The 70,701-nt window shown below is 53.8% G+C and overlaps 1 long non-coding RNA gene across 1 annotated transcript; it reads left to right on the top strand.

Moving 5' to 3' along the window:
- Positions 1 to 44,484: 44,484 nt before the first annotated feature.
- Positions 44,485 to 46,524, top strand: LOC120230446. The gene is made up of 3 exons (XR_005528022.1): positions 44,485 to 44,546; positions 45,247 to 45,432; positions 45,697 to 46,524. It is a non-coding gene; the product is annotated as an uncharacterized LOC120230446 (long non-coding RNA).
- The last annotated feature ends 24,177 nt before the right edge of the window (positions 46,525 to 70,701 follow it).

The following is a 70,701-nucleotide window of genomic DNA, read 5'->3' as shown; positions in this document are numbered from 1 at the left end:
CGGTGGCCGGCCCAGGTCGGTAGCGATAGTCGCGTGACGGAGTGGTCGCTGTTTTCTCACACACGACCTGCTGCCCGGAGACAGTACGGGCCAAACCACGGAGATCACACACACACACACACACACACACACACTCGACATACACATAGGTGCTACACACAGACACGTGTATTCTACGTCTGCTCGGTTTTACGTGTACCCTGTCCACAGATGTCACACGTGCATTCTGCACATGTTCCACATCTACACGGCCCCTACATGTCTGTACTCTCCGTTCATGCAGATTCAGCGCTTGCGTTGTAAACCCAGTTGGCCTTGAGTTCTAAGACCCCGGGGAAGCGACCTCATGTCCTGGGAGGGGCACGGCTCTGGAGTTCGGGGCTGCGGCCTCTGTGTGACTCAGGCCCGGCTTCTCGGATCCTCATTCTCCTCATCTTTAAAATGGGGAGGACAGCGCCTGCCTTGAAGGGTGTCAGGAGGGCTGGATGAGATCACCGTGTATGCAAAGTAGCTGGCCTGGCGTGGGAGCCGGGACTATTTATTAATAGTCATCACGCTAATAATGAGGTCTGTTTTGGGGCCAAGCGAACCCCATGGAGCACCTTCCCGGAACAAGTGTGTGCATACACGCCCGCACACCCACTCCCCTGCTTGGGGCGCATGGGAACGGGGACAGACCTGTGGCCTCCATACGGGCAGGATGGACCAAGAACTACAGTGGAAACCTGTGAGTCAGCTACAGGCATAAAACAGTTAATGGGCGTGCTGCCTGGCTACAGTGATGATGGCGAGATAGAAGCGTAGATAATATCCGGAAGGCAGGTGGATTAGTCAGGGCTCTCTCGGTTCTAAGGGACAGACACCTAATTCAAAGTGGTTTAAGCAAAAGAGAATTTATTGGGTCATGTTAAAAAAAAAAAAAAATCCAGGGGTGGGCTTGCTTCAGGCATAGCTGGATCCAGGTGTTTGAATGATATCATCAGTTTTCTCTGGAAGATTGTGTTAATTAACATATGTGAAGTTCTAAGCAGCACCTAACACGCCTAACACACTATAATATTCGCTTTTGTTTTATTACTACTATTACTGTTACTGCTACTACTCAGAAGAAGTGAGTGCTCTTTCTCAATCGTTCCTACGGAAGCCCCAGGACTGGATCTCACTGGCTTCCTTTGGGTTGTGTGGCCATTGCTGAGTCAAACCCTGTGGCCCACGGCCAGGTTCTATGCCCATCAGGCTCTGTGACAAGGTTCACGTGACTATCCTTGAGGCCGGGGATGGGGTCGGCCCCACTCACCCCGTGCACTGAGAATGGGGGAGAGGGGCTCCTTCCAGGAAGTGGGGGCTGGCCGGGCTCAGCCATCCCCCGTGGAGAGCCCTAGACTCCAGCAACGGTTGGTCCTCCATCACCAGGGAGCCCTGAGCCTGTTCTGCCTGGTGTTACCTTCTTTTGGTTTCCCCACCTGTGAAATGGGATAATTATCACACCTCCTTAACTCAACAAATATTTTATGGGATCCTATATCTGACATTAATTGGATACCAGTGGCCTCAACTCTTTTTATGTATTAACTCGTTTGACCCTTGCAACAATAACCCTCAGTGTTAAGTATAACCATCCTGTTTTTACAGTAGAGAAAAACTGAGGCACAGAGAGGAAGAGTCACTAGTCTTCAGGTCACCCAGCCAGGGAGTGGCAGAGCTGAGTGAGATTTGATCCAGTCGGCCTGGCTTTAGAGCCTCAGAACGGTGGGTTAGGAGATAAGACTCAGTGGCTGTCATGTAGCAGCTTTCTATGTGGAGGCTGTCCCTGGCAAGCTGTGTCCCTTTTCACCTGCCTCAGTTTTTCTCATCTGTGAAATGGCCCCACAGTTGTGGAACAGAGAATGAGACAGAAGGGGACAGAGTGACACGGGGGCCTTTGTTTATTTAACAAATACTTAGGGAGCACCTATTTAGGCACTCAACTAGGTACTGGGGACACAGCAGTGAATGCAATATGCTCCCTGTCCTCTGGGAGCTGACGTTCCAGCCCTGGGACGGGCAACAGATGCGTCAACCCAGAGGCAAACAAGATGATCCCGGAGGGTGAGGGCTGTGGGGAGGGTAGATCAGGGGGACAGGACAGTAACAGGGCGGTCGAGAAGCCTCTGGAAAGAGAGGCTCCACCCTGCTTCCTGAAGGAGGAGAAGGGGTCTCTCTGGGAAGATCCAGGTGAGGGAAGCACTTTCTGAGCACGGAGAACGTCACGTGCAAAGGCCCTGAGGTGGGAACTAGCAAGACAGGATTAGAGCAAACCCAGTTCTTGCCTCTGGCTGGGAAACCAAGGCACAGAGAGAAGGGTCAGACCCAATGCCAGGCAGCTGGCAGAGGTGGGGATGGGGATGTGTGGGGAAGGCACAGGGGCTGCGGCCTCTGTACATGCACCCCAGCTGGAATCTTCCAGGCTGCTCGAGGGGCAGCCTCCCCTTCCTGAGCCATCCCAGCTGTTGCGGGGGCTCGTGATGCCCTGGCTCCCTTATTTAATGACAAGCAGCATTCTTCACCCTCATTTAATTATGAAACAGATGCCTATCCATCTGCCACCGTCTGACCCTTCCTGGGTGGGATGACAGGTCCCAGGGGCCGTCTTGGAGGGCTGAGAGAGGGGCACCTCCCCTGGGACGCTTGGTACGGCCTTGGTGCCAGGGCTGCGCCCGGCCAAGCCTCCACATCCTTGCCTGTGGTGAGAAGGACAGTTGAGGTCCAGCGTGAACATCCATGCGACAACGGAGGCGAGCACCTGGCACCGAGTAGCCCTCGGCCCTCAAAGGGGTCGGGATGCTGTCCCCGAGGGGTAGGGCTGTCACCTCCTGTGTCTGGAGAGCAGACCAGAGAGAGTGCGCTTCTCCCTCCCGGCGACCCCTGCAGGGGGTTAAAGAGTTCCCACTCTGTGGATGGGGAGACTGAGGCTCTGAGAAGCTCAGGAACTTGCCCAAGGCCTCACCGCATCTGAGCGAGGGAGGGGTTCGGTGCTGGGTTCCTGCAGCCCCAGAGCCTCCCTCTCTTCCACGCCAGCACCTTGTAAACCACAACTGTTTGCCAGCCGTCGATTGGGACAGTAACATCCCCATGGTTTGCCCTCCCGGGAGCTTTGCACGGGCTCCATTTGCTGGCCTGCGTCCCTTCTAATGTCTCGGGTGATTTGAAGCTGGGGAGGGGAGCTTTTAAAGTGAATTATTTTTTATGCCTAGAGAATATTGTGATAAGAGCACTCACTGACAATTATTGAACACGACAGCTATGTGCCAGGGACTTTCCACACATTATCTTACATTGGAATTCATACCAACCTCCTGGGGAAGGCTCTGCTGTGCCCTCTTGATGGACGAGGAGCCCAAGGCTCTGAGGCATGAAGGACCCACCCAAGGCCACGCAGCTGGCTGGTGGCAGAGGCAGGACTCGAACCCGGGTCTGTCAGACAGCAGAAACCCATGCTTCTGAGAGCTGGCTTTGGAGCGTGGGACCTTTCCTCTCCTGACTTCTATTTAAGAAGCCAGTGTGAGGGATTGGATCCCTCTTTCCGAGTCTGTGAATCCAAAGGATGGAGCACTGAGAAAAATCCCAACAGCAAGTGCCCAGGGCCAGCTTCTGGAAGGTGCTTGGGTTACGGACACCCGTGGAGAGGGTCCAGGAAGGGTGGGAGGTATACCCTCAGGGGCCATGGCACGGAAAGAAACACCATGGGACTTACATCCAGGCCCTTTACAAGCTAGAAGCTTCTGAGCGGCTCCCTGTTACTCTGCCTGTCATCCGCCATCAAACCTGATGCCACACCCCCTGAGTAACTTGTTCTGTGTCTCTGCTCCCATTGGGCACAGCTCCCATCACTGCTCGCCTGGACCATGGCGGTGGTCCCTCCCCCCTGCCCCCCATGGTCTCCCTGCTTCTGCCATCGCCCCTGCGATCTATTCTTCACACAGTCAGAGGGATCCTGCTAGAACCCAAGGCAGAATATGCCCCACCTCCGGTGAAAACCTCTCTAAACGTTCCCCTTTGCTCTCAGAATAGCCCCCAGTTCTTGTCGCAGCCTTCAAGGCCCCACAGAGCTTCTCCCCTTCATCTCCGCTTTAGCCACCTGGGCCTCCCCTCTGTTTCCAGAACTCACCCAGCCGGTCCCCACCTTAGGCCCTTCGCACGCATTATGCATGTTGCTTAGATTTCTCAGCCCCCAGACCTCACAACTCTTTCATTCTTGGCTCAAACGTCACCATCTCAGGGAGGCCCTCCCTGACTCCCCAGCTCCAAAGAAAGCTTGCCTTTCCCACATTCCACTTTGGCACCCCTAAAGTCCAGTCTATACTCTAGCCAGAGGGAGCTTTCTGAGCCCTGGATCTCAACAAGGTCCCCTCCCCCCCCACAACACCGAAATCCTCTCTGACTGGAACCCCACCCCACCCCCAAGTCTCCAGGACCCAAAAGCAAAGCCCTCAGCGGGGCCACTGCTGCCTGAACCTCCTTCCTCCCTCTTGCTGAGCTCTCCCTGCACCTTTGCTCCAGCCAGACATGGCTAGCTCCCCCCAGGGCAGCCTGTAGGCCTGGGTCGCTCAAACATGGGCAGGATTATTCTCTGTGGGGGAGTCTGCCCCGGGCACTGTCGGGTGCTGAGCAGAACCCCTGCCCTCTACCCACTCGACGCAGCAGCAGCCCCCTCCCCAGCCATGACAACCAAATCTGTCTCCAGACTTTGCCGAATTCCCCGGGGAGCAAAATCGCCCTGGTTGGGAACCACTGGGCTGGCCTTCTGTCCATGCTGTTCTCTCTTTCCAGAACATTCCCTACCAACCCTCCACCCTCATCCTGTTCAGGTCCCTTTAGATGCCACCCACGGGGGAGGCATCCCCGCCCCAGGCCGGTCGAGTCCCGTGGCCCTGATCTGCCATCAGAGAGACCCGGCGATGGCATCTTGAAGTTGTCCCGCCTCTGTCTGCCCAGAGTACATCACCTCCACGAGGACAGCAGTGTCCTCTCTATTTGCCACAGGGCCTGGCGCAGAGGCTCAGTCCACATTTCACACTCCCGCACCCCTTCTCTCCCTCTCTGTCCCCTTTCATCCTGGCAGCTGGTTACTTCAAGCCCACACAGCGTGCAGGTGCCAGAGACACGGGAGAAGCTCAGACACGGTCCCCGTGCCCAGCCAGCTCTCATCCTGGCGAGAGACACAGACACATCACGGCAAAGACGACCCTCCCGGGCTGACGCTGCAGTGGGGGAAACACAAGGGGGCACCTCGGCCAAAATATGTGAAGGTGGAGTCAGGGTGGGCTGCCTGGGGGAGGTGATGTCCGGAAGGTAGCATCTAGACAAGTAGAAAGATGGAATGTCCGAGTGATGGGTGCACAGTACTGTGAACGTACTGTCACCGGAACTTTAAAATGCTTAATTTCATGTTATGTGAAGTTCACTTCAGTTTTAAAAAATGAGAATAAAAATAGTGCAACCAGAGGGTTCCAGTTCGAGGGCACCATGTGCAGAGCCTGGAGGCTGGACAGAGCCCGGGGCGTCGGGAGCTGCCGGCTGCAGCCACAGGTCATGGGGCTGGTGCTGCTGGAGGGCAGCGGCTCTGAGACAGGGGCCTGTGGCCACCGTGAAGAGTGCGTATTTTCCCCTAAGTTGAGAGCCATGTAAGGTTGTAGGGGGAGGAAGGACAGGACATGACTTGGGTTCTGTCAGGATCCTTGTGGCTCCGTGAGGAGAAGGGAGCGTCGGCGGGTGAGGGCAGAGGTGGGAACAGCGTGGAGGAGGTGACGGCCACAGTCCGGGTGGGAGAGGATGGTGGCCTGGCCCTGCAGGGAGGTGGGGACTCGTGGTCCCGTCTGAGAGCTGTTCAGGGCAGGAAACGGACAGTGGTGACGGCCTGGGTCGGTGGCGAGAGGGCAAGCATCAGAGACGATAACCAAGCAGCCTGGTGCAGAAACCCAGCTGCCCCCCCCCCCCCCCCCCCCCCCCCCCCCCCCCGCCTCCTGGGACCCAGCTCTGCCCCCGCCCCCCGCCCGGGCCTCTGCTTCCCCTCCACGCTCCCGCAGGCATGGCCTTGGCTCTCCCACAGCACTCTGTATGCCCCTGGCCAGCTCCTGACCTCTCTGGGCCCATTTCTGGAGCCTCTGTGTGTCTCCGTCTCTGGGAAGAACACGAAGGCACGGGAAGCCACCAGCTCAGGCAGAGAACCTCAGAGAGCCTGTCCTGCTGGCCGCACCCACCCCTCCCAGGTGCTCGAGGGCAGAGGGGCACTTGGGGCAAGATCTGGGCAAGACGACCTGACCCAGCCCCTGCACGCCCTGCACTGACCACCAGTCCTCTGCCCGCTGGGGGCCCCCGTGGGGTCCAAACCTGCAGCCTCAGCCTCTGAGCCCCACACTCTGGCAGAGGCTGCCCAGGCCTTGGGGATGAACAGCCTCCTTTAACAGCACAGCTGGGCGGTCAAGGGCATGGGGGCCTGAGTGCCAATCCCTGCACTGCCCTTTCTGCTCTGCAGCCTGGGGCAAGTGACTCAGCCTCTCTGATGCCCAGAGAGAAAAGAGAGCTGGCCAAGAGGTCATGTTTCACACCAGTGGGGGTTTTTCCTCATGAGGTGGTGTGAGAAGCTTTAGAGCCTTTGTGGTTTTTTGCAAACTGAATGTAATTTCCATTTGGGGCCATCGTTCTGCCAGGCTGAGGACTGATTCGTCTGAGGATGGATTCTTTCCTCTTCCCCTTCCCTACTTCTGGGTTCCTGTCCTTCTGTGGGGTGGAGGTGTGAGGGACAGGAGTAGAGCAGGGACAGGGCCTGGGACAGGCTTGTCCCTTCCCCATAGCCTGTGTCCTGGGGTCCCGTGCCTACTTCCTGGCCACTCCTGGGGGCTGGCTGGAGGCTGCCTTTCCAGAACCACAGAGAAGCCATTGCTGCTGAGGTGCTTGCCTCTTTGAGCTCAGTCCTGGGCCTTGGCCACGCCTGCCACTCTCCCCTCTGCCCCTGGAATATGCCTCTGGTTCTGGACGGGGGAGCCCTGCTCTCTGCAAGATGCTTTTTTCACAGATAGGAATTTCTGCACTTCGCATCCCGCTCCTGCCCAGGAGGCACGGAGCCCAGGCTCTGCTGCCTTATGTAGGGGAGGGGCCGGGACCAGCGGTGCAGAGAAGCAGGGGACACATCAGCTGATGCCGCATTCCCTGACACTTTGGTCTCCAGATCCCTTTCTATTGTAAACAATTATTGAGGACTCCAGGTGCTTTTGTTTCACTGGGTTATATCCACCGCTATTTGTCTTAAAAACTAAATCCAGGACACGTTAATATAATTGACGTATTTTTATAATAAATATATATTTCTTTTTTTAAGGTTTATTTTTATTTCTTTCTGACAGGGAGAAAGAGAGAGAGTGAAAGCCAGGGAAGGGTGAGAGAGAGGGAGAGAGAATCCCAAGCAGGCTGTGAGAGATCAGTGCAGACCCCGAAGTGGGGCTTGATCTCACGGGCCATGAGAGTATGACCTGAGCTGAGATCAAGAGTCAGACACTTGGGGCGCCTGGGTGGCTCAGTTAGGCATCCAGCTTTGACTCAGGTCATGATCTTGCGGTTCGTGGGTTCGAGCCCCGAGTCGGGCTCTGTGCTGACAGCTCAGAGCCCGTAGCCTGCTTCAGATTCTGTGTCTCCCTCTCTCTCTGCCCCTCCCCTGCTCTCTCTCTCTCTCAAAAATAAATAATCATTTAAAAATAAAAAAATAAAAAAGAGTCAGACACTTAACTGACTGCGTTCTGCAACCCTCACCAATGGCTGGCCCAATAGGAGACATGACATCCAGATCCTCGTATCCGCTGCTACATTTGGCCGTTGCGACGTTTTGTTTTGTGTGAAGGATCGGAAGAACGCTTGGCTTCCGCAGGCCCCTTGCTGGAGAGAGGGAGGCTGTAACAGTGCGACGCTCTTCTTTGATGCTATGCCCAGCTCACCACCGGCAGGTACTTAAAGTTCAGTTCAATATGGAATCCAAATACCTAGCGAACGTTTCAAACTCTTTACCCTCATGTGAGAAGAGACTGAAAGCAGCAATTTGTCTTGTGAGCCCGGAAAGGGTCCTGGGAACCCGCAGGGATCTCTGACCGTACTTTGAACACTGCTGAATTTCCAAAGGGGAAAAATATCCCATCGGACAGAAAGCCGCTGGCTGACTCCCACAGGAGGCATCCCAGGATACGGTCAAGAATCTGTGTTCAATTCCCATTTCCACTGTTTCCGGGCTGTGTGTCCTCGGGGAGGTCACTGCGTTTCTCCACACCTGTTTCCTCGTCTGTAAATGGCGACAACGAGGCCTACTGGATGGCATGTAACAGTACACACTTGCTGTCAGGACCTGTGAAAAGCATAGGATAAATGCAAAGGACTTCTTCGAATAGGTCTTTCAACCTCACCTACTCCTTCGTGCCACAGGGCCTTTGCACTAGCTTCTCCTTCTGCCTAAAACCCCTCCCTCCCTCGCTTTGCCAAGAGAACGCCTTCTCATCCTTCAGCTCTCAACTCAAATACTACTTCTTCCAGAAAGCCCTCCCTGGCCTTCCTGGAATGTCAAACGCCTCTATCAGGGACCCCACAGCATGGCTGAAGTTTACATTTTTTAGAGTCATTAGGTGATTATCTGTCTCCTACGAGGCCGTGAGCCCAGGCTCATATTTGCCTTCCACCTTGATTGTGCTTGTGCGGACTGAGAGCTATTGAAAGAATATTAGGCACAAAGTGCCATCTTTACTGATTCCCTGGTCTTTCTATCCTTGGAGTACGGAGAAGCTGGGCTTTGAGAAGCGCTGCCTCCCCAAGCCCCCACCTTCTGCACTAACAGCTGGTTTGCACCAGGGATTGGGGAGGCAAGGGCCATGCCCTCTTGTGCCAGGTCCCCCACAGTCCTCTGGGGTCACGTCACCTCCCCCAGCAGCTCTTTTCTTCCTTCAGGTGGGTCTCTCTCTGAGCCCACAACAGTCTCTCAAATGCCCAGGCCGGCAAACCCACTGCTCCCTCTGTCCAAACATCCTGCTCCCTGTCCCCACTGTCCCGGTAAGGCTGGCTCAGCCAGGTTTCCTCTCCTACCCCAGGCCTGGACTGTGTCCCTGCGTCCCTGTCCTCACAGCACAGGCTGCATTGCCTATTCATTGTCTTGTCTCCATCCCCGGCCCCCCCCGCCCCGTCTCCATCCCCGGCCCCCCCCACCCTGTCTCCATCCCCGGCCCCCCCCACCCTGTCTCCATCCCCCCCCCCCCCAGCCAGGCAGCATGTTTGTTAGGGAAAGAACGGTGTTGTCTTGGCTCCGCCAGAATCAGGCGTTGGGCCTGGCATCCTGGAAGGATCCAAAACATTTGCTGCAATGATGTGAAAGCAGAAGTGTGGGGGCCGTGAAAGCGGGTTGTAACAGATTGTACGGGGCTCCAAGTACTAGAAACTCAGCTCAGACCAACTTAACTGTGAAGATTTATTGGCTCTCATAAGCAAAAGCCTAGAGAAATATGAGCTTCAGGCTTGGTTCGATCAGGGCTCTAGCTCTTTGCCTCTGTGTTTCACTCAGCTCTGTGATTCTGTGTGTTGATTTTTTTCCTCTGTCTGGTTTTCTTCCCGGTGTTAAAATGGGTACAGCAATTCCAGGCCTCATTCTGTTCAGATGAAGAAGGTCTGTTTGAGTGGCTTCTAAGAGTACTTGGAATGCATCTTTCCCAGAAGCCCACAACATTGAGTGCCCTCTAGACTCAACGGACCAAACTGGTTATGTATCCATCCCGAGCCAGTAGCCACAGCTGGAGAGTGAGATTTAGATCTTTTTTTTAAATGTTTATTTGAGAGAGAGAGAGGGAGTGGGGAGGGGCAAAGAGAGAGGGAGACACAGAATCCGAAGCAGGCTCCAGGCTCTGAGCTGTCAGCACAGAGCCCGACATGGACTCTCACGGACCGTGAGATCATGACCTGAGCTGAATTGGATGCTTAACCTACTGAGCCACCCAGGGGCCCTGCAGGGTGAGATTAAAAAATTAGCTTAGGTTTGGAGCCAGGAAGAGTCAGCTCCCCTCAAAAGCAGGGCTGCATGAGAGGTGTGGACACTGTCCCAAATCAGAGGAGCCACCAAGGGAAGAGACAGGGGGCAAGACGGCCAAAACCATCCACTCCAGAAGTTTAATTCTATTAAAATCTGAAGAATTTGTTCCTTGAGCAAAGACGAATCCAGGGAAAACTTTGCCAAATGTCCAGATATTTCACCAGAACCCCGTATCAAAGGCAAGAAGATAACAGATTTTTCTGCTCTCTGATTGAATTCCATTGCCTAAGCCCACGGCCAATTCACAAAGCCACAAATGACTTTACTGAATATTTTTTTAAGTATGTTTGTTTTTCTGATTATGATAACAATACGTGCTTGTTGTTAAAATATTTAAATAATGTAGAAAAGTATTTAAAACAGTGGTTTTCAGCTGAGAGTGGTTTTGCCCCTCAGGAGACATGTGGCAACGTCTGAAAGCATTTTTGGTTGTTATGATTGGGGGGCGGGGTCCGACTGGCATCTGGTGGGTAGGGGCCAGAGATACTGCTACACATCCTCCAATGCCTAGGATAGTCCCTTGGAACAAAATATTATCTGGCTCCAAATGTCAATAGTGCCAAAGCTGAGATTTAACGGAAAGTAAAAATTACTGAAAATCCTACCACCCAGAAATAAACACTGCCTACATTTCAGTAAACATCCTTTAGACAATTCTTTAATCTATGTGCATGAGCACACACAACTTAGTACAAATGAGAACACGCATGCGAAAATTTTTTCTCTACAATATGTTGTCTCATCTTTCGAGATTGCCATTTTTGGGGTGCCCGGGTGGCTCAGTCGGTTGGGCGTCCAACGTCAGCTCAGGTCATGATCTCACAACTCATGGGTTCAAGCCCCGTGTCGGGCTCTGTGCTGGCAGCTCAGAGCTTGGAGTCTGTTTCCGATTCTGTGTCTCCCTCTCTCTCTGCCCCTCCCCTGCTCATGCGGTCTCTCTCTGTCTCTCAGAAATAAATAAAAAACATTAAAAAAATTTTTAAAAAAGAGATTGCCATTTTTATTAGTACTTTAAGACAATTTAATATAATAATTTGTATATTTGTTTAATGCAATTTAGTTTTTAATATAGCACTTAATTAAGTTCACCATTGTCTTCTTAGTGAATCCTCCATAATTTAGCATTTTGGGTTTCTTCCCCCCAATTTTCCACTATTGCTACAAGGAACACCGTAGAGAATGCTTGGCCTAGGATAAATACCCCGAAGTTAAATTTCTGGGTTGCTTTAAATTTTCTGCCCATCGAATGTCATGGTACACATTGCCATTCTATGCCAATTTGATAGATGGAAAATGACATACCATTATAGCTTTTATTTCCATTTCCTTGATTACTGACAGAGTAGATCTTTTCTTCCTAGCATCACCTGACTTTTGTGTTTATGTGTGAATAATCCGTTTTATAATAAGGTGCTTATCTTTTCTTAGTGTTTTGCAACAACTCTTTGTATATTAAAGATAAAGATATTAACCCTTCTTAAGAGTTCCATAATTGTTGACAGTAGAAGCCTTCTTCTTCTTTTTCTTTTTCTTTTTTTTTTTCTTTCTTTTTTCTTTTTTTTTTTGGTTCCCTTGTGCTTTCGAAGGATGTGCCGAACATTCTGGCAAGCATTTCATGAATTACATTAGGAAATAACTTTTGTAACAAACCCATTTAACAACCATTCTTTGTTCCCGCCTCCTGATAATGCTCAGAGCTACAGCGGCAGCCTTTGCCCAACTCCGTGTCATTAACCCTTGATCTCTTCCTGCTGAATAGCAGATTGCTTTCCGGAGCTGGGAACACAGTTTCATTTTCACCTTCCCGCCGACGGAGCTGCCCCTGACTCCGTGCCAGACGGCTGTTTACATAAGAAATGATTTGATTATATTGTACAACCAATGGCAGAGCCTTTCTCAGAATGAAGAAGCCAGAAACATATAATCAAAGCCATTAACTATGTACAAAGAAATGCAGCCCACTCTAAATTTCCCACCAACCATAATAACAGTTTTCCAGTGAAAAATAAGGACAGGACGGTGGTTTTCTACTAAAATGTGTTGGGGGAAAGACTTTGAAAAGGAGATTTGTAGCATTCGCCCAGCTGCACCCTCCCATCAGACCCACCTGGACTCAAATCCCAGCTGTGTAACTTGTGATCTTGGGAGCGTCACTTCCCTGCCCCGAGCCTCGGGTTACAGCCATAATAAAGTATCAATCCCAGAGGGGTACCGAGGATTACCTGAGATCATGCATAATGAAGCACCTTATCAGTCAGACTGTGTTCAGCCACAAGGAATAGAACACTTGGCTAAAGGGTGGCAAAAGAGGAAACATGAAGAGAAAACTTATTTCTAAGATGCTAAACAAACCTTTGGAGGTCTATTAGCAGCACGACTAATTTCAGCCACTGCTGCCAGTCACCTTCAGACAAGTTAAAAGAAAAAGAAAGGGAAGGGAGATTCATAATTGCATCTAATAAGGTTGTTTAATTCAAAGGTGCAAAGGAAAACTCACATTCTCTCCATTGTCCCGCTTAGCAGTTTATGGCTGCGTCTCCTCACAATTTCAAGGTGGCTGCTGCCGCCCCAGGCATCACACACACCTGTGACAACAGCAAGTTAAGAGAAGAGGAGGGGTATCTCCCCCTCCTCCCATGAGTCTCCTTTCGGGAGGGAGAACCTTATTCCCAGAAGCCCCCTTGCAGAGTTCTCATTGGCCAAGACTGCAGCACGTGCCCAGTTCCAGAACAATCACTGACGAGGGAAGTGAGAGTTCCCACGAGTGGCTTAGACCCGTTACCATTCGCTCGGAGGCTGCGGCGGGCCGGGCCCGTGACGCCCGGACGGACGCACTGCGAGCGGCCTGGACCCGGCGCGCGGAGAGGACGCAGTGGGCAATCGCTGCGTCTCCCAGGAGCACAGCGCCCGGCGCGCGGCAGGTGCCCCCAAGGCCGGCATTTAGCGAGCCCCTCTGCGCCCCAGACCCCTGCGTCCGGCCTCTCGCTCCGCATCTCCACTGGACTGGCTCCGCGTCCTACACACCGTATTTGAACCCAGCGTCCTCGCTCCAAACTAGCGCCCCAGCCCCAGCTTCCGCTGTTGCCCACCTTGCTCAGGCCCGAAGCCGGCTGGCGCTGGAGACTTCCCGCCCCTCTGTGCGGCCTCCACCTTCACCTTGCACTTGACCCGCCTTGTTCCCTGAGCTGCCATCCGTGCTGTTCCCTCTGCTTGGAATTCTCACCGCCTTCCTCGGGGAGGCTCCTCCGACTCCCCCAGGTCACACACACACACGCGCGCGCGCACACACACACACACGCCCCGTGTTCCCTCACCGCCTGGCGCACCTCTCTGCTTCGCTCTTACCACACTTCATATTTATTTCTGCGATTATGTGACTCATGCCTCACCCCCGCCAGGCTGCGAACTCCAGAGGGTAGGAACCGAGTCTGTTTTGCTCACTGATAATCCTCAGCGCCTGGCACATATTAGAGCTTCAACTTTTTCAAATAAACGGGGAAAAAAAATCCCTTCCTTGCCCCGAGGCCAGAGAGATCTTTCAAGAGACAAATCAGATTACCTCCCCCTCCTGCCTCAAGCTTCCCATGGCTCCCCAGTGCCCTGAGGGCAAAACCAAAGGGTTTAAGTGGCTTTCCCAGGCCCTTGGAGGTGGCCCCTGCAGCACTCCGCCCCATCTCTGTCTTCCCCCATGCCTCCCTGCACTACCCTCGGCTTCTTTAGGTGCCTCCTAGGTCCCGTGTTCTCTCTTGCCTCTAGATTTGTCCATAGGCCATGCCTCTGCCTGAAATTTTGTCTAGAAAGTGCTTCTCCTTGTCAAGACTCCATTTAAAAGTTGCCTCCTCTAGGAAGCCCTTCATACCTATCCCAGCCAGGCCAGGTTAAACACCTCTGAGCACCCCCCCCCAACAATAACATGTGTCTGTTCCCCTCTGTCAGGCAGCCTACCCTCTGAGCTGCTAGAACAGAGGTCCACAGCAGCTCAATGGGACAGAATGGTATTTCCCGCACCGAGGTGGAAAGTTCAAGGTTGGTGAGTTGCTTGAACTCTGCAAGTCCATCCTAGAAGCCCTGGTTCCTTCCATCTGGTTCTCTGCCATCCACAGCTCCAGTGAGGTCTGGAATGGCCCTCAAGCTCCTCCATCACCTCTGTGTTCTGCTCAGCAGGAGGAGAGAAGGGGTCATTCCTTTCAAGGGCAGGACCCAGACATGGTTTCACATCACTTCTACTGAACATTCCACTGGCCAGAACTTAGTCATATGACTACACATAACTGCAAAGGAGGCCGAGAAGTATCGTCACCATCTGGGCAGCACGTGTCCTGCTAAATTCTCCGAAATTCTCTCTCGTTAGGAGGGAGAAGATGCTGGAGGGTGGCAGATACCGGCAGCCCCTGCCACACTCACCCTCAGCACTGAGCACAGTGTTACCTGGATCCTCACCCACCAGCCTGGCCAGGCGGCCGGCTCCCTGAGTGCAGGGCCCATGTGTGGGAGCCAGTGATTCACCCCCAGCAATAAGTGCATCCTTGGCACATAGCAAATGAGCCTAAATGGCCGCAGACACGGAGGGAAGCCCCCCGTTCAGTCCCACAAGCGTTTTCTGGGCACTGGTTACACATAAGACCCTGGGGCTCACAGCCCGGTGCAGGTGACGGGGTGAGCGAGACCCGCCTGACCCGGCAGAGTTGGAACAGACCCTGGGTCTGGGGATGGAAGACTCCACCTGATGGGGGAGCAAGGAGTCCTAGGCACGGGTCCAGGAACAGGGCAGAGTCCACAGCCAGAAGGAGGCCCCATGGGTGCTTACAGGTGGGGCAGGCCCCAGATCCTAATCCCACCTGGCTCTGGGCCCACCGCACTTCCTGTCCCGCCCCAGCTTTATCTGGCTTTGGGCCTGGCCCTGGGCCCTGAGCACTGGCCCTTCCCTGCTCTCCTGATGGGGTGGGTAAGGCCCTCCTCCCCTGCAGGCAGCCCAGGAGCCGCAGCTGATAGGACACTCCAGACTAACTCCGGATGCGATCGAGGGGCATTTTAGGAAGGGAGAGAACAGGCTCCCGACCCCCTCCCCACTAAGGGCAGCGGAGCTGGGATTAAGGAGGAGCAGGTTTTGCTGAAAGAGCCTTGGGTTCAAGGCCCATCTTCTTCCCCTCTGTGCGGCTTCAGCTCAGCTTTCCTATCTGTCAAATGGGTGCCTACAGCCCAGATTGCCTTCTCGGGGTTGGTATAAGATTTAGGTGGGAAGATGGACGGGAAGTGGGGCTTTGAGGCCTCAGGTCCTCTAGAGAAAAGCTGACTGTTTTGTGTCCTTAACAGAGTGCTGCCTGAGACACCGTAACCCGCCGCATCTTCTCCGGGGTGAGGGTGGTAAGATCTCAGTGTTCGGTGAATGAAGGGGTCGGGTCTCACCCCAGCTAACAACTGGGCAATGGCTTCTCACTGCATGTGAGCCTAGAATAGAACTTCTATCCAAGGCCAAGGCCTGCTTGATCTGCCCCCACCTCTTTGCCTCTCTGACCTTGAGTCTCACCTCTGCCCCTCCCCCTGAGTCACCCTGGCCCCTCGCTGGGTCCAGCTCGTTCTAGCTCCGCTGCCTTCATGCTGCTCTTCCCTCTGCCTGCATCTCCTTTCCTTGCTGTTCCAGCATCTTCTTCTTAGCTGTCACCTTCTCGCCCTCCCCCCAAAAGCCACAACTCACCCAGGTTGTCTCCCACCCTGCGCCACCTGACTGATGTCCCAGCGCCCATCAGCAGCGTCCTAAGAACACCTTGTGAGTGTTGTTCTCATGCATCCTTTGTTTGCTCGGTTGCTCTCTGTCTCCTCCCGCTGAGCACGTGGGCCCTGCCTGTCCTGTTCTCCGCTGTATCCAGAGCCCAGCAAAGGGCCCGGCGCACAGCAGGTGCCCAGCGAGGGGATGTAGCATCAGCCTCCTACACGTCAGCCACATTCCTTGTGTCCTTCCAGCCTCACACCTCACTGCCTGGTCAGATATCATCCCCATTTTACAGCTGGGGAAACTGAGGTTTCAGGGTCATGAGGCGACTCTGCTGAGGTCACTGCAACAGGAAGGGGCAGGTCTTGGATCTGAAGCCAAGTTGATACAAAGATCCCGCAGTTTCCACATTCTGGGTGCACACACCTCTCAGCTCAACGGCTGTACATGTTAAATTAGAGGTTCCAACCAGGGGTGACTTTGCCCCCCAGGAGACATCCACCAGTGTCCTGAAATGCTGGTAGTTGTCGTAACCGGCAGGAAGTACTACCGGCGTCTCAGCGCAGAGGCCAGGAGCTGACAGCATCCCGTGAGGCTCAGTGGGTCCCCAAACCGAGTTACCCAACCCCCACTGTCTGTCCAGGGTACCAGGGCTGAGAAACTCTGCCTTCAACAGATGCAGTTTACTGTACAAAATTATACCTGAATAAAGGTGATTTTTAAAAAATAAGGATTTATAGCCAGACTAGAAAAGGTCTCCTGCTGTCAGGAAGGAAAGCGACAGCTCAGTAGAAAATGATGGCCAGATAATTTAAGAAGACAAATTAATACATCAGAAAATACAGGTAACCAAAAAAAAAAAAAATAGGTAGATAGATAGCCAGGACCTACATGATAATATGATAAATACATAATGCGGTAATAGGACAGTTACTTCCATGCTAATCATGGGGGATGCAGATTGAGACAAAAATGATTTTTACCCCCGTCTCAAAGGGAAAGAAGAGAATTTTAGTGACAATGTCCCGGCCGGTGAGTGCGGGAAGCAGGTCAGAGGGCGTATAAACTGGCCAAACCCTCGTGTTGATTTGGGAGCACTTCCAGGATTTCAAAGGGACACGGTCGTCTACCTGCGGTTCTAATTTTGTCAAAACACACATGGGCATGGAGAGCGCTGCGTAAGGACAGTCACTGAGGCATTGCTGGAACAGTGAACCTTTTCAAGGAGAAAGCCACATTTCCACAAATGTGGAACTAGGTAACTAACCTCTAGTACATTCACCCCCGTGGCATGCTACACGGCAGATCAGAGTTACGAGAAGCTAAGTCTCTAAGCACGTATCGGTAGGCGAAAAAAACAAAGCAAGGCACAAAACCACATTTACAATCTGTTTCCGTGCAGATAACACAAAACAGAGCCACCAGGGCTTGCCTGCCCCCCACCCCCACCCCTTTTTCTCACAAATAGGACCCTGATTTTGAACGGGATGGCAGTGGGTCCAAACGGAAAAATCGCCTACCCAGCCCCTCTTGCAGGCGTGTGAGTACAAAGGGGTGGCCATGTGACCCGATTCTGGTCAATGACATGTGAATAGAAGTTTGCCACATGAAACTCAGAAAGTGAGTTTGGTACCATGTCTTTGGTCAGAGGGGGCACTCCGTGGGCACACACCTTGCCCCTTCCCTGCCATCTTGCCTGGGCTGAACGTGCAGTGGCCGGTGAAGGAGCAGCCTTCTTGAACGAAGAGTTTGAAAGTCATGTATCAAAGTGGGAGACTGGGAAGCTGCTCATTGGTCATGTCCCTGGATGAATCCACCTCTGGAATTCCTTGTACGCAGGAAAAATGGAATCTCCTGCCTCCCAGCAAAGCCACTGATGCGTGTTACTTGCAGCCAAAGGCAATCCTGGAGGCGCAGGAAACCTAAGGAGGAAGTGTGTTGCTTGAGTTTTGGCAACAGAACTGTTTTCAAGTATTATTTTATGGTTAAGAGTTTTTAGAGCGAAAATATACATGAAATATAGCCTATCTGGCTAGAGTCTGTGGCCCTTTGATGTTCCTTTTCAATAAGTGTTTGCCAACTGGCTCAAGTCCTTCTGACCCGTGCAGAAATGCCGAGGGTAGATGGAGGGGCAGCAGGCAGCTTCCACCTGACTTCCCGAGGGGGAGGCTGGGGTGTTGACCTCGCAGGAAAAGGTCCATTTTTTTGCCTGGTAAGAGGACTCCGCATCTCTGACCTTGGAAGGGAGGCTTAGGGCTCTATCTGGCCAGTCCAGCTTGGGCTGTCCCCACTTCATAACTGTACCCTGTGTCCCTCCAGCTGAGCCGTGTACCCCCCCACCAGGAGTGGCCTGGCCACCTCTTCCACCTGTTTGCCCTCCACTTCTCAGAAGCTCCCTTTATCTCGGGCCAGAGTCCCCCTGGGGAAGAGGATGGAATGCCACCTGCCGTCACGGGGTTGATGAGTCACCTCCTACTGGCTGGAGGCCACAGCCCGCCTGGCCTCTCCCTGGCACGGCCCTAAAGTCCACGACAGTGACAGCCACCATCTCTGGCGTGCTGAGTTGGAACCAGGCCTTGGGAGGGAAGGACACGGCTTGGGACACGGACCCCAGGGTTCAGTCTTGGCTCTAATGCGTCCTAACCTGGGGGCCTGGGAAGTCAGCTAACCCCTCCTGACCCCACTGCATGCATTTGACAAACGTTTTTTGGGCAGACCAGACACGGAGGTGCTGAGGATGCCGCAGTGGACACCTCAGTTATTCTGCCCTTGTGTGCCAGTGGGTGGAGACATTCAAAACTAGTAATGGCGACGGTACTAATAAAGCTTAAAATTCCACATGTCAGTTGGTGATGGGTGCCATGGAGAGAAGAGGGGCCAGGAGTGCCGATGAAGGGGGCTTATTCGTTTAAACGGGGTTGACAGGGCCGCTGGATACATTCACATCTGAGCAAAGACCTGAAGGAAGTGAGAGAGGAGCCTCGTGGTTCTCTCTGGGAAGAGAGTCCCAGGCAAAAGGAAGAGCAAGTGCAAAGGCCCTGGGGCTGCAACATTCGTGGTAGCTTCCAGGAGCAGGGAACAGATCTGTGTGGCTAGAGGGGAATGGTCAGAGAACAAGGTGGGGCCATCCATGCAAAACCAATGGGCCACTGCCAGGACCTTGTCTTTTACTCTGGGTGACACGGGAGCCACAGAGGGGTGTTGAACAGAGGAGAGACAGGAGCTGATTTCCTTTGGGCGGAGGGAGAAAGGGCAGAATGGGGGAGATAGTTTGGAAGACGCTGTTGTAACCCACGTAAGCACTCTGACTCACACCCGGGTGGGGCTGCCTTCTGAAGGCTGATGGATGTGACACAGGGGGTTGGGGGTTACAGAGAGGGGTCAGCGAGGACACTAAGGCTGTTGGCCGGAGCCCCTGGAAAGATGGAGGTGGCATTTTCTAGAGTGAAGCAGGCTGCAGGGGGGTGGGGGTGGGGGCTGGGGAGGGTAAGAAGTTCTGTCTTTTACGTGGAGGTCTGAGCTGTTGACTAGGCATGTCGAGCGGCAGCTGGACATTGAAGCCTGAGTTCAGGTGAGATGTCCTGGCAGACGTGTGTGTGGAGATTTGGGGCATATGGAGATGATATATGGAGACTCAGTTTTTTGGTCTGTAAAATGGGGGTTAAACCGCATGTGCTTTGCAAGGTCACCGTGAGGCATGTTAAGCACCGACAGGTCCCAACCAGGTAGGAAAATGCAGGTCCATGTTGCCTCTAATGATTCTGCTGAACTCACTGTCCCCTCCTGAGGTCATTATCATCGCCATCATCTTTGATTTTACAGATGAGGAAGTGGAAGCTCAGAGAGGTTAAGTGACTGATCAAAGGTCACACAGCCAGCAAATGGCACAGCCTGGATCCAGAGGCTGTATTTAGAGTCCTGCTCTTGGGGCACCTGGCTGGCTCAGTAGGAGGAGCATGCGGCTCTTGATCTCACGGCCGTGGGTTCGATCCCCACGTCGGGTGTAGCGATTACTACATAAATAATGAATAAATGAATTTAGAGTCCTGCCCCTGGCCTTCAGACCTGCTACGTGCACTCCCAGCACCAGGCCCTGGGGTCGCAGACAGGAGGGGAGGTAATTGTGAGTGGAAATGCCCCCAGGGCAATGCAGGCCCTGAGCCTGGCCCAGTAGGGGCACTAACTACATGGGAGGGCTGGTGTGGCCGCGTAACCTTCGGGTTAGGACTTGATCACCTGAGCGATTCCACTCGGCTCCTCACTAGCATTGTGACTCTGGAGACACGGCTCAGCCATCCTGTGCCTTAGTTTCTCCAGTTGCGGAACAGGATAGCGGAGGCCGTTAGGAGGACTGAATGGGTTAACTCATGCAAAGGAACGTAGTGGGTGCCTAATGAATGCAGCACGCTGATCTACTGTGGTTGCTGCAGCTCACTTTCCGCCAAGCGTGTGCTCCGGGGGCCAAGGGCACCCGCCTGTCCTTTTCACATCTTGCTCCGCGTTGCCATCCTGCCCTGGCCACGGGGAGCTGTGAGCCTTTGGTTTTTCCATCCTGAGCCTGCGTTTCCTCCTGCCCCGAAGTGGGGATGATGGCATCGACCTCGCGTGGAGATTAGCAGACCAAGTGCCCGCAAAGGACATTGGGTCGATACTGCAAGTGGCTCAAAGTAGGTACTCAGTGTGCACGTCCATTCACAACAGCCAGGAAGTCCGACACCTTCTGATAAAGGAGCCGTGGAAGCTCTCACGGCAGGAGGGAGCGGCTACCGATGCCGCCAGCAGCATGGCAAGCCGCGGGGAAGGAGCCAGATACAAAGCGCAAGCGTTGCACGGTGCGCTCTGTTTGAAACTCTGGACGAGACAAAACTGCCCAGATGGCGGCACACAGCTCAGTGGTGACCTGGGACTGGGTGGCATAGGCCATCTGGGAAGGAGCCTGGAGACGCTTGGTCATGGAAGTGTTTGTATTTTGTTTGAGGTGGTTGATTCTCAAGTGCACCTGTCAGAACTCATTAAATGGGGGCAGCTGGGCGGCTTGGTCGGTTGAGCGTCTGACTACGGCTCAGGTCATGATGTCACAGTTTGTGGGTTCGAGCCCCATATTGGGCTCTGTGCTGACAGCTCAGGGCCTGGAGCCTGCTTTAGATTCTATGTCTCCCTCTCTCTCTCTGTCCCTCCCCTGCTCATGCTCTCTCTCTTTCTCTCTCTCTCAAAAAAAAAAAGAAAGAAAGAAAGAACTCATTAAATGGAAGCTGTAAATGTCTATGTATTTTGTGGCATGTTCATTATTTCCCATTATTTTTAAAAGTAAAAAAAGTGGTATCATCATCAATGGATTATTATTTCTCTGACTGTTCTATGGCCGCCAAGGTCCCTATTTCCCTCCCTCTGGTCCCGTCAGAGGGACGACCTGACATCACACAGAAAGCCCTCAGACCCAGGTACAAACCTGGCTTTGCCTCTTCCTTGCTGTCTGCCCGAGGGGAGGAGGCATTTAAGCCTCAGTTTCCTCATCCGTTAAATAGGGCTAATACTGGTGCCCGGCTCATGAGATTGTTGCCAAGATTCAGATGGATGCACCTTGTGAGGCTGTGGATGTCGGAGGCTCACAAAAGCAAACAAGCAGGGGCGCCTGGGTGGCTTAGTCGGTTACGCGTCCAACTTTCGCATAGGTCATGATCTCACGGTTCATGGGTTCGAGCCCCGTGTTGGGCTCTGTGCTGACTGCCAGCTCAGAGCCTGGAGCCTATTTCAGAGTCTGTATCTCCCTCTCTCTCTGACCCTCCCCTGCTCATGATGTCTCTCTCTCTCTCCTAGAATTAAATAAAAATATTTTTAAAAAAAAGCAAACAAGCAAACCAAAGCAAACAAGCAAACAAAAGAAACAACACACGCAAGCCAGCTGGGTCGGGGCGGGGGGAGGTTTGAGCTTGGGGATCTGGAGCCAGACCACCACGGGGATCACATCCCGCTCTGTGGCCCAGGCTCCTAGCCTCTCTGTGCCTCCTTTCTTTACACGTAGAACGAGGATGCTGACAGCGGCCGCAGGAAGGCTGTTGTGAAGATTTAATGAGATAATGCACAGCAAGTTAGAGCGGCGGCTGGCACACAAGACGGGCCGAATGAGTACCAGTCACTGTTGTCCTTATTCTCGGTGGGGGACAGAAGGGAAGGAGCTCACAAACTCAGCACGGGGGGGAGGGAGGGGGAGGGGGGAGGGGCAGCTAATTCAGAGAGCCCGGTCCTCTGAACTGTGGCCCTACTGTGGGCCATGGCGCCCCTGCGGGTGAAGGGGGGTGGGCAGCCCAGCGCCCCGGACCTGGGTCACCGAGGGCAGCGCTGGCCCAGGGCTCCTCCAGTGGGCCCCCCGCGGCTGGGAAAGATTGCTTCCTTCCTCTGTGCTGGGTGCCAGGCAGGCCCAGAAACCGCCTGATGTCAGCAAGAGCCGGGCCGCCCTCTGATGCGGAGGAAGTGGGCGGGTGCCCAGGGCGCAGATGAGCCGGGCAGACGTGCCCCGAGGCGGCACAGTCAGGGCTGATGTGGGCATCACACACCCACTGCTGACAGAACCGGCCCAAACCCGATGTGCCCGCACCGGGCGGCTTCCTGGCCTTCCGGGGTCAGGGCGGGGAGACCCAGGGTGCGGGGGGTCAGGGCACATGGTCTGCCCCCACTTCTCCAAACACAGCTGAGGACCAGCTCCCCAGGGCCTCCGCCTTCGGGAAGGGCAGGCATGTGTGTGTGTGTGTGTGTGTATGTGCGCGTGCGTGTGTCTCCCAGGAGGCATGGCTGAGGATGTGTGGGGGTTCACTGTGCACATGCATATGGGGGTGGCTGTGTGTCTAAGAACATGGGGCAGTGTGAATGCACAGCTTTAAGAAGGCGAGTGAGTGTGGGTATGTGTGTCACATGGGTGTGAGTATCTGTATGCTGTGTGTACAAACGTGTTCGAGCATGGGAGCGTGTGTTTGCGTGTGTGAATAACAAAATGAGTGCGTATGTGTAAATGCATGAGTAAGCGTGTGTCCCAGGGTCTGGACCTCCAGGTCGGGCATATCTGAGTGTGTGTGAGGGCACTGAGTGTGAGTGCGTGTGCAGTACCACGACAAATTCTGCGAGGACCCCCTTCTGCATACAGAGCTTTGCTCCTTTGCACAAGAGTGTCGGTAGATCAGCCTCCAAACCAAACCAGTGCATGGTTAGCCTTCTTGTCTGTCAGTAAGCCTAGCAAACATTCATTCATTCATTCATTCCATTCACCAGTATTTCCTGAGCACCTACTGTATTCCAGCCCCTGTTCCTGGCCCTGGGGGTGCAGCTACGAACAAGATGGATAAAAATCTCTTTGCTGGTGGTGCTAACGTACTGGGGACCAAGCCGACCATAAAATAAGTGAACAGCAGATGGAGCGGGTTGATCAGTGGTCTTTGCTGAAGAGAAAAATAAAGCAGGAGAGGTAGAGAACACCAGATAGGTTTGCTGTTTTAAAAAGGATGGTCAGCTAAGGCTTCAATGGGAGGATGACATTTGAGCAAACACCTGAAGGAGTTGAGAGGTGAGCCATGTGGATGTCCAGGGGAAGAGCGCTTGAGGCAGGGGGCATAGCAAGTGCAAGGGTCCTGGGGTGGGCACTTACCTGATTTGTTCAAGGAGGAAAAGAGGTGCCAGGATGGATTCAGTGTGTGTGTGTGTGTGTGTGTGTGTGTGTAACTGGTGATAAAAGCAAAGAGTGCTCATGGAAAGATAAAAAAACTAGTGAATGTATAAAGGAGAAATTGAAAATCCAAAAAAAAAAAAAAAGAAAATCCATAGTAACTGGTATGGGGAGGGGAGAGATGCAATAAGGCTCAGAGGTGTCTGTTGTACAGTTTATTCAATAATCAAAGCGATTTTCCATTTTGACAAGGCAGCATCAAAATGGCCCAGCTGCGTACAGATCTCCCGTCCACGGCAAAATTCCAGTTCTGTGGCTCCCCTCCGAGCCCTGAGCCCATCTGTGCACATAGTAGGTGCTCGCTCAAGGGAATCTCTGCCTCACATGCCCTCCCCGCCCCCGAGGCCTGAAGCAGAGAGGGTGGATGGGTGCAAGCCCCCCAGTGTAGGGACTGAGCCTCTGGTCCGTGTGGGCCGCCAGCCCAGCCCCCAGTGGCCCCAGAGTGACAGGATCCTCCCGCTTTTATGAGCTGCGAAGGAGGCTTGTCCCGCATTGCACAATTGCCCCTTAATTGCCATTTCCTCTCAGTTATGAATTATGTCATGGAGACGGCCGCTCACGTTATTAAACTTCCACCGAGGCCTTATCGTCTGGACCCCGGCCAGCAACCCGGCCTGACCTACTTTCCCACCGGATTTCAAAACTGCCTGCCTCCTCCTCCTGTGGACTTTTCCTAAGGAGAGTTCGCCGTGCCCAAAAACTCGCCGCTAAAAATAAAAACTAGAACGGGGCAGGGCCGGGGGGGGGGCACAGCTGGCCTCACGAAGGCCTGAGGCTGAGAGCGGCCCCCGCGATGGTGGCCAAGCTCCTCCCTGCCAGAAGTTTCCTCGGGCAGTCAGTCCTTGGACACACAGGCCAGGCTGTGACACAGGCCACAGTCAAGGGTCCCCTGGCCGATTGGGTCTAAACTCCTTGTTTCTCAGTTGTGGACAGGAGGGCTGACTCTGGAGTCAGGCCAACCTGGGTTCCAATCCTGTGTCCGCTGCTGACCAGCCCATTCATTCATTCATTCATTCATTCATTTGTTCATTCATTCATTCATTCATCCCACTGGGCTGGCACTGGGGACATACCTGAGAAGGAGGCAGACACGGTCCTTGGCCCTGTGGATGGAGACGGGCACGAACCCATTACTTTTGTAACAAGAGCCACAAAGGAAACAAGACAATGTGGTGGGCTGGATGGTGACAGGGACGGCATTAACTACGGTGCTCAGGGAGGTCCCTCTGAGGAGGGGAGGTCACTTAAGGCAAGTCCCCAAGGATGAGAAGAACCACGTCTGGGAAGCAGTGCTGGATGAGGGGGAGGCCCGGGAGCGACCCAGTCTGCAGAATGGAAGCGGACCTTTGCCCTCAGTCTCATTCAAGGGCAGGCTGGCACTTGACACTGAGTGCCTCCTGAAACATTTCACTCTGGGCATCTCACTTGTCTCAACCTGGGACTGGACCTGGCAGTAAGGAAAAGAATCCGAGGTGGGGAATACAGCAAGTGCAAAGGTCCTGTGGTTGGGAAAGAGGCTGGTGTGATGGGGCAGAGGGAGCCAGAGGAAGAGTTGGGGACAAGAATGGTGTCCTAAAGCTGGTCGGGGGCCTTGAAGGCCGTGGTGAGGATTCAGTCAGAGGCAGGGCTATATTTTGAGGGTAGAGCCGCTGGCACTTGAGGCTGAACTGAAATTTTCAGGGAAGGCGGGGTTGCATAGATGGTGATTCCTGACTGACCTGGAGGAGACTGGCAGGTGCTTCATCCCTCTGAGTCTTGTTTTCTCCATCTGGGAAGTGGGGTTAATAACACAAATGTCGGCAGACACCATATGATCCTTAGTTCGGAGCCTGGCACGTGGTAAATGCCCTTCTGACAGCCTAGCCAGGCTCAGCGAGTTTGCCTGGAAAGCCCCGGCAAGTTAATGCCGCAGCCCGAACTAGAACCCAGACCCTGCGCTGCAGGGCGCACCGCAAAGGCTGGGCGGGGCCCTGGCCCACGCTTCTCTAGAAACGCAACATCCCAGCCAAGCCAGCCTCAGTGGCCGAGGCCCATTTTTGTTCTTTCTGAATTGTGCTTATGCGTGGGGCTGTTTATCTAACTTGGCTGAGGTTTGAGGCCTGGGCCCATAAACATATCTTTTTAATTATTATACAAATGGGACATGTTCATGGAATAAAAATTTGAAAACACTAATAAGCAAAAAAAAAAAAAAAAAAAAAAAAAGGCACAGAGCAGAGAGAGAGGAAACCCAAGCATCTAAAATAACACATATGCACCCAGATGCACGTGTAAGGACCTGAGAACCTTCATGGTGGGCTTCTTGGACCTGGCGGAAAACTGGAAACAACCCGAGTGCCCAAGAACTGGGGTCTTTTAGCCAAATAAATTAGATCGTTTTCCAAGATCACACAATCATTGAAGAGAATGAAGCAGAGCTCTGAGCGCTGATTTGGAAAAACCACCAAGATGCTATGTTAACCGAGAAAAACAAGGTGCAAGATGCAGATAGTGATTATAGAATGCTCCAGTGTGTGTGTGCGCGTGCGTGTGTGTGTGTTACGGAAAGGGGACAATACACGCACATATTGCTGCGAGACCGCAGACCATCTCTGGGAGGGGCGCGGGCCCTGGGAGCAGTGTTCCCGCAGGCAGGACTGATGAGTCACCGATGGGAGGGAGGTGACTTCCCGCTCCTTGTCCTTTCACACCGCTGGAAAGCCTTTGCTTTTGCCTTGCCATGTGTGTGCCTGTTTTCTGTAAAACGTTTTAGCAACGTTTGCAAGATCAGAGACTCCCCTCTTATTTTTTTTTAACATTTATTTTATTTTTGAGAGAGTCAGAGCATGAGTGGGGGAGGGGCAGAGAGGAGAACACAGGATCCGAAGCAGAATCCAGGCTCTGAGCTGTCAGCACAGAGCCCGACGCGGGGCTCGAACCCACGAACCGGGAGCTCATGACCTGAGCCGAAGTCGGATGCTCAACTGACTGAGCTACGCGGGCGCCCTGAGACTCCCTTCTTAGACTCAGGTTTTTCCAAAGGCCTTGGAATAATCTAGACTGGTGTTTCCTGAAAGTCTCCGGGGGAGAACCAGAACTGCGGTGAGGCGCCCAGGGGCCCGGGGGGCCCCAGGAAGAGGTTGCCGGCCTCCTGAACCCCCTCACTCTGAGCAGTTTCTCTTTTATCTTTTTTATAGGTTGGACAGTAAGTAAAGGTTCGGCTATAAAAGGGTTTTACCTACTTTGAAATGAAATATTTGCAAAGCTTTGATCTTCAGCCACCCCATTCTACCGATGAGAAGACGGGAGCCTGGAAAGGAGGAAGAGAAGACGGTCCCACAGTCAGGCAGACCTAGCTCTGGCTCAGGGCCTCAGGTGGTAAGCTGCCTCCTTGAACCTTAGCCTCCCTCTTCAAAAACAAAAAAATAACCACCGTCATCAGTCAGGGCTCTTCATGGGTCCGTAAAGCGGAGGTCCGCCCCGAGTCCCACTGGTCCCCAGCAGAAAGATCCGGGGAGATCGCACTGCCTCTCTCTCGCCATCGGATTCTCCAGGGAGAACGAGAGTGACCCCCCTGTCCCCCCATTTCGCCCAAGTCCAAGATCAGGCATATCTCAATTTCTCAAGAGTCAACTCACTGCAAAGCTCGGGTATTCATTAAGATGCATTCAAGGGCAAGGACAGGAAACCCAATGCAAACTGGCTTAAGCGTTAGGAAAATGCACCTTCTCATCCTGTCAGGAGGCCGGAGAGGGATGGGTGGACCCTTTGGGCAGGGATTCAGCTGCAAGTATCACAAAGCCTACCCATTAGCAGGTTCCTATTATCTCCTGTGTCAGAACACAGCTGGGGGGGGGGGGCCGGGGGCGGGTAGGCAGCCGGGCCGATAGGATGACTGGGCGAGGCCCCTGGGGTCACAGGTTCTTTTCCACCCTCTGCCTGCCCGTCTTGAACATGCAGCTTTTGTCCCCATGGTTGTTCACAGTTGCAAGGTGGCCACTCCCCTTCCAGCTGATACCTGCATGACGGGCAGGAAGAAGGGGCGAGGGGTGAGCAGGGTGCCCACCATGTTGGTGTCTCCTTTGAAAGCTTTCCCAGGAGCCCCTCTTAATCTGCATTGGTCATGCCTGGATCGCAGGTCTACTCCTTGCTTCTAGGGAGACTAGGAGCGAGTAGCTGCTTTCTGCTGGCCCACTGGCACCCCAAATATGAGCGGGGTTCTGTAAACAAGGACAAAAGGGAGAGTGGGGTTTGAGCAGGCACCGAGCGGTGTCTGCAGCAAAAACGCAAGGCTTGTTAGTACAAATGACTCAAAGATATTATCAGGGACATGTATGGTTTTTCCTCCTTCTCTACACTACTGTCAGCATATGTGGGCTTCCGTCCACATGCACTGCATGTACTTGTCACCTACAGCTATAGCAATGCTGCATAACAAACCACCCCCAACTGTTTACTCTCTTGAATATGGATGCAGAAAAGGGTGAGAAGAGGGAAACCCATAAATGAGACTGAAAAGGAGATGTCAAGAAGGCAGGATCCCCAACGAATGGGGGTGACGTGAGGCCCAAGGATTCTTTGCCTTTCACTGTATCCACGTCTATCGACGTGAGACCTCGTGGTCCCTCCCACAGAGGGGTGGAGCGTATTTCCTCCCCTTGACTTGAGGTCAGCACGTGACTTGCTTTCACCTACCGAATGACAGTGTGTCAGTTGGAGAACTAGCGTGTTCCCCCCTGGCTCCCGAGCTTCTGCCACCACTGTCACCAGACACACCGGGGATGGCCCACGGGTCCCAGAAGAAGAAGAGAGACGTGTGAAGCAGAGCAGAGCCACACCGGCCAGCCCAGGTCCACTGACCTCTAGCCGAAGAGCAGGCGTGTGAGACCAGCAGAGCCGCCTGGCCACACCCACCCGGGTCAGCTGACCTGCAGCAATTCCATATTCAAGACAGTGAATGGTTGGGGGTGGTTTGTTACACAGCATAGTTGCAGCCGTGGGTGATGGATACATGGAGTGAGACCGGAAATGAGGTTATGGGGAGCTGAGGAGAGAAGAGCTCTGCTTAGCACAGGTGTGACAGGTGCAGCTGAGTCCTCGACTCCCTGTTGTTAGCTCTTCTCCCCAGCGAGAGAGCCCTTTTTTATGTGAGGGGACATCAGCCCATGTGCCCAAGGAGGGGGCTCCCTCTCCAGCCTGAGGGGACCAGTCGGGTCTCGGGATGGAAGCCTGAGCAGATGTGGGACGTTGGGAGCCCCTCAGGGCTCCCTCCCCACCTCCGCTCCTTCTCTGCACAGTCTGGGACTTGGGACCGTTCCCAGGTCTTCCGTTGCTACCTTTGCACCAAGAATCTCCAAGTCTGTACGTCCACACTGGGCTTCTCAGTGGAGTCCCCCTCCTGTCTGGACGTGGTCCCTTAGATGCCTCACAGAACCGCCAACCCTCTGCCCTGCTCTGAGCCTGGTACCCGCGACCTCCATCCAGCAAACCCTGGACTTCCTCTTCCTTTGTTTCCAACCGCATGGGCTCCCGTCCTGCCCATTACTCGGCCTAGGAACCTGCTCGCTGGCCAGTGTCCCGTCTGCACACTCCAGCTGGGACTGAGAGTGGCCATTTGCCTCACACTAACCACACGCCAAGCCGAGCGTGGGGCGAAGCATCACACACAAAGCATCTGGGTTAGTCCCTGAGACAGTCATGACCAGGGAGGCACTGATATTGTCTGTATCCCACACAGCAGAGCCGGTGGCCCGCCCTCAGAGCACACCTCACACGCAGGGCACACGGCCTTTCTCGGAAGCTACGTCATTCCCACACTGAGCAATCACGTAAGTCCCCGCTTTAAAAGTCCTTCGTGATTCTCACGGTCCCAGGTGATCTGAACTAAACCCCTTGGTGTGAAATGGTTGGCCCCAAGATTCTTGCATTCGTTCACACAAAAGAAGAAATTATGGGCTTACTCAGTGTGCCAGGCAGTTTCCAGGCACCAGAGAAACACACACACACGCACACACCCTTTCCTGGGAACTTAGGTCAAATAATAATAAACAAAAGAATAAATACCTAACATGTCAGGTAGACGAAGATCTATGAAGAAAAATTGGGTGGGATAAGAAAACAGTTCTTTTGAGAAAGACACTTGGGGCAGGGGTTGGGGTCAGCCTCTCTGATAAGAGCGATTCCAGTGGAGGAAGTAAGAAGGCAGCAAGTGCAGGCACGCCTGGGTGGCTCAGTTGGTTAAGCGTATGTCAGCAGAGACCCTGATGTGGGGCTTGAACTCAGGACCCGTGAGATCATGAGTTTGAGCCCCGCATCAGGCTCTGTGCTGACAGCTCGGAGCCTGCTTCGGATTCTGTGTGTGTGTGTGTGTCTCTCTCTCTGCTCCTCACCAACTCGTGGCCTGTCTCTGTCTCTCTCAAAAATAAATAAACATTAAAGTAATAATAATAATAATAATGATAATAAAGAAGGCAGCAAGTGCAAAGGCCCTGAGCCAGTGCAATGTTAGGAGAGATGAAGGAGAGGGTAGAGGAGGGGAGGGGAAGACCGGGCAGACAGAGGCCTGGTAGACCCCAGGAAGGACTTGGAGTCGATCCCCAGGGAAGAGAGAGTCACAGGAGGGTTTTGAGCAGAGGAGGGACGTGACCTGACTTAGGTCTTCACAGGATCCCCCCCGCTGCGTGTGGGTAACAGGCTGCAGGGAGGCCAGGGAGGAAGCAGGAAGCAGGGTTTTGTGGGCCTAGTGACACTTAGGTCAGACAGGGGATTCAAGTGTTTGAGTGACACCCTCAAAAAGCACAGAAAAACCAAACAGGATTTTCGGGTTAACTCAGAATCCACCAGAAGACGGACATCACCAGCACGCCTGAGCCCTAGGCACCTGGGCCGCCGGCCTTTTCTACAGCACCCTCGGGAGAGGCTGATGCTGTGACACCGCTGTGGCCACTGGGTTCCCCCCCTCCCCCGTGCCCCTCACCTGGCAGTTTGGGACAGCAGTGGACGAGGGAGATGTGTTCAGTACACGCCATGTGGCCCGGGCAGCCGGTGACTGAGGTCCCCCCCCCCAAAGATGCTGATGACGGTGAACCCGAGAACAAACCCTGACCTCCTAATTCCGCAGATACACGCCCTGCGCCAGACCCCCCAGCACCCAGCTCCCTTATCTCGCTGCCCAATCCTTCGAAGAACAACACGGCGTATTTGTGTCTGTGGTTTGGGTTCCCAAAACCTGTGACATCAGATAAGCGCGATGTTCACAAAAATGAACGACATCGCAGAGAGGAAAACAAAAAAACCAGAAAAACAAAAAAGCAACCAAAAAGGAGCCCCTGGTTTCAGTCTTGACTTCCTTTCTGGGGAGGAAGGAGCGGAGTCTGGTTGAGGGTTTGCCCCGAGGCTGGGGGCCTGGGAATGGCGAGCTGCCCTCTCTCCCGTGCTGGGTCGCATCTCAGCCTTCCCTGCTGGGGCCTGTGAGCCTGAAACTGTCCCTGTAAAATGGACTCGATAATCCCCGCCTCTCAGAGCTGCCACTGAAAAGTGATTTTTAAAAATACCAGTAATAGGGGCGCCTGGGTGGCTCAGTCCAGTAAGCATCCAACGTCGGCTCAGGTCATGATCTCGCTGTTCATGAGTTCAAGCCCTGCATCGGGCTCTGTGCTGACAGCTGGGAGCCTAGAGCCTGCTTCGGATTCTGTGTCTCCCTCTCTCTCTGCCCCTCCCCTGATTGCACTCTGTCTCAAAAATAAATAAACACTAAAAAAAATAAATAACAAATAAAAATACCAATAATAGGGGTGTCTGGGTGGTTCAGTCTGGTAAGCGTCCAACTTCAGCTCATGTCGTGAGTTCAAGTCCCGCGTGGGGTTCTGTGCTGACAGCTCGGAGCCTGGAGCCTGCTTCGGATTCTGTGTCTCCTCTCTCTGCCCCTGCCCCGCTCACACTCTGTTCCTCTCTCTCTTGCTCTCAAAAATAAATAAAACATTAAAAAAAAGAAAAAGAACTGTTAAAAAAAATACCAATAATAATCTTTGCATCAGTCATGCTTGCTGTAGGCCGTTTTCCTGGGGAAATCTTTACTCCGACGTGGGGTTAGTTATGAAGATCATCTCTAGTTAACAGACAGGGCAAATGAGGCTCCAGGTGGGGAAACAGGGTGGTTCCAGAACACTATGTGGCCACCTTCGTTTTTCTAGAAAAGGTAAACCTGTAGAATAGAAATTAAGCACATTTTAAAATAAATCACCTAGATGTAAAAATATAGGTGGGTGAAAACCTTGGCGGGGTATCCACCCAAATGTCCCGGTGGTTTTGCTGGGTGTCACGACTGCCCCGAGGCAGTTATCCACCGCTGCCTCCCTTCCATCATTCAGGTCTTAGCCAAGCGTCACCTCCACTGAGAGGCATCTGCAAGCCCCGCCCCACAGCGGTCCTCTGGGGTCTTTATCCCACGACCGTAATCGTGTCTCTTCCGTGCGTCAGCCATTACTGCGATGTGCCTTGGGTTTTCCTGTGCTGGGCTTCTCACCTATATTCCCCACTGGACCGTAAGACCCCCGAAGCAGGAGCCTGCCCCACAGCCCCATCCACAGCCCCTCGAGCAGTGCCCAGCCCCACTTGGTCTCAATAGATATTCTTTGATCAGTTGACTGTGTTTTCTCATTCCTTTAGATCTGTTTTTTATTTATTTATTTTTTAAAATATTTTTATTTGTTTCTAGGAGAGAGACAGCATGAGCAGGGAGGGTCAGAGAGAGAGGGAGATACAGACTCTGAAATAGGCTCCAGGCTCCGAGCTGGCAGTCAGCACAGAGCCTGACGCGGGGCTCGAACCCACGAACCNACAGACTCTGAAATAGGCTCCAGGCTCCGAGCTGGCAGTCAGCACAGAGCCTGACGCGGGGCTCGAACCCACGAACCGTGAGATCATGACCTAAGCGAAAGTCGGACGCTTAACCGACTAAGCCACCCAGCCGCCCCTAGATCTGTTTTTTAAAAAGCAAACCATATGGCTTCGTTTCAATTTATTATTTTAAGGGATGATCAAAAATGAGCTGTCTGCTGGGGCACGTAGGTGGCTCGGTCGATTGAGCGTCTGACTTCAGCTCAGGTCATGATCTCGCAGTTTTGAGTTTGAGCCCCGCGTCGGGCTCTGTGCTGACAGCTCGGAGCCTGGAGCCTGCTTCTGATTCTGTGTCTCCCTCTCTCTCTGCCCCTCCCCTGCTCATGCTCTGTCTCTCATGATAAATGTTATGTCAATAAACATTAGCATTTATTAATGTTTAATAAACATTTAAAAAAAATTTTTTAATGAGCTGGCAGGGGCCTGCATGGGCTTTCCTAGCCTTGAATAAAAGAAGTGGGTGCCCTGCCTTTGCATGGAATGGGTCAAGCAGCAAACACCCCAGGCTCTCTCAGCTGGCCTGGCCCTGGAGATCTCTCCGCCTGGGACAGGGTTATCTTGAATGACAGTGAGCTGAGTCTCCCACATTGAGTAAGGCTGCCCTCCATCTCAGGGGGCACCGGGGAGCCCCCCCCTCCCCCGGGCCAAACGCAGCCCACAGGAGGTGTTACTTGGCCTGCGCCATTTCAACAGCTTGGAATTTTGCCATCATTTGAAAATCAACTTTGGAAGAAAACTCAGGTATCTTTCCAAGGGCTGTGAAATAAGATGAGAATAAGTAAGACAGGAAGACTTGACATCCTTAAAATGACAAATCTGCCAACATGTATACACGGGATGCGATTTCAAGTAGTGGCCCACAGGGTTTTTTTGTTTTGTTTTTTTTCCGTTGAATAAAATAATGTCTGGTGGTTACAAATGAAAATATGAAATAGAAGAATGGGGGCCGGGGGAGGACTCGGCTGCAGGCAGTGCCTCAACTCACTGGGAAAAGAGAATATTTCCTGCAGGGTGTCAGCAGATTTATGACTGTATCGATTATTTATTACAGTATCTGGAGTTGTGATTTGCCTGAAAACTCTGATGACAGTAGGCCCTCATCTTCCCAAGACAGCCCTAGGCTGGTGCTGAGTCAAAACTGGGGGGGCGGAGGGAGAGGGGCTTTCCAATTCACCAGAGTCCCCCCCACCCCCAGCCTGCCGGGGCCCTGAGGCTGGAATGCACAGCCCCTGAGCTCCGGCCTGGGCATCCCCGGGGGCTGGATTTCTGCCTTCCGCCACCTTTGTTCTCGTCTAGTTTTTTCTAAACAGAAATGCAAATGTGGAGGAAGGAATGTCGCTCGGGGAGCAGTTAAAAGTGTGGAACTGGGGGATGGGGGGCAGTGAGAGCCCGGGTGGCTCAGTTGAGTCCAACTCGTTCAAAGCCCATATCAGGCTCCATTGTGGAGCCTGCTTGGGATTCTCTCTCTCCCTCTCTCTTTCTTTCTCTGTCTCTCCACAGCTCTCTCTCTCCCTCTCTGAAAGTAAATAAATAAAATTTTTTTTTCTAGGATTGAGAGAGACAGCGTGAACAGGGGAGGGTCAGAGAGAGAGGGAGACACAGACTCTGAAACAGGCTTCAGGCTCTGAGCTGGCAGTCAGCACAGAGCCCGACGCGGGGCTCGAACCCACGAACCGCGAGATCATGACCTAAGCGAAAGTCGGACGCTTAACCGACTAAGCCACCCAGGCGCCCCAAATAAAATTTTTTTTAAAAAGGGGGAGAAAAGAGCATGGACCTGGGAGTCAGAAAGGCCTGAAGGACCTCTGAAGAGTGGCTTCCTTCTCCGTGCCTCAGTTCCCTCCCCTGCCAACGAGGAGGGGCCGCGCTGTCGCTCAGCATTTGGATGGTCTGTGCCTTCGTTCCCGTGAAACCCTCGGCCCAGGGCTGGTGCAAATCCGTGCCAACTTCTCAATTTTAGGGCTCTGAGCTCTCAGCCTTGCAAGGGAGAGGAGGAGATGTGGGATAAGAGGAGGGGGGAGGTGGGCAGAGCAGAAGATTCACTTTGATCTCCTTGTGCCAAAAAGGGCAAAAGTAAGTAAACAGCCCGGGCCTGCTTTGATTCCACCGTCTGCTAGGAGGGCCCTGTGGCTGATAAGAACTGGCCAAATGTGAATTGGGCAACTCCACCCCCCCTCCTGCCAGCCTTTGCCTGGACATTTGGGACCTGAGAGCCCAGAGCCCGCCGCTGCCCCATGCCTCTGGTGCCCCTACTAGTCTCCAACAAGGGACACTCCACGCGGGAGGAAATGGACAAGGTTTCCCACCACGGAACCCCGAGTGTGAGACGAGAGGAGGGGCGTGGAAAGGGAGCCCGCTGAACACGTTAGCACCCAGCCCCCCAGTCCCAGGAAGGAGCCCCCAAACTGGTGACTAACGAGAACTACGCCTGTCAGGCATTTGCAGTGAAGTGGCCCGAAGGGGGTGAAGTTCTTGGCGAAGAGCAGAAACCTCTCCCCACCCAGCGGCTGGCAGAGCGGAGCCACGTGGCACGGGGCTTCACAGTGTGGCTTTGAACCTGTCCTGTCTGTGCTTGGGTGACCTGGGTAGGTGACTTCACCCCAGCCAGCCTCAGTTTCCTCATCTGTCCAACCCCCCACCTCACAGGATTGTTAAGGGTTAAATGAACCCATGTCTATCAAGTGCCTGGCACATAGTGGGTCCAGTAATTGGGCGCTATTATTTTCAGATGGCTTAGGGAGGGGACGCTGGGGGGCCCCAGTCGGTTAAGCGTCTGACTTCGGCTCAGGGCATGATCTCACGTTTGTGGGTTCGAGCTCCGCGTCGAGCTCTGTGCTGACAGCTCGGAGCCTGGAGCCTGCTTCACATTCTGTGTCTCCTTCTCTGTGTCCCCCCTCCACTCGCACTCTGTCTCTCTGTTTCAAAACTAAACATTAAAAAAATTTTTTTAATAAAAAATAAAATGGCTTGGGGAGTCTGCCTAGGGCAGAGAGCCTGAAAAGTGCCCAGACCTCACGTCCACAGCCCTGAGAGAGGACCAGTTGTCTGAAATCTCTAAAGGCACCAAGGGCCTCCGGTCTACAAGGTTGGGAACTGGCGCCTGTTTGAAGTCGGGAAGAGGCAAATTCAGAGCAAGGTTTAGTGGACGAACAGAGGGCGCCCTCCATGTTACCCCCAAGGTTGTCCCCCAGCCATAGGTCCCTGAGAGCTCCCCTGGGACTGATAGGTAGCTGAGAACTGAGGCACGGGGCCGAGAGAATGGTTTCTGGGGCAGAGGCTCCTTCCCAAGTCTGTCCCTTCCTAGCCAATGTGACCAGTGTGTCCTGGCCTCAGTTTGTCCACCTGTAAAATGGGGGCCATAGTAACACCAGCCTCATAGGTTTTGAGGACGGAATATGGGACATTCAGTTGGTGCTCAGTGATAAGGAGCTGAAGTCACTTTTATCCTTGCATTAAGGATGAGGCAGGGAATGCAGGGGTCCGTGCAAGGCCAATTCCGCATTGATGGCCCGTCCATGGCCGCTGAAGACAGGTGCTCGCTCTGCTTTGTGCGGTGCTGAGTCTGGACACCCCGTGGAGCGCGCCGAAGGCCAGGTAACCCGTCCACGGCCACACGGGCCTCCGGCCTGCATGGACTCTCAGCTGGGAGTGAATCCACGTGATCGGGCGTCCGTCTGACCGGCTGACCCTGCTCTGCCCGACGTTGCTGAGGCCCGGCGTCCCTTCCTGAGTCCCCTCTGCCCAGGCCTCCCCCACCGGACAGAGCTGGCCAGGGGGCTCCTCAGGCCCCTCCACCGACGTGCCGGCGCCTTCTGCCCTCGGCAAGGATGTGCCGTCGCCCTCCCTCCCCGGCGGGCCCGCGGCCTATGGGTCTCATCTGGCCCCAGACGTGTTCTGTGTGGCTCCACAATACACGTGCACGTGGGGTTTTCCCTCGTAATTTTGTTTTTCATTTGCCAGCACATCAGACTTGGAGATGTCACATAAAAACCAGGATTTTGGGAAGTCAGCCGCTCCGGCCACCCGGGCCTCCATCTCCTCTGGCACCGGTCCGCTGGAGGAGCGTTCTGCCCCCGCCCCGGCCCCTCCCGGCCACCTCATTCGCCTCTGGGCCTGCCCTCTCCCCCAGGGACCTTCTCACAGGAAGGTGCCAGGCCTCCCTCGGAGAGGCCCAGGCTGCCCCTCTCCCCTCTGCCCATTCCGGGCCCTGCAGCCTGCACTGCCCTCAGGCAAAGCCAGGAAGACTCGGTGGGAGCTGGCTCCTAGGTTCGAGGTGGCTGGAATGATGGTCCCCTAAGATGTCCATGGCCCAGTCCCCAGAACCCGTGAACACGTGACCTCATGTGGCCAAAGGGATGCGGCAGATGGGGTAAAGTTAAGGGTCTTAGGACAGGCGATTTGCCTGGGTCACAGGGTCAATGTCCTCGCAGGGGGGTCCGAGTCAGAGAAGGAGCTGTGTGAGGGTCAGAACCAGGGAACGTGGGTGGCATCTGGAGGCTGGAGAAGGCAAGGGACAGGGGCTCCGGAAGGAACACGGCCCTGCCGCCACTTGGATCTTAGCCACGGGTCACCCATTTTTGACCTCCGACCCCCAGAACTGTAAGCGGGTAAGTTTGTGTTGTTTTAAGCTCCTGAGTTTGCCATGAATCGCCTTGGTCGGCGTGGGATCTATAACCGGCTGTGAATCCCGGCCTGGCCAATTTACGGTGCCCGTGGGCCGGTGAGCCTCGGTTTCCCCGTCTGAGGGGGGTAACAGGGGAGCTCCTCCTAGGGCGTTTGTGAGGGCAAAGTCGACAGTGCGGGTGAGGCATGGAGCACATGGAGCTCCCGGCGTCGGGCACCCCCCAAACCCCCCCTTCTCCCCCGCCCCCCGCCAGTGTCTGAACCCTCAACTACCCAGGGAAGCTGCTGGCTTCCGCCCGCAGCCACCTCCCCGACCCCAGGGAGCCCCACAGCGTCGAGGTCGGGGGTGCTGGTGCCCAGCTATTCCCAAAAGTCCTGAGACAGGATGAGCTCTGCCCGCCCTCCCGGCAGCCTCCAACGGGGAAAGCCAAGTGCACGGTCACTGTCTGGCCGGAGCCAGTGGGAACAGGACGTCCTAGCCCTCTTGTGCTGGCTGGGCCCAGCAAGCTATTTTGGGGCACGTTTATGGACGGGACACGGGTGCCCGGCTGGACTCCTGCTTCAGGAGGAAGGGCCTCAGGCTGGCCTAGGGCTCTGCTTCCCCCGGCTCTTCGCTGCCCTGGGGCAGCCATCGTTCAGGTCCTGTCTACACCGCAGGATAGGCATGTAGTCTGAGCTGACTGGCTCTGGGAAGGGGAGGGGCACCCCTGATGTAGACGGATGCCCCGGCTCACACTGACTGCTATTTCCTGAACCTCTGGAGCCCGATTTGATTCATGGAGGCAGAACCCAGCATGAACCTAAGGGCAAGTTTTAAGGTCAGATGTAGGTTCAAATCCTGGCTGTGCCCCACTCACAATTATATGCTGGGCAAGCCTGCTTAAGTCTCGGAGGCTCTGTTTCCCCGTGTGTAAAGTGGACTTGGTGGTAATCCTCACTCACAGGGAGGGAATGAGGCTTAAATGAGATACTGCATGTAGCCCGAAGCCTGGCCTGGGTAAGGCCTCCATAATTAATAATAATGTTGCAAATAATGATTGATGGCTGCACATATTGGGAGTGTGGCACCGACCACCGGGCTAAATCACTGCTCTGTGTTATCTCACTTCGTCCCCAGTGGCTGAGGGGGCAGATGAGTGACGGGGTCACAGGGGCCATTATTAGCCCTCTGTATGGATAAGGAAATTGAGGCTCAGAAAGACCAGTGACTTGCCCAAGATCACACAGCAAGTGTGTGGCGGAAAAGCCTGCCTTGAACTCAGACCCGAACTGAGGACAGGGCAGGCCCCAAGTCCGCGGGCCAGCGCTGTGTCCACGCCTCTTCCCAGAGGAGGGTTACAAAGGTCCTGTAAACCCCTGAGCCCCCACTAGGCCGTGGTCACCTGTCATCCCTCAGTCCCGGGATGTGACCTCCCGGGCCTTCCACGTGATGGGAATCCAGAAACTAAAGTTTGCAGAATTTTTTCTTTGGTTATCCCTCCTCCCTCCCTTCAGGGTTGTGTTGTTTTCCTGGTTCGTTGGCATAAATTCTCCAAGGTGCTGTCTGGGTTGGCGAGGGCCCCAGCGGGTCGGAGAGGGCTTTCACTGCGTACGCTGAGAGCAGGGGCTCCAAGCCCAGCAGCGTGAGGCCAGACCTGAGGCCCTGTTTCCTTCTTTAATTTTTTTAATTTTTAATGTTTTCTTTATTTTTGAGACAGAGATAGAGACAGCGTGAGCAGGGGAGGGTCAGAGAGAGAGGGAGACACAGAATTAGAAGCAGGCTCCAGGCTCCAAGCTGTCAGCACAGAGCCCGACATGGGGCCCGAACCCACGAACCGTGAGATCATGACCTGAGCTGAAGTCGGATGCTTAACCGACTGAGCCACCCAGGCGTAAGGTGTTCCCGGTGGCCTGCACCCTCACCGCTTGCCCCGGTGCCCTGAGGGCACCTGCCAGCCTCCTTCATCGAAAGAAGCAGCCCTTTGTAAGGTCTGCTCTTCTGCCTCCTCTGCTACCCCGGGCCCCCCTCCCGCACATTCTACAAGAAGACTACACTTTTCCTGCCTCCGGGCCTTTGCCCGTGCTGTTCCGTCCCCCAGATGCTGTTCATGCAGAGGCTTCCCCTTAAACTTTACACCTTCTTCACTGTAAGCCCTTCCCAGAATCCCTGTCAACCCCCAACATGGTGTCCCCTGGCTTGGGGTTGCCGTAGCAACAGAGAGACTCCAATGCCCCTCCTATGCCCTGATCCTGCCTACTGGTCTTATCTCAGGAGATGGTGCGGGGCCCCCCCCCCCCCCCACAGTACCAAACAGGTGCTCCAGCCAAAACCTACGGACCATGTTTCATCCCCTGTTCCCTGGCCCCACACATCCCACTCATCAGAAGTCCTGTTGACTCGACTGCCAAACACATTCTGAATCTGTATTCTTGTTGCTTCCTTTACGGCCACCATCCTCGCCTGCCTGGAGTGTGACACTGGTCTCCTCCCTTGTCTCCCAGCCTCCAGCTTTGTTCCAGGCCACCCACCACAGTCAGAGGAGACTTTTTAAAAGATGAATTAAGTCCTGTCATTCCCCTGCTCAAGACCCTCGAGGACTCCCATTTCCCTTTAAGTAAAAATCACCCTCCTCACGTTGGCCTGTAAGATCTTGTATGATCTGACCTTTGCCTTCCTCCCCAGCTTCATCTCCAACTCTCCCTCCCTTCGTCCCTCCCCCACTGTGCTCCTGCCACACTTGCCTCCTCCCTGTGCCGAACTAGCAAGCTTGTACCTGTCCCCAGACAGAAACTTGCTGTTCCTTTTGCCTGAACCTCCTTCTGCCAGATATCTGTCTGACTCATTCTCTGACTTCATTCAGGTCTCTGCTCAAATATCTCCTCATGGCCTGCCCATCTGCAATACTCCCCTGCATCACCATCTAACCCTCTATATACTTTATTTTCCTTCATTGTAGGTGTTCTTGTCCGACACATTACACATTATCAGTGTATTTGTCTTAATCTGATCGGCTGCTAAGTGTGCACCACGCGGGCAAAGAGAGCTCTGGTTTTATAGTTGCTACTTTTCGTTGTGGAAATACTCCCACCGTGACCAATTTCAACAGGAATTCACGGAACTTGGGGTTGAGAAGAGATCATATATCATATAACCCATCCCTCATATAATATCATAATATTGTATAATGATACGATAGATGTGAATAATCTTGAGGATCTAGAAAACAGTGAAATAATTAGAGTGATGAGTTTGAGTAATTGGTACCTTTGTTTTTGACTCTGATCTCTTTGGCCTTGAGTGCATACCAGTGAATTGTTACTGGTGGGTGTGTCTGACGCACGGCTGGCAGGACCCACGGGCCCCTGGCCCCAGCGTGGCCCTAAACAACAGGCTGCTGCCTACCCTGTTCCCTGCTGTCTCTGGGGGCCCTTGGATAGAAGCAGCTCCTAGCAGGTGCCCATTGCAGGTTTGCTGAGCATTTTCTAGTGCATCTGTTTGCATCGGAAAACACAAACTGTTTGCCTCCACGGACTTAACTCTTACAGGCTGCATCCGGCCCACCAAAGGGCTTCGTTTGGCTCTCAGAATGTTTTTAACATTAAAAAAAAATTGTTGCCAACATTTAAAAGTCAAGAGTTTGCAGGAAATTCCACATGAACCTGGATTTGCAGCTTCTTTTGAAAAGTGCGGTGCTCTGGGGGTCCTGGTCCTGATTCTCTCGGATGACGGAGGTCAGAGCTGCGGAGCCGCCCCCCTTCAGCGGGTCCCCGCAGTCCTCACCCCTTCCCGTCACCCCTCCCTGGGCCCCCTTCCCTCATTTACAGAACCCACCGGGCCCTGTGGGCAGCAGGTGTCATTGCCGTTCTCGCCTCCATACTGGCGCCCGTCACAGTGTCCCCGCCAGACCAGGGCTGCACTGAGGACACGCTGTGTGCAGTGGGCCCCCTTGGCCTCTATTCCTGCTACAGGACCCAGCGCACAGTAGGACCGCAGGTCCTGGCATTTCATTAAATGTTTGTCAACGAGTCCCGCAGCCACCCCACCCCACCCCCGGCTCCCCTAACTGGGACATGCACTGAATCCAGGCCCCGACTGGAATGTGAGAAAGAGGTTGGCCGAGGCCAGCGTTTAAAAATACCCCAGGGCTGGTCAGCTGCAGAATGCTCCGAGGTGTTGAAATAAGCAGGCAGGGTCTGGCCAGAGGCCAATGAGGGCTATTGGGAGGGGCCCCCGCCCACTCAGAATGGGGGTGAGGGGCGGGGAGACCGGGCTGGGGCCCCCTCCCCCCGGCACCGGCTTGGGACAGGTCAGTGCTGTTTATAAACAGCACCGGGTGACACAACATAATTTCGCATAAGGGTCACCAGGCAGAGCGCGGGCACAGCGCGGCTCCCCTGATGTTTCCACGCCACCATCTCCTGGCTTCGAGGGAGCCGGGATGCAGCTCAGGCCGTGGTCTTCCCGTGGCCTTCAGAGCCACTGCCCAGCTCCCCGGAGCCACGGTTAAAAATAATGCTCGAAGCACAGTCCCCTGGGGGACCGCCAGTGCAGGGGCTGGACAGGGGACAGACAAGTTCTGGTCAAGTGCCCACCGGGTGCCAGGCACTTCAGAGGCATTAGATCATTGAGTCTCACTGTAGCCTTGGGAGGGAGGGACTGTCACCCCATTGGCAGATGGGAAAGCCGAGGCCGGAGTGATGCCACGCACTGGGTCAGGGCTTCCCGGTAAGGTCACGGCAGCTCCAGCGCTCGGGTTCACGAGAAAGAGCCACATGAGGGTCCCCAGTGCTCGGAGCGGCGGCCGGGCCTTAGTGAGCCCTGAGTGGCAGCTCTCATCCGACGCCCCAAGTCAGAACCTGCTCCTCTCACCTGCCCCCCATGTCCCTCGATAGCACCTCCGTCCGTCCAGACTCTGAGACCAGAGATGGGGGCTCCGCCCTCCTCTCCTCTCTCATCCCCATCTGTCCCTCTGCTCCCTCGGGACGGCCCATTGCGCCCCACCCCAGTGGGCCCCCGGCTTCTCCCAGGGCGCACAGGGAGCAAAGCGCACACTCTGGAGGAGGAGGTGGAGAGGGGACGGGCATTAATGGGTGAGGGAGCGCCTGGGTGGCTCAGTCGGTTAAGCGAACGACTGCCAATTTGGGCTCAGGTCATGATGTCACAGTTCGTGAGTTCAAGCCCTTGTTGGGCTCTGTGCTGCCAGGCAGAGCCTGCTTGGGATTCTCTGTCTCCCTCTCCCTGCCCCTCCCCCGCTCATGTTCTCTTTCTCTCTCTCAAAAATAAAATGTACATTAAAAAACATAAATGGATAAATTAACTATATTGTGTCTCAGGTGATGATAAGTGCTAAAGAGAAAAGTAAAGCAGGGAAGGGGCTGGAGAGTCTCAGAGGGACTGACCCCGAAGCAGGAACAGGACCAGGGGAGGAAGCTGAGCGGGTATTTAAGGATAGACTTGAAATGAAGGGGGGGGGTGGGATGTCTGTAAGAAGAGTGTTCCTGGCGGAGGAAACAGCTGTGCAAAGGCCCTGAGGGTGGATTGTGCCTGGCACATGGGAGGATGAGGGGAAGGCCAGTGTGGCTGGGGTGGCGGGCGAGGCCGTGAGGGCAGGGAGTCGAGGGGCCGTGTGTGCAGAGCCCTGCATGTCACTGGAGGGACTCGGGCTTTTTTCTGGGGAAGATGGGAATCATGGAGAGTCCTGAACAGCGGAGGGCACGGGTCTGGGGTCCAGATTCTAAAAGAACCCCTCTGGCTTCATGTGGAGAATGGACTATGAGGGGCGAGGGGGGACGGGGCGATCGTGGAGGAGGGGGCTGCAATGGTCCAGGCTCTAGGAGATGGCGACTGGGCGTGGCCACACGGCGGCTGGGCGTGGCCACACGGCGGCTGGGCGTGGCCACATGCCGGCTGGGCGTGGCCATGGAGGCGGGCGGGCGTGGCGGAAGTCCAAGGTCTCACATTCTGGATTTGTTCAGAAAGTAGCCCCGACAGGACACGCTGTTCCACCAGATGTGACAGAAATGAAGAAATCCGAGATAAGTCTGGAAGGATGGTCCTTCCCCCTTACGGAGATGCCCAAAAACGGGCTCCCAGGGATGGGTGGGGGTGGGGCAGCCCTTCCCTGGGCCACAAGGGACCTGCGCAGAGTCGTCCCCAGTACCATGGCCTTTGCTTTGCAAAATCCCCCCTGGTTCGGATCAGGATTCTTCCCCGGCTCCCCTCCTCCATCCGTGGCCCCGAGCGCTTTGTAAAATGTGCAGAAGCCATCGGATCCGTCCTCCCCTCAAGGTCTGAAGAGCGGCAGGCACTTTCGTGGCTCCCACCGCGTGCCTGGCAGGATCCCAGCCTTGACACCTGCGAACCTGTTTGGTCATCACATTGCAGAGAGATGGGGACTGTTATCACATCTCTTCATGGATGGGGAAACTGAGGCCCGCAGAGGCCAAATCGCTTGCCTGCGATCTCGCAGCTAGCAAGCTGCAGAGGCAGATTCGGCCCCAGGCAGTCAAGGCCAAGGCTCATGCTCTTAGCTTCTCTACTGTAGCTTCTCTACTGTCTCTCACCACTGACCATAAGAAGCCAAAGTGGGCTTGAGGGGCTGGGGCTGGGGGGGAGACCTTCAGCCACCCCGTCCACGTAGTAATAAGGACAGCGGTCATTTCCCGAGCTCCTGCCCCGTGCCTCATGCTGGACCCATGCGCTCTATCCTGCACATCAGCTGAGAGGGTGGATTCTATGATGGCTGTGCCCAGTCTATAGACAAGGAAACTGAGGTTCAGAGAGAGGAAGTGCCATGTCCAAAGTCACACGGCCAGGCATGAGAACCTGGGGCGCTGGGGCTCTGGGGCTCTGGACCCCACACCCCACTCTGTCCCTTTCTGCTTCTTGCCCTGGTGGTGACTGGAGAACTCAAGCACCCGATGGCCACGTTGATCTCCTCCAGCTGCTGTAGGGGAAGGAAGCCAGGGACGGAGACGGCTACTTTGGGGACAGCACAACCCTTCGGGTTTGCAGTTTCTGTCTGGTACAACCAACATTTCTGAGGTGAGCTCAGGGCCGGCTGGAGACTGCAAGGCAGGAGAATGCGGCCGAGCATGTGGGTAAGACTCAGGTCCTAGTTGCCTATATGATGACAGAGGTGGGCGGGTTGTCACAGGAGTTTGAGTCAGGAGCAGCTCCGAGGAGCCGGTGCTCACTAACCTCTAGCCCTGGCAGCTTGCTTACCTCTCCAGACCTCAGTTGCCACCTCTGTGAAATGGGTTGATAATGCCTGCGTCAGAAGGCTGTTGTTAGGTCTAAAGTCAGGCACCAGGGAGGCTCGCTCTCGCTCCAGCTGCCTGCCACTGTCTTCCAGGACAGGACCAGCACTGGACCCAGCATATCATGGGGCCTCTGGGGCTTGGAGCCCTGCTGGCCAGTGTGGGGGAAAAGAATGGACTTATTTGGGACTTACCTCCGCCTGTGGACTGAGTGCTTTCCATCTATTTTACAGGCACATAGACCCTCTCTGCCACCTGCCGAGGCGAGGACTCAGATCACCCTCGCTTAACAGGTAAGTAGAGAGGGCCAGAGAGGTTATGAGCCGTAACCAAGGTCACAGAGCTAAGACATGGTGAAGCAGGGGTTTGCACGTGACCCCTCTGCCTCCTTTGCACGAGCTCTGCAACCACAAGGCTGAAACAATAATAGCTTGAGTTTTTGTGGAGCACTGACTTTGTTACGTGTGTTCACTAATATTAAACTTGACCTCAAACGTATGAGACAGGTGCTATTTTCTTCCCAGTTCACACGTGAAGAAAGAGGCTAAGTAACTTAACCCAGGGTCACAGGGCTAGGAATTTGCAAAAGCGGCGTTCAGACTCGGGTGGTCTGGCTCTGGAGTCCATGGTCTTAAACCAAACTGCTCTGCTGGAAAGGGTGAGCGGGGACATGGTGCCTGGCACACAGGAAGTGCTTCGGGACTTGGTGACCCTTCGAAAAGCGCGGAGAGACAAGCCGCACGGAGGTCTCGCTTGAGGATTCTCTCTTCCCTCATTTCCACCCCTTCCTGTTGGTCCGGGTTGTGGAGGAAAAGCCGCCCATGGGCCCTTTCCCCCTGCCTCTCCTCCCTCCGGGAAAGTTCCGCACCGCACCGCACCGCCCCGGTCACGGGGCCGCGGGCCAGAGGCTCGGCTGGAGCCGTGTTTGGCCAGGTTATCGGGTTTCGTGGTCAGCCACCTTCGCCCCTGACCAGAGCTGTCTTTCCAAAACAGAACATTCAGTCACCGCCTGTCCCTGTGCTCAGCTGTCCTTGCGCCCCTGACCTCGCTTCCTGCCCACCCGCCCGGGGTTTTCCCAGTATCCTTGTCTCTTGCTGACATCTCGCGAAGAGGATCAGAGCGTAGGAAAAAGAGAAAGAGAAACAGGGGCCAAGAGGCGCCGAGAGAGTCCCAAGACTGGTTAGTCTCTGACGGTGAGAGACAGACAATGAGAGAGACAGAGATGCAGAGACCGGTCACCCCAGAGATACCCTGGGTCTCCCTGTGTCCATAGCCTTGGCCCTCGATCCACTGAGTCATGACCTTCCCCCAAAGCTGTGACGATTTCTCCCACCTCCCGCTGCCCCCTGAGGCCAGTAGGTCATGGGAGAGACACCCTGCCTGCCCCTCCTCACCTCAACCCACAGTCCCTCACCTAACTCCTGTTCATCCCCCTTCCTCCAGGAAGTCCTCCCGGTTTCTGCAGCCCCAACTGCTGTTGTTTGTTTCTGGGCATGTCTCTCTCGCTGGAACGTCAGCTCCTTGAGGACAGGGACCCCGGCCGCCTTCCTCACCCAGCACAGTGCCGGGGACACATTGTTGAGTGAAGGGTGTCAACTTCTCCCTGTCTGCGCTTCGTTGTATGGTTATTCGATTTAGGGTCTGTGTCCCCTCTGGTCCCAAGAAGGCAAGGCCTGTGGCTGCCATGTTCACTCTCAAATCCCCAGTGCCTGGAACGGTGCTTGGAACTGAGTAGACACTCAAATATCGGTTGAGTGAATGAATGAGCAAATGAATTAATCACTAGACATCTGGAAGTTTTGAATCTTGTGTTTTCACCCACTGGAATGCAGCTCACATCGTCCCCATGACCATTCACATCAAACCCTGAGCCCTTCCTAAGGCCTGTGAGGTCCCGGTCCCGCGTGATCTGGCCCCTGCCTCCAGCTCCAGCCTCACCTCTGCCCCTCGCCTCCCCTCCCCCTGGCAGCAGCGTCTCTGACCCCCAGGCATCGAGCATGGCAGAGGCTCTCAGCCACCCCTTCACAACGACACCATCAGTCATGTCAGCACGGTCAGTTTTCTCTGTAAACAAGACTCCCTTGGAGAATGGAGCACATTTGTACAAACAACCTCAATGTCACCAATGGACCTTGGTCACTGCGGGATAGTCTCCAAGGATCGGCCGGCTGGCTGTCCGGGGCCTTGTCCTGAGACAGGTCTGAGTCCTAGCCTCCAAAGGGCTGCCCGAGGGGCGCCTGGGGGGCTCAGTCAGTTAAGCGTCCAACTTCAGCTCAGGTCACGATCTCACAGTCCATGAGGTCGAGCCCCTGCGTCGGGCTCTGTGCTGACAGCTCAGCCTGGAGCCTGCTTCAGGTTCTGTGTCTCCCCCTCTCTCTGCCGCTCCCCCGCTCATGCTCTGTGTGTCTCTCTCTGTCTGTGTCTCTCTCTCAAAAAGTAAATAAACATTTTAAAAAAATTTTTTTTAATTAAAAAAGGGGGCTTCCCAGGGTGGGAGGGAGGGGCGCCTGAGTCTGACCTGCCCCTTCTGCAGAAGGGGGGAAAGAAGGCCGCGGGGACCCCAGGGAGCAGGGCTAACCAGCAGGCCCCAGCTGATCCCCGAGGCTCTGACCAGGCCCCACCTCCCCCAGGAAGCCCCTCAGGCCACCTCCCTTGCTCCGTGGGCCCCTCCTCACACCTTGATAGCAGCTTACAGCACAGCCTGTGGAAACTCTCTACTGGACTGTGCCCCTAGTGGACAAGGGAGATAAAGCTTCTGCGTCTTGGTGTCCCCAAAGCTGTGCTCCGCCACGTGGGAGGTATCAGCCAACGTGTGCAGACGAACACAACCGTTATTGAATAAGCGCTTCCTGTCTGGGTCCACATTTACTGTCTCTCTCACTAGGACCCCAAGGACCTTGTCTTCTTTATCTTTGTTCCCCAGGGTCTAGCACTGCTTCACTCGTAAGAGGCACACACGTGGAGTAAGTGAAGGAAGGAGCCCTTCCTCCCATCCGTCATCGCTGCCTCTTGCCCTGCCCTGGGAGTTCCGTAAGGTCAAGGACCAAATCTGATTTCGAGGGCCTCTGAGTGCGGCACAGGGCTTAGCGCAAAGGAGACACTCGGTGGTGTTTGTGGATGGACAGAAGGAGGGAGGGATGGACAGATGATTGAATTTACCAGTCTGTGGAAGAAGGGCCGGAAGGTTGCATGGAGTGATGGGTAGGACAGGTGCGTGGGAGTGGGGGTGGGGGTGGGCACATCGATGGCAGGTGGATAAACGGGGACATGGAAGGTGGGTAGGTACATTAGAGTCCAGGCTGGGAATGTGGGAAATCTCGCTTTCCACACGCTGTAGATGCCGTGTAGAGGAACACAACGAAGCCACACAACGAAGCCACACAGCGAAGCCAGACCTTTTGAGCTAAAATGGATGCAAAGAATGACCCAGCTAGCGTTTCCGTGTGAAAGATATTTAGGAGAAAAAATGGGAGAAGGAAGAACGCCCGAGCCTCTGAAGTTGGCACGTGACCCCCTGTAGGTTGGCCGTGCTTTCCTGCAGTGTCTGTGCTATTTCTTTCTTTTTTTTTTTTTTAATTTCTTAATGTTTTTATTTATTTCTAGGAGAGAGAGAGAGAGACAGCATGAGCAGGGGAGGGTCAGAGAGAGAGGGAGTCACAGACTCCGAAGCAGGCTCCAGGCTCCGAGCCGGCAGTCAGCACAGAGCCCGACGCGGGGCTCAAACCCACGAACCGCGAGATCATGACCTAAGCGAAAGTCGGACGCCCAACCGACTAAGCCACCCAGGTGCCCTGTGTCTGTGCTATTTCTTGTGAGCCTGGCATAGGCAGTGCCCTTGGGTTTGACCCGGATGTGGGAAGAAGTTTCAGATGCAGACCCTGGTTCTGGGTTGCGTACAGTGCGGCCGAGAGGCAGACCTGTGGCCACACATCTCCAGTGGGTCTTCCTGTGGGAAGTGGGGTACACCGACCCCTTTGCTGTGTGGCTTCAAGCAATTCGCCTGACTTTTCTGAATCCTGATTGGCTCATCCCGCTTAGGAGGGTGGCTCCGAGCCCACGCTGGTGCGGCGCCCAGTCAGGCCTGGACTAAGGAAACACTACGCTGGGCCTCAGTGTGTGGCGCCGGCCGAAGCTCACAACTTTCCCGTCTCTTCCTGTCCACTCGGTGCAAGCGCCCACACTGAGGGCCATGAACCGGTGAGGGGGTCAGACTGAGACGTCGGGATGCTTGGGTTCAAATCCAGCCTCTGCCACTCCCCAGATACCTGGTGTCACACGACCCCCTCGCCGTGTCTGAACCTCAGTTCACACACCTACCTCCTCGGCCTCCTGGCTGTGGCTCGAACACAGCTGTCACGCCCGCACCCAGGCTGCACGAGAGGCTGAGAAGACGAGTTTTCTGGCAACTGCCTTGGGGAGGTGGGAGCGTGGGCTCCTAAGGTTGGTGCTGGCCACCCAGATCTGCTCTGAGTCACGGAGCGGGGTGGTGTGGGCTCCAGAATTTCTGCTTCTCGCTGCACCTGGAAGAGAAGCTTCATCCCATCACCGCACACTATTCCACTCTCCTACCTACTTCTGTGTCCAACTGTTCATACTCCATGACTCTACTCACTTATTTATTCACTTAATTTCTTGTCTGTTCCTCCAGCACTGATATTGTCAATTTCATGAGAGGCAGATCTTTACCTTGATCACATCTGTGTCCTCAGGGCCTAAAGCCCAGTCAGGCACATAGTTTGTGTTAAATAAATGGTTGAGTAACGAAATGGATAGATGATTGGATGGATGATGGGTGGACGATGGATGGATGATTGGGTGGATGGATAGGTGGATGATAGATGGATAGTGGATGATGGAGGATTGGGTAGATGGATGGATAGATAATTGGGTAGATAGATTGATGGATGGGTAGATAATGGATGGTGGATGGTGTATGGATGATTGGATGGATGGACAGATGGATGGATAGAAAGTAGATGGATGATGGTTGGTTGGATGGATGGATGACTAGCTGGACACGGTAGAATCAGTTAAAGATCTTAAATGGCTCACACACACATATACACACACGTGCCCCAGCCCCGCTCCCAAAATAAAAATAAAAGCCAACACTTGATGAGTGCTTACTGTATACCTGGCCCCATGTGCAGCCTACGATGTAGGGCCTTTCACTGAACCTCCTGGCCACCCACTGAGCTAGTAACTAATGCTAATCTTTTTTTAGAGGACAAACCTGAGGCTCAGAGAGGCAGTCACTGACCCCAGGTCACACAGCCAGGAGGTGGAAGAGCCAAGGTTCAAGTCAAGATCTGTTTGATTCCAGAACCAAGCTTGGGCTCGCTGGGCCAGCGCTCCCCAGGTGATTCTGAGAGCAGGCAGATGGAGAAGCCTGAGCTTCTGAGTTCTGAGCAGGGCAGGGAGTTCTGGGAAGTCTGTGCTGCTTCCTCCTGTCTGACAGAGTGGGTGGTACGCCTGCCCCCAGGGCTTCAGGAGGGTGGAATGAGTGAGCAGAGCGCCCCCCAGACAAGTCCTACGGGCACCAGCAGCGGCCACACTGTCAGCCCCAGGACTGGGGGGCCGGGGCCACCCTGCTCCTTCACCCAGCTCCCCTGGGTACAGACATGTTCCCACTTCTGAGTGTAGAGTCGAGACCCACTGCCGAAGACCCTTCGGGGACACTCAGGAGGCTACCGCGTGGCAAAGTCTTGCCCAGAAATCAATGCTGCACAGATACCTGTGTCCACGGGGATGCGGCACAGCCGATCACTACCGTGCAGCTTGTGACAGCAAAAGCCAGGAGACAAGCCTGAGAATGGTAACAGCTGATGTGTGTTTACAGCAAGATTTCTCAACTCAAAACTATTGACGTTTGGGACTGGATCAGTCTCTGCAGTGGGGTGTGACCTGTGTGTAGTGGACTGTTAGCATCCCGGGGACTTCTAATACCACCATCCATCCAGGTTGTGACAACCAGGAATGCCTTCAGACACTGCCATGTGTCCCCTGCGGGACAGAATCCCTCCACTCGCTGAGAAGCTGGCGTCCAGGGCTTGCTCTGTGCGGGACACTGGAAGCCACCTCCTCTGAGGCCCCCGCCCACCTGGAGGCGGATGCCGTTGACGGTCCTACTGTGCAGAGGCGTGATTAGTAGTTTGTCCAAGGTCCTGGAGCGGACATGTCAGCAACGCTGTGATTTGGACCTGTGAGAAGTCCCACATCCCTCTTTCCTCTAGCCAATTTTTGCGGGTTCCTTGGGCTTTTCCCCATTCACAATCCTGTTGTCTGTGACTGGACTTTATCTCACTTCCAGTTTTCCCTTGGCATCAGAACAGCCTTGCAGGGCACGGATGCGACTCAAGTAGATTCTGTGATCTGCACAGGGCTGTTTCTTTCAGGAAGTTAAATTTGCTCAATTATCGACAATCTGGAAACAAAACAGAATACAAAGAAAAAAATCAAACTTCCTGCTGGACTCACCACAGAGGCCCACCTCTTAGCAGCTTCTTCCTCTGAGTAGCTCCCTCTGTTTTGAGATGTTGTCACACAGTCGCAATCACACGATATATACAACTTCAAATCCTGCATTCCACAAGCTACAAAACTGGTTGTTGGTGTTGGTTTTTTTTTTCATGTTATTACAAAATCCTCTTGGATGTTATTTGTAATTGTTGCCGATAGTGGCAGAGACCCCAGTTTCTCCTCTGTTCCCTGACCTGTCCCTCTTCTTTCATAATAGAAATCTCAAGTTTTAGCTGGGCACGTGGCCACCAAGGGGAAAAAACTACATTTCCCAGCTGTGTCCATGTGACTCAGCTCTGGCCAATGATATATAAGGAATTTCCAAGTAGTGTCCTCAGAGCGAGGGCGTCTGCTTTTCTTCCTCTCCTCCTTGCTGGCTGGAATGCAGGTCTGATGGCCGGAATCTGAGTGGCAATCTTGGGCCACGGTGGAGCAACAACAGAAAAGACACCTGAGTCCCTGATGAATTTATGAAGACAACTTACCAGCCCTGAACTTCTGTTTCATCTAAGCCCCTGGCATCCTGGGCTTTTAACCGCTCAAAGAGGAAGCTAATCCTGAGTATTGCACTAATACTTTGCTGGAGGAATTGTCTCTAACATTCTTTTAGGGATTACCACCTAATTAGCTCAACCATTCCCTGGTCATTAAGTATATAGGTAGTTTCTGACTTCCTGCTACCAATAACCTTCATCCCAGGTGGGCCCCAGAGTCAGGATGGCAGGCTGCACCCCCAGGTATGAGGCCAAAGTTTCCCGGAGGAGCGCCCCTGCTGAGCCGAGCCTGCTTTGTTGCTGAGGACCCTCCCGCTGCATCCGCCAGAGTGGGGCGCATTCTCCTCCACACCTCCCCTCCTGTCTTTCTCTTCTTTTTTTAATGTTTATTTATTTATTTTTGAGAGAAAGAGAGGGAGAGTATGAACAGCGGAGGGGCGGAGAGAGGAGGGGAACAGAGGATCCAAAACAGACTCTGCACTGAGAGCAGAGAGCCCGAGGCGGGGCTCGAACTCTGGAACTGTGAGATCATGACCTGAGCTGAAGTCGGACGCTCAACCGACTGAGCCACCCAGGCGCCCCCAGTCCATCTCTTCTAATTGCACATCTCACGGAGGCCTGTCTCACTGGTGAAGCCCAGGCCCCATGCCTGCACCAAGCTGCAAGGGAGGCTGGGAAAGTGAGTTTTCTGGCACCTCCCCCCCAGGAGGGTGGCCGCTAAGGAAGGCGTTGCCCTGCAGCAGGTGTGCAAGATGTGGAGCAGCCACAAAGTAGGGTGAGGCTTAGCTCACCAGGCGAACACCTGCTGGGCTGGGGAGGAATACAGAAAGGCTTCTGCTCCCACTTTCAATGTCTCCTCCACTTATCCCGAAAGAACAGGAGGCAGAACCAGAGAGGACAAGGATGTCGCTCCCACGGGTGTCCCCCTGGCAGTTTACCCAGCTGTGCAAGGGATGAGTTAGTCGGGGGCTCGCGTCTGTCAGAATGCAAGCCCCGTTCCCGCCCCCACCGCCAGCAAGTCCACCTGGATGTCATTATCTGATGCAAGTATGTCTCCCAGACCCCTGAGCTCATCTCTCAAGAGCGGGGCCTGTCTGCCTTACCCAGTGTAGTGCTGCCAGCACCCAGACAGGCCCTGGCACACACTAAGTGCTCGATAGATAAATCTTGAATGAATGAATGAATGAACGAACGAACGAATGAATGATGGCAACCAGTTTTCAGCCTTGGAAGGAAGCTTAGGATCCTGAAATTAACATTTATTGATGCAGCCAGTATTTCCTGAGAACCTCCGAGGCTCCGTGCCCTGTTTTAGGTACTGAGGACACTGAAGAAGAGAAGGCAAATGAAGTTCCTTCCCTCAAAGTGGGGGAGATGACCAGTAAATAAGAAAACTGCAAAATATTAATATAACATAGTATGACAGGATAGGATTTGATACCAGGCACAGGTAAATGTTTTATGAAGAAGCGTAAAACTGGGTAAGAGTTGCTAATTTAGAAAAAATGGTTGCAGAAGTACTCTCTGGAAGGTGACCCTGGATCAGAGGCCCAAGGTAGGTAAGCTGAGTAAATATCCATGAGAAGCAGGGCAACAGCCAGTGCAAAGGCCCTGAGGTACGAATGAGTGAGGTATGTGCTATTTGCAATGAGGCGGCTGGGGTGGTAAGGGTTACACCATTTCCCAACTTCAACAAATCCGCAGAGCCCTTAACTGTCGGAAACAGTGCGGTGGGGGTGAGATGAGTTCTTTACTCTTAAGCTTCTCTGGAAAAACATGATGTCGGGGACAGACAGTAAATCTTGACTTGTCCCAGAAAACAATGGGCCCACAAAACCAGAGAAGTGTCAGGCTGAAAGCAAATGGCCAAAGGGCTGGGGCACAGGGAGGATCATATGGAATTTGTTAACAAATCTGCGTTTGAAAAAGAATTTCCCAGTTCGGGGCAGAAGCTTCTGGCCAGCATCAAAAAGATGTTTATTGTGGTTTCTCCGTGTAGACATGAAAAATGGAGATTTGCCGTCTAGCGGGAGATGTGAGAAGATGTGCCCGATAGGTTAAGCAAAATAATAATAATAGTAATAATAAAATAATAATAAATAGGTCACGGAGTGATGTATACTGTACAATCCCTTTTCTAAACTCACCCATTCACTCATTTGGGAAACGTCCACGACAGACCTACTATGTGCCAGCACTCTGCTGGGTGTGGGGGGCACAGGCATGGCCGTCCCTGTCTCCTGGACCTCACTCACCACACGGTGGGGAAGGCAGACAGTCCTCAGACCAGTGCACAAATACGTCATCACGTCCTTGGGGCATCGCTAAGAAGAAAATGTACCTGGGGCTACCAGAATGTTCCCAGACATAGAGGAATAGAAAAAGCCCGTGAGGATCTGCTCCCAAATGTTGAAGGGACCGTAAGATTTCAGGCGATTCTCTTTCCTTATGCCCCCTTTCCTTTTGATTGTATGTTCTCAGTGTTTGGTAGTGTCACGCTTCATAATCGAGTCAGTTAAAGCTCACACGCAAAGCCCAGATGAAGAGAGGGGTTAGAAATCACGGGTCTAAAGATGACTTAACACCTGGAAGGGAAGGAAGAACACACGAGAAGCTGCCAACTGTGTTTGCTTCCGCAAAGGGGGGCCGGGGGCTGCTGTGGGAAAGAGCCTCTCTCCTCACCGGACACCCTGTGAACCTTTTGAATGTGCACGTATGTTTTTTGAAAACGATACTAAAATAAGCCAAGATCTTGTGACATGAAACTTCAGGTTTTATTTTCACAAAAAGTGAAAAAGCAGGATCTGAATATAAAAACATTAACTGAGCTGAATTTCCACGAAAATTTAGGATGGTTCTCTTTGGTGACCTTTTTTTAAAAATCCCCCCCCCCCCCCGGTACTTATCTGTATCTCCTAGATTTAAAAGCAGAAGAATAAGAGACAGGAGGTTACTGTGCTCTACAAACGTGGTCTGGCTTCACCCCCACCATAACGGTCTAAGGTGCGTATGTTTATTATGCCCATTTGACAGATGAGAACACTGAGGTTCAACAGGTGAAGCCACTGGCACAAGGTCGCACAGCTGGGTCTGGTCTAACCCCAAAGTCTGTTTTGAAGCCAGGATGCTCAGGTGCCCTCCAAAATGTCCTTCAAGGAAATTGCATTGCTTTGAAAATCCGAGGGGGAAGCCAAACAAACCAGACAAGAAATATTACATTTTTGAAGCCACTTATTCGAGCTCTGATGGGGCCGGAGACCAGCTCGGCAGAGGCACTGTTTGTATTGCAGGCGGGGCACTCCTTCATGTGCCCGGCCGTACCCCCACGGCAAGTCCCTGCCCCTAAAACCCCAGTCATCTGTCACCCGGAACCTCCCCGGGGCTGAGGAATGCTCGTGGGGCCCGAGCGGGGCCAGCAGCCTCTCCTGCGGCCGTGGGGCCCCAGGGAAGGAGGGAGACAGGGAGGCCGCAGCCCCAGGCCCCCCAGGCCCTCGGGCCACTCTCGGGCCAGCTGAGGCCAGGCCGGGAGGACTGGAGCCCGGCGCTGGGAGCCGGGCAGGCGGCCACACTGCCACGGGGACCGGGAAGGCGTGCGCTCCCTCCGCCCGCCCGGCAGCGGCCCGTGGCCGCCCGCCAGGCCCTGCCTGACGTCAGGCTCTGACCAGGGACATAATGTGCTGGCTGCTGCGAGACAGGGCCGCGAGGCGGGGCGGTCAGGGGGAGGCAGGCCAGGCGGGGAGAGGAGAGGAGAGGAGAGAGAGAAACACAGTGAGAGAGAGAGACAGAGGAGACGAGAAACACAGAAACAGAGAGAAGGAAACACAGAGGGAGAAAGAGGGAGCAACAGGGAAAGTGGGGGGGAAGTGGGGGGGGAAGTGGGGGGATTGGGGGGAAGTGGGGGGACGTGGGGGTGTGAGATTAGCTTGGGAGACTCCAGAGCCCGTGACTCAAGCCCTTGGAGCCTCTGATTCCTTACCTGGCCAATGGGAGCCTTACTGGCTTGGGGAGGGGACAGGGCGCCCTCCCTGATGGGGGTGGGGGAGGGGACAGGGTGGCCTCCCTGATGGGGGGGACAGGGCGCCCTCCCTGATGGGGATGGGGGGAGGGGACAGGGCGCCCTCCCTGATGGGGGTGGGGGGAGGGGACAGGGTGCCCTCCCTGATGGGGGGGACGGGGAGCCCTCCCTGATTTGGGTGGGGGGAGGGGACAGGGCGCCCTCCCTGATGGGGGCGGTGAATCTATGTAAAGTGCTTTGGCAGAGCCCTGCCCATAGTAAGTGCACAAGAAAGTGGAGGTGACAAGAAAGGGGGTGAGGCGGAGAAGGAGGGATGGTGGAGGGGGGAAGCCCTTGTCCCACAGTGAGCCCTTCCCTGGGGCCCCGAGCATCTCCCTCCCACCCCCTCCGTGCCTCGGGCAGGAGCCGCCAGCACAGACCTTGGCCCGGCCTTGCCTGTCTCGGGGCCCAGCCCCCTGTTTATGGGCTCGAGAAGGCCATGATCCCAGGGCCATCGCGTCACCGAAGCCAAGCAAGGCCAGGCCCTGGTCACTGCGGGCCTTCCAGCCTCATAACCCCTTTTCCAGCTTAATTATTAAATGGCCCAGCAAGGCTGAGGGGCCGAGCCAGCTGGCCTCCTGGGTGTGGGTGGCTGTGGCTCTGTTCCCGGCCACCCCGTTAGGACACACACTCTGGAGACCCCAGGAAGAACCTGCAAAGTGCCTTTTCTCTTGCTCCCACTTTTCCCAAGAGCCTTCAATTCCCTCACCCCTCACCCTGTTTGTCAGAGTTCCCGTTTATTGAGCACTTACTGTGTGCTGGGCGTGGCCTTCAATCCTCAAAGTGGCCCCAAGAAAGGCAGCGCTGTGATTGTCCCATTTTTCAGAGGAAGAAACTGGGCTCTGAGGATTGCAGTCACTTGCCCGAGGCCCCCTGCTAACGAGTGGCAGGACCAGGACTCCAGCCCGGCCACCCTCTTAACCAGCCAGCCGCTCCCGTGCCCCCAGCAGCCGCTGGGCGCCAGGCCCTATGCCCACATGGCCTGTCACCCCCTGCACGGCCCTCGGAAGCAGCCGGGGACAACTTGCCCCCAGGAGACATTAGACATCTATTTGGGGACATGTGGGGCTGTCACGCCTGGGGGGACCCTACTGGCCTCGGGTGGGGTGGGGCCCACGGACGCTGCTTAACTTCAACAGCACAGAATTATCTGGTCCCAAGTGTCAGTAGCACCGAGGCCCCCGCTACAAGGTTAGCCCCACTGTGCTGTCCATTTTACAGATGCAGAAACTGAGGCACAGAGAGAAAGCGCCTCCGACCCAGGGGGCCCGCTCCCTGCCCCCGCTCCTGGTGGCTCCTGTCCTCAGGAGACCCCTGGCTCTCTTCCGGGCCCTCACGAGTCCTTGCCTGCCTAGTATAAATGACGCCTCGCCAACTTTTTACATCTGAAGGCAGTGTCTTAATCATTGGCTAAGAAGATAAATCAAACCGGGAAGGTCAGAACTCCTTTTAAACAATGTGCATTGTATTCAGAGCAGCTCTGAGGGACGTTTGAAATTGGCCACACGTGGCTTCATGGAGCGAGTCTTTTCTGAGCGCCTACTGTGTACCAGACCCTGTCCTTGGTGCTGCGAGACAGTCGAGAACCAGACAGAATGAGCCCCTCCTGGGTTGTTAGGCGCTGACACTCTAGTGGGGAAAAGTGCACCGTAAGCCAGAAGGAAGACAAGCAAGATATTTCAGACTGTGGTAAATGTGGCTGTGAGGAGAGAGAAGGGCTGTGACAGAGATGGTGGTGTCCGAGAGGGGCTTTCTGAGGAGGCGAAGCCTGAAGGATGACAAGGAACCAGCCTTGGGAAGAGGCAGAGTGAAAGGTTCTAGGTAGAGGGAACAGTCTGTGCAAAGGCCCTGAGGCAGGGGCTGGTGTGGGCTATTGAGGCACAGCAGGGGGTGGGGGGGGCGGGCTGTGGCTGGAGCCAGTTGAGGGAGCAGGAAAGGAAAAGGAGATGGGGTAGAAGATGTGTCAGGGCTTTGCAGGTACTCGGGGGAGCGGGAGGGGCGGGGTGGGTGGAGCCAAGGGAAGATTTTGAGCAGAAGGGACAGAGGTTAGGTTCTAACAGGATCCCTTGAGAGGCAGTGGTCAGCTGAATGACGTCCCCCAGAGATGTCTGCATCTTAGTCCCCCAAACCCAGGAAAGTTACTTTCTATGGCAAAAAGGAACTTCACAGCTGTGACTTCGTTACAGAGTCTGAGGTGGAAGGTTGCCCCGGATTATCTGAGTGGCTCAGTGGAATCACCGGAATCCTTATAAAATGGAGGCGGGGAGGAGGCGGGGGCGGGGGGCGCCCAAATGGCTCAGTAAGGTTAAATGTCCGCCTTCCAACTTTGGCTCAGATCTCACAGTTCGTGGGTTCGAGCCCTGCGTCGGGCTCTGTGCTGACAGTTCAGGACCTGGAGCCTGCTTCGGATTCTCTCTCTCTCAAAAATAAATAAAGCATTTTTTAAAAATGGAGGCCGAGAGAGGGAGGTTTGACTACAGAAGAGGGGACGGCAGAGAGAAGAGGGAGAGTGACAGAACCAGACTGGAGGCACCCGCTTAGCTGACCTAAGGAAGGGGCCACCAGCCACGGAATGCGGGCGATCACCGGAGGCTGTAAGAGACCAGGAACCGGCATCTCCCTGGAAGCCTCCAGCACGCACCAGCCCTGCCAGCACCTTGACCTTGACCCATCAAGACGGACTTCAGACTCCCGACCTCCAGAACTGTAAGACAATAGGCGTGTGTGCTTTTAAGCGGCGAAATTTGTCATAATTTGTTACAGTAGCTGGAGGAAAGGAAAGCAGGTGCTGTGTGCACACAGACCTGGGAGGGTGAGGCCGGGGGGGGGGGGGGGGGGGGGGGGGGGGGGGGGGGGGGGGGGGGGATGAGGCTACTGCAATAGTCCAGGCAGGAAATGAGCAGGGACCCAAGGAAGTGAGGGATCTGAGAGAACTTGAGGAGCCAGAACAGGCAGCCTGGCCGAGGGGCTGGACACTTAGGGGGCGGGGGGAGCGAGCTGGGGTTTCCGGCCCCCTCGGTCAGCCCTGGGCAGGGGTGCGGGACAGAGAGCTGGCCACCGTGTGGCAGATTCAGCTAGCCCAGCCCAGGAATAGTGACAGGGTGATGGGAGGGACCTGCCTCAGCGGCCCCAGGACCCCGCATCTTACACCCTTCAGGCCTCTGCCCCGGTGTCCCGTCTCAGAGAGCCCCTCCCGCCCTCCCTCCCCCTGCTTTAGTTTGCTTTGTGTGTCTTCCGGCACGCTCTGTGCTGCATGCTTGCCGGCTTCTCTGCTGTCTGGTGCCGGCGCTCAGCGGTCAGCCCTCCAGCACCTAGTCTCCAGCACCTACACGTGGTCCTACACGTGGGCAGGCACGCGGGGCGCCCGGCACAGATGTGTGCACGAGGGAAGTGACAGTCTCAGGGTCACACGGTTGCTAAGTGTGGGGTCGGGATTTGAACTTCCGTGGGTCTAGTGCTCAGTCCTTCCTGCGGTATCAGATGTTTCAGTACACCGCAGGGCACCCGACCTCACCCGGGGTGTCCGTAGATAGGGAAACTGAGGCTCAGAGAGGCTGAAGTCTTCCCCGAGGCACACAGCTCGCCAGTGGCAGGGCTGGGATTCCGTGCCCACCAGTCTCTCAGCTGGGGTCCCCTCTCACATTTCCTGGGTGCTCTGGGCCCCTGAGAAATAAGGCAGAGTAGATGTAGCCCATAAGGCCCACTGCCCTGGCCAGGCCTGGAGGAAGCCTGGCAATACCTCAAGCTGGGAGCTTCTAGAAATGAGGGTTGGGGGTTAGGGTCTGGGGTCCTGCAGGAAAACCCCAGCTCTGCCCCTCCTCTGCTGTGTGACCTCAGGGAAGTGGCCTCCCCTCTCTGGCCCAGGCTTCCTCCCGTAACTCCAGCTAAAACTCTGGACAGGCGTGCCTGGGGGCTCAGTGGGTTAAGCATCCAACTCTTGGTTTTGGCTCAGGTCATGTTCTTACAGTTTTGTGAGTTCGAGCCCCATGTTGGGCTCTGTGCTGACAGTGTGGACCCTTCTTCATACCCTCTGGCCCCCTATCTGTTGTCTCCCCCCCCACCCCCCGTTCACAATGTCTCTGTCTCTCTCAAAATAAATAACTAAACTTAAAAAAAAACCACTCTGGACAAAGTAGATAAAGACGTATCGAGCACATTTTAAAATAAAAAGGTGCAGCTTGTATTCTAGCTGACACTTTGCATTAGAGAGCACTGCTGGGACATCCAAATGTAGTCAAAATAAAATATAATAAATTCAATTTGAAAAAATCAACAGTAAACAAAAGAATTTATTTTTCTCTCGTGTGAATGAAGTCCAGATGTAGGCAGTTAAGAGCTGGTTTGGAGGCTCCACAAAGCTCTGTGTCCCAGGCTCCTTCCTGTTCACAACTCTACCCCCCTGAGGGTGTGGCCCGTGGCCCTCCTTTCTCATGATCCAAGGTGGAGGCCATAGCACCAGCCTTCTCGTCTGCCGTCCAGGTGGCAGGATGGAGACGGAAAGATGACGCGGGAGGGGTGGGCCCCAGCTAGATCTCTAGGAGGGATTCAGAACCTGCCTAGCGCACTCCCAGTGCCAGCCCGTTGTCCGGAACTCAGTTATACGGCTGCACCTCGCTATTCTGCGTGGCCATGAATTCAGCTCAAGGTTGATCAAACATTTGTAAATAAACAAGATAATTTTAACTTTTTTAAATGTTTTATTTATTTTTGAGACAGAGAGACAGCGTGAGCAGGGGAGGGTCAGAGAGAGAGGGAAGCACAGAATCTGAAGCAGCTCCAGGCTCCCAGCTGTCAGCACAGAGCCCGACGCGGGGCTCGAACCCACGAACCGCGAGATCATGCCCTGAGCCGAAGTCAGACGCTCAACCAACTGAGCCCCCCAGGCGCCCCTGAGATAATTTTAGATAGTGATACACGCTGTGAAGGAGGGGGGGCAGCCAGGGAGTAAGGGCTGTGGGAAAGGACCTGAAGGACAGGAAGGCCCGGGGGGCTGAGCATTCCAGGCACCGGGAGCAGAGTGTGTGCCCTGAGGCAGGAACGCCCGGCCTGGGTGAGGAAATAAAAGGAGCCCAGAGTGAGCCAGGCTGGGGCCATGAATGGAGGAGCAGAGCCCTGAGCGGTGAGCTCAGCCGGGCTGGGGCTGGGACCCGGGAGCAGCTGCGAGGCCCCGGGGTGGAGTCTTACGGAGGGGAGGGGAGATACGGGAGGGTTGAGGCTGAGAAAGGAGACCTGAGGTGATGCGCCTTTGAGAGGTGCTGAGCTCCCTACGCCTATGAGATCTACCCAGAATCCTTCTGAGGGCTCTCATTCATTCATTCATTCATTCATTCATGCAGTGAGTGGGCTGCAGTAGCAGAAATGGCGCTTCCAGTCCCGGCCGTCACAGCAAACGACCAGCACTGCGACACAGTCCCCGGACGGCACAGCGAGCTCTGAGGGCACGATGACCAGGACCGCGGACGGCCTGCGTTTGCCCGAAGAACCGAGCAGGAGACGATCTCTGAGCTGCAATTTGAACTATACAGAAGCACTATCTTGGTGAAGCCTGGAGAAAGGGAGAGAACATTCTAGGTGGAGGGAACAGCCCGTGCACGATCCTGGAGAGGCAGGAAGAGAATCGCGCCTTCGAGAAACTCACAGGTCTCTGGCCTGGCCGGAGGGAGGGGGGCGGGAGAGGTCAGCAGAGATCAGGTCTCAGAAAGCCGGGAGGAGGGCCCCAGGCTTCCGGGTTCTGGGCGGGATGATTTATTAAGAGCTCTGACCCCAAATCCCTGGGATGGGCCTGTGGTCGGATCCAAGACAAGCAGGGGCCCCCGCTGTCCTTGGAGGGTGTTTACAGGCTTGCTGATGACACAGGCTGCCGCCTTCCTGTGGCTTGCGAGTCCCCGGGCCCTGGATGCGGGTCTGTTCCCTCGCTCTCGCAGCCCTGAGAGTGCCTCTGACCCTGCCTCCTGCCGCAGCCTCCCCTCCCATCACCGCTGCACTCTCACCCCTCACCCCTCCCTGCTAAGGCTCCACAGAACTGCACGACCCTGGCACCTGGAAGAGATTCTACGTCTCCAGTCACACCTACCCATTTCACAGAGGGAGAAACTGAGACCCCAGGGCACCAGGAAGAGGCCCTTCCCCCAGTGTCTCACTCCAAGGTTGGAAGAGAGCCAGGGCCTGGTCCCAGGCCTCCTGACACCGGACCCTAAATCCTCACACTGTTTATTTGAAAAAGAAGAAAAAGAAGGAGAAGAAGAAGAAGGGGGGGGGGCAGGGGAGTAGAAGAGGAGGAAGGGAGGGAGGAAGGGAGAAAAAACTTGGAAAAGAAACATTTATTTATTTTTTGAATCCTAACCACCATTTCTTAAACACGTAATGGATATCAGACACTAAGCCCCAAACATGAATGATCTTAATTAATTTCCATAAAGCTTTAAGGGACAACTAGTTTCCCTCGTGTTATAGAGGAAGCTCAGCCTACAGAGATCAAATAACTTGCCCAATGTCACCCAGTTAGTGTCAGAGCCAGGGTTTGAACTCAAGGGCTGTGAGTGCAAGGCCTTATGATTTTAATCATTACTTTTTTGTTGCATTTATTTTTTTTTAATTTTATTTAAATCCAAATTAGTTAACATGGAGTGTAATCGTGGTTTCAGGAGCAGAATCAAGTGATTCATCACTTACAACACCCAGGGCTCCTCCCAATTCGCGCCCTCCATGCCCATCCCCCATCCAGTCCGTCCCCCCCATCTCCCCTCCAGGAACCCTCAGTTTGTTCTCTGTATTGAAGAGTCTCTTATGGTTTGCCTCCCTCTCTGTTTTCATCTTATTTCTCCTTCCCTTCCCCTGTGTTCATCTGTTTTGTTTCTCCAATTCCACAAAAGAGTGAAATCAGATGATGAAAAGTAATGTTTAAATGGAACTTAGGGTGAGCCCTTCCCAGGGAAGGGAAAGGAACAGGCATACACTCCCTTGGTCCCAGGCAGTGACCTCAGTGGAAACCTCACAGCTACACAGTGAGATGGACGGATATGGTTTAGAAAATAGAGGGGTGCCTGGGTGGCTCAGTTGGTTGAGTGTCCAACTTCAGCTCAGGTCACGACCTCACGGTTTGTGAGTTCGAGCCCCACGTTGAGCTCGCTGCTGTCAGCACGGAGCCTGCTTCAGATCCTCCGTTTCCCTCTTTCTCTGTGTCTCTGTCTCTTAAAAATAAAATGAACATGAAAAAACTGGTTTAGAAAACAGAGAGCCTCTGCAACCCACCTGCTATCACACAGCAGTTACCTGGAAGGGAAGAGATTCGAACCTCGGTCTGGCTGCAGTTCCTGGCCCCGCACTTGCCAAAGTCGCCTCTCCTCTGCTCCCCTCCTCACAGGGCTGCAGGCTCCTCTTTCAAAGCTAAACAGCAGAGATTTTTCCTGGCTGTCCACAAGCCTACAGATATGTTTCCTTTGGCCCACATGGCATTTTAATAAAATTTGAGCCAATGTTCACAAATCAAGGGATTTTTACATAAAAACTTAGATTCTGACCTCCCTTAAAACACTGGAAGAGTTGACTGTGCCAGACCCAGGGTTGTTCTGCCCGGCAACAATCAAGGGGGCGTGGGAGTGTTGGGAAGGGTTCTCCACACTCCCCACCTCTCCCTACTACCTCCCTGGCCTGTAGGCCAAATGCCAGTTACATTATCACAATGCCTACACGCCCGTTTTCCCCAGAGCAGGGGCATTTTCTCGGTGCTCATATTCCTTTCAAAAAGAAGAAAATAATAGGGGCGCCTGGGTGGCTCAGTCGGTTAAGCATCTGACTTCGGCTCAGGTCATGATCTCACCGTTCGTGAGTTCAAGCCCCGCATCAGGCTCTGTGCTGACAGCTGGGAGCCTGGAGCCTGTTTCAGATTCTGTGTGTGTGTGTCTCTCTCTGCCCCTTCCCCACTTGTATTGTCTCTCTCTCTCATAAATAAATATTTTAAAAATTAAAAAGAAAAAGAGGAGAAATACAATAATCCAAGAGGCGTCAGGTGTCTTGAGAACTGGGAGAACACGTATTTCTTTGTGGAACTGAGGAACATTTCTTGACATTTATTATACAAGCGAAACGTCACTGAGGCCCTCACACCACTGCTTAGATTTCTTTCTTTGTTACTCTGGTAGGATTGTCAAAGTTGGCAAATAAAATTATAGGATGCTCGAGGCACCTGGGTGGTTCAGTTGGTTAAGCATCAACTCTCTGTCTCTTATTTTTTAAGCTTATTTATTTATTTATTTTGATGGGGGGGAGGGGCAGAGAAAGAGGGAGAGAGATGATTCCAAGCAGGCTCTGTACTGTCAGCACAGAGCTGATGTGGGGCTTGTGAGATCACAACCTGAGCCAATATTTAAGAGTCAGGCGTTTAACCAATTGAGCCACCCAGGTACCCCAGGTATTGAGTCTTGATTTTGGCTCAGGTCATGATCTTTCGGTTTAAGGGGTAGAGTCTCTGGCGGAGGGTGGGAGGAGACTCTGCTCACAGTGCAGAGCCTGTTTGGGATTTTTTTTTCTCTCCCCCAACTTCCTCTGCCCCTCACCCCACCTCTCAAAAAATGGATAGGATGCTCAGTTAAATTTGAACTTCAGATCAGCAGCAATTTTTTTTTTTAGTAGATGTATGCCCCATGCACCATTTGGAACATATGTATACTAAACTATTTTCTTCCTTTATCTGAAATTCTAATTTAACTGAGACCCTGTATTTTATCTGGTAACCCTACCTACGCGCTCAGACTAAGGCGCTCTAAGGGTGTCTAAAGGGCTCGCATTTGAATTCAGGTTCCTCTTCTCCCACTGGTAATTTGGGGTAAGCCATTGGAGTTCTTTGGGCTTTTAATTGTTCATCATAAATAACAGCATGAAGACTCAATGAGACAATATATGCAAAGAGCTTGAGACAGAGCCAGCTCACTGTACGTGCTCAGTAAATGACTCACGGGTGCCCAGACAGCCATCCCTTTCTTCGTGGCTAGCTGAACCCTGATTTGTGCCAACCTCACTGCGCCCTGCCCCACGTGGTGGCTGTGATTGGGCTAGCCGACCATGACACACCCATTCTGGTCTGCCAGCGATTGGCCCAAGATGAGCATGTGGCCTGGCTCTGACCAGAAGGACGTACCAGAGGAGCACCCCGGGCGAGGGCTGGGGTGGGGGTGGCGGATTTTCTCAGCTAGGGAGGCTCAGCAGTGCTGCCCCGCCCCCACCCTTCCAGCCCTGGATGCGGCGGTGGGAGAAGGGGGCGCTTGACCCTGGCTGCCATCTTATGGCAGCGACATGGCATAAGGCCAGTGTGCTAAGGATGGCAGAAGTCAAGGTCAGAGGGCTCCGTGGTGGACCACACCAAACTTCTCTTAAATTAAATGATAGTAAAAGAAAAAAATAAAATAAATGACAGATTGGGGCGCCTGGGTGGCTCAGTCAGTTGAGCATCAGTCTTTCGCTCAGGTCATGATCTCACAGTTCGTGGGTTTGAGCCCCACGTCGGACTCTGTGCTGACAGCTGGGAGCCTGGAGCTGCTTCGGATTCTGTGTCTCCCTCTCTCTCTCTGCCCCTCTCCTGCTCTCAAAAATAAATAAACATTAAAAAAAAAAAAGACTGTTGTGGTCCCAGTGTTCACAGGACACTAAGATTTGCTTTATTACATGATAGGTATGTGTTGAGGGCCCAACATTTATAAATAAATAAATACGAATAAAAGAAATGATAGCTCTTCATATGACTGAAGCCATTGCTAACTGGGGCTATACAGTGGCCGCTGAGAGCATGAATTTTGGAGTCAGGGCAGGCGTCACATTCCCGTTATGTCACTCCAGGAGCTCTGCCTCGGTTCCCCTATCTGAAGAATGGAGGAAAGATAAGTATCTCCTTAATGTGGTTGTTGTAAAGACGCGATGAACTAGTGTAAGCCAAGCGCCTATTAAAGTACCTGGCAAGCTCTACGAAGCATGTAACTGTTCCTCATCATAATTCTTCTGGTATCAGAACCCAAGTCAAAGATCCTCCGCGTGCTGATAATTCCTCAAAGAATCCGAGCCTTAAAATATATGCAAATGCTGTGCCCCTTTAAACCGAGTCAGTGTCGGGGCGCCTGGGTGACTCAGTTGGTTAAGCGTCTGACATGGGCTCAGGTCATGATCTCACAGTTTGTGGGTTCGAGCCCCACATCGGGTTCTGTGCTGGCAGCTCTGAGTCTGTAGCCTGCTTCAGATTCTGTGTCTCCCTCTCTCTCCATCCCTCTCCCGATCATGCTCTGTCTCTCTGTCTCAAACATAAATGAAAAACTATTAAAAAAAAACAAAAAAAAAACTGAGTCAACGTCGAAAGTTCTCCCAAGGAATACTCTGTGGGTTTCTTTATATGCCATCCACCCTGCGCGGGTCCAAGCAGATTTGTTCACTCTCTATTAGCTTCCAAGGGCAGGGGAGGGTGGTGGCTGCTCACGGAAATAAGGGACAGTCCTGCCATCTGGGATTTGGGTAGAAACTCCAGGGCCAAAATATGATGGGCAGAGCATATGCGTACCAGTTAGGAATGCCTTCAGCTGAAAGTTTCAGAATATTCCACTAACACTGGGTTAAATAGTAAAGACAGTTCATTACTTCAGAGAACGAAAAGCCTGGTCGAGGCAGCGCCTGTCTCAGTCCTGCATCTGTGGCATCCAGTATCCAGCCACTAGCAACCCATCTGCTCTGCCATCTTGGATGTTTGGCTTTCGTCTTTAGTCTTGTGGCCTCATGGTCACAAGAGAGTTGCTGCAGTTCCAAGTATCGCATCATTAATAAAGTTCGAGACAGGAAGAAAGGGTTGGGGAAGAATGGAATCTCCCTTCTCCTTTTGAGCTCTTTCAATCTGGAAAGGAAAATTTTCTCCACAATCTTCTTGCAGGGATTCCCCTTACATATAATTGACCAGAACTGGTCATGTGTCTGCTCCACATTGCAAAGCAGGCTGGGGAAGTGAGTTTTAGCAAAGGGGAGGTGTTATAGCCAAGGTAATGTGACTGTTTTAGCCCAATCTTAATCCCTCCTCTGGGGCGGAAACTATCATCTCCCATCCCTAAATAAAATCAGGGCATCTGAACGTAAACCTCAGCTTCTTCCAGAAATCTCGCTAACGCCACGGTAAACAGATTAAAACAGAAAAGGATGTAAACACACAAGAGAAGAGAATAGGGAATGAGAAGGAGAATGAGCAATGATGTGGCACAGGTTTTAGAAGCTGGATGACAGTGTTTCTCCAGGGCTCCTGGGGCGGCGGGCCGGGGGGGGGGGGGGGGGGAGGACTCAATCCTGTTTCTGCCAAGAACAAGCTGTGCAGCCATGGGAAAGACTCTTCCCCTCTCTGGGCTTCAGTTTTCTTGAACTTCAGGGGAATCTTTCTGGCTGGGAATTTGCCTCCACACATCTTCTACTAGGGAATGGAGAAGCAAGCAGGGCCATGGGTCCTTTGCTCTGCCTGAGAAATGATCTTGAAAACGAGGTCACACCCGGATGACCTGAAAGGTGTGGGTTTCAGATGCTGAAAAAACTCATCAGTCCAGGAGGTGCAGGGAAACTTCCAGCATCGTCTCCCAAAGAAGACCCTTGAAACTGATAAACTGCATTGGAAGATACTAAAAGGATGTATGGGAAGAAGGTTAAGGGATGAGGCTCGCTTTAGGCACCTACATTTTATATACATACTCTTACTTTATTCCCTTATTCTCTTTGTGACCTTGAAGAAGCCACGTAACTGCTCTCTGCCTTAGTCTCCCCATCCATGAAATGGGATGTGGTCGAGACTGCCAGTCGTCCCTTAGTATCTATCCTCCCCTAGTCCGCCTAGCAATGGACTTGTAGCAGATCCTGGTGCTGCCTCCATAAAGACTACATTTCCCAGCTTCCCTTGCAGTTAGATGTGACCAACGGGACGTGATCCTAAGATCCGGAGACAACTTCCAGGTTGTACTTCACAGGGGAGGGAAGGGCCTTTCCCCCTTTCCTTTTCCCACTGCCTGGACCGTGCATGTGAGGTCCAGGCATCTTGCACCAAGAGACCAGGGCAGCACCCCAAGGACTGTGACGTCGTCGCGTTTCTGCAGCTCACCCCGCCGTCCCCCACCCCTCCCAAGTCAAACCCCTGCCTTCCTCCCCACCTGCCCGTCGCCACGCAGGCCAGTTTCCAGGTGGTGGGCAGAGGGCCACGGTACCATCCAAGTGCGGCCCGGCACTCCCGGGCAGGGGAACGAACAGGGCTTAGCTCCTGGAGTTGCAGGGCCCTCACCATCAGGGCTGCCGACCGGATTGAGAAGGCCCAGCGCTGATGAAGCCTTGTGGGCTGTTGAGGAAACTGTGTCCTGGAGAAAAATCCAGATTTCCTCTCCCCAGTTTCCCAGGATGTGGTGAGCCCAGCCTCCTGAGTTGGCAGGGCAGGCTTCCAGAAGCTTCCATCCTGGCCACACAAAAATCAAGAGACTGGAGCAGAAACTAACCCCCCAAGGAACTCTGAGGATTCACTGAAAACTCAAGAGGAAGTGGTGCCCACGCTCAGGTGCTCAGAGGCACTTTTCTTTCTGCTTTCCCGTCAGTAAGTAGTCGTTTATTTACTTAAATATAGACTGCACCCCTCTGCTCGCCGACCCCATGGCTCCCAGCACCAATGCCTGCGTTTCTTTGCCAAGGGCTCTCTCGGGCTTGGAGCTCGTGCGGGGTGAGCAGGTGCCCAAGGGTTCACGCGTCCAGCAGCAACCGATGACTGGTGGGGGATAGTGGAGAGAAATCCCCGCGCCCTCATGTCTTGGTGGGAAGTCCGTGGAGGCGTGTTCACACAGTGGGATTGAGCCCCAGTTTCCCAACAGTATCTTGTTCAAAATGCACCCCACATTGGCTGCCTTCCCTTCCCCGTCTCCTGTCCCCACTCCTTTACTTCCTGGGATCATCTCCCAAACAAACAACTTGAATCTCAGCGTGTGTTTCCGGGGGCACCCAGCCTGAGACCTACGTGCACTGTGAGTCAGACACACAGGTGCTTGGGGATCAGAAGGGACATGGCTGTCCCATCTGGGAACTCAGAAGGAGACCCAGACGACACCCCAGTGGTCACGCAGAAGTTGAATTACAAATGGTGATGAAGGTAGTGATTGTGAAGAGACACAAGACCTTGTTGTGCAAACCCTTTGATGGCAGCCCTCTGCTCCAGGTCGAGACCCAGAGTTCCCATTGAGGGCTCAAGGCCCTGAACAGCTGCCACCACCTTACCTTTCTGGGCTCACCTCTCCTCACCATGGTCCAGCCACAAGGACCTCCTAGCTGTCTCTCAATGTCCCTGCCTCAGGGCCTTTGCACTTGCTGTTCTCGCTCACTGCTGTGCTTTCCCCAGATCTTCCCAGGGCCAGCTGCTGCTTCTTGATTCAAATCTTGATTCAAACGTCACCTCCTTGGGGGGGGGGGTCTCCACCCCCTCCCACCAGTCATTCTCACAGCATCGCCCTATCGGTTTCCTTCACAGCACATGTCTGTTTGCTCATTTATTAAATAACCCCTCAATGTGAGCCCCGTGAGGGCAACGGCAGAGTCCCCAGTGCCTGGAACAAACCCTAGAGCAGAGCAGGTGCGGTTCATTGGATAAGTGGTTAAATGTTTAAGTGATGGAAAGAAACAATGAATGAATGAATGACATAAGGGCATTTGACAAGGGCACCAAATCTTGTCCTGAAAATCAGGGAAGGCTCATATATACATATATATATATATGTAGCTGAGTCCCTGCCTCCAAATCGCTCAGAGTGAAGGACTATCCCCATGAATAGATGATTAGACCCAGGGGCTATGTCTGCTACATATACCACATGTCCTCTGTGCCTAGAATGAGGCCCAGCACATGGTAGGAATATGATGCATTCTGTACAACTGAATGAATACAGGGCAGTAAGTTGTGTTTGCTGTATTCTCAACGGGGGCAAAAAAATTGGATATTACAACGGCTTGTGGCCCTCCAAAGGGCCACAGTGCATAAGAAGATACATAGTTTATCTGTATATTAAAATTTCACTGGGAGAGAGGAGTTGTCAGTTAGGAAAAAGGTATATTAAAGGGCTCCTGGAGTGGGGATAGGTTGAGAAACACTATTTTAGAAGGAAGCCTGGGGCTATGGGAGCACAGAGTAGGGGCTCTTAATCCAGCCTGAGAAATCACAGACTGCTTCCTGAAGGAGGAGGCATTTCAACTTATTCTGAAAGGATATGGAAGGTCACCTGGGTGGCTCAGCTGGTTGAGTGTGAGGCTCCTGATTTCAGCTCAGGTCACAATCTGATGGTCTGTGGGATCAAGCCCTGTGTTGGGCTCTGCGCTGATAGCACGGAGCCAGCCAGGGATTCTCTCCCTCTCTCTCTGCCTTCCTCTGCTTGTGCGTGCACTCTCTCTCTCTCAAAATAAATACATAAACATTTTTAAAAAATGATATGGAAAAGTCAAATGAATAAGGAGTCAATAAACCTTGTCTGTTAAAGGCCAGAGAGTAAATATTCAGACTCTGCAGATTTGTTGCAACTACTCAGTTCTGCTGTCCGAGATCAAAAGCAGCCATAAATAATCCGTAGACAAGTAGATGCGGCTGCGTTCCAGTAAAGCTTTATTTACAAAAACAGGTGGCGGGCCAGATTTGGTCCCAGGCTGTGGGTCACCAAACCCTGATCTAAATGATGGGAAGGGAGCATCACCAGAGGGAATATCTTGAGCAAAAGCCATGGAGATGGGAAGGAGCATGCAGAGTTAGGGGAAAGTCGATGTGGTTTTCCTTCTCCCCCAGACACAGAGGCGTCTGTATTTACACAAAGACTGTGCTGTCACACAGGCTAAACACAGGATCCTGAATTCGTTCAATCCCCAAGTCTTTATCAAGTGCCTGCTACACGCCAGGCACTGTTCCAGTCACTGGGGATGTGGCAGTGAGCAAGGGGCCTAAAGCCCAGCCAGGCACACAATTCTTGTTCAGTTGATGTACTGAGTAAATGGATAGATGATTGGATGGATGGATGGGTGGGTGGGCGCGTGAGACCAGCAGTAAACATTCAGACAGATGAACTAACAAATAAGCAGTTACATAGCACTGCCTCACTAGCTGTGTGACCTTCAACAGGTTATTTAACCTCTCTGTGCCCCTAGGAGTTGATAAAAGCGAAATGCAGGACCAGCATATAGTGGCTGCTCTATAAATAGAGCTGCTGGTATCATTTTAAGTTGATATGCTACTAAATAAATACCTGATTTTAAAAAACTGAGCAGTGGTACACAGAAACGGAGCAGGCGCGCGCAAGAAGAGAGGTGAGGAGGGTGGGAAGAAGAGGAGGGGACTACTTTGAATCAGGTAGTCCGGGAGGGTCTCTG

The sequence above is a fragment of the Hyaena hyaena genome, unplaced genomic scaffold (genome assembly GCF_003009895.1).
Source record: "Hyaena hyaena isolate Hyena2069 unplaced genomic scaffold, ASM300989v1 scaffold_42, whole genome shotgun sequence".
Taxonomy (NCBI): domain Eukaryota; kingdom Metazoa; phylum Chordata; class Mammalia; order Carnivora; family Hyaenidae; genus Hyaena; species Hyaena hyaena.
The sequence above is the reverse complement of the archived record's forward strand: the minus strand, read 5'-3'. Positions and strand labels throughout refer to the sequence as shown.